Source organism: Asterias rubens, chromosome 17, assembly GCF_902459465.1.
Source record: "Asterias rubens chromosome 17, eAstRub1.3, whole genome shotgun sequence".
NCBI classification, from domain to species: domain Eukaryota; kingdom Metazoa; phylum Echinodermata; class Asteroidea; order Forcipulatida; family Asteriidae; genus Asterias; species Asterias rubens.
Window position 1 is genome coordinate 6940687 of NC_047078.1, and position 72089 is coordinate 7012775.

General features: G+C 36.7%; 2 protein-coding genes across 3 annotated transcripts in view; both read left to right on the forward strand.

Annotated features, from left to right (window-relative positions):
* Positions 1–7163: 7163 nt before the first annotated feature.
* LOC117301510 lies at positions 7164–47798 on the forward strand. The gene is made up of 28 exons (XM_033785533.1): positions 7164–7693; positions 8174–8313; positions 8699–8762; positions 10675–10706; positions 12085–12102; positions 12187–12271; positions 13258–13301; positions 14552–14636; positions 15412–15476; positions 16135–16204; positions 17266–17309; positions 19781–19865; positions 20641–20705; positions 21364–21433; positions 22497–22540; positions 23791–23875; positions 24651–24715; positions 29403–29517; positions 30623–30666; positions 37170–37275; positions 37838–38460; positions 39703–39846; positions 40724–40897; positions 41804–41881; positions 42626–42694; positions 44189–44495; positions 45946–46001; positions 47111–47798. The coding sequence occupies exons 1-28, from the start codon at positions 7258–7260 to the stop codon at positions 47456–47458; spliced, it is 3561 nt and encodes a 1186-aa protein (XP_033641424.1). The 5' UTR covers positions 7164–7257; the 3' UTR covers positions 47459–47798.
* Positions 47799–57452: 9654 nt separating this feature from the next.
* LOC117301407 overlaps positions 57453–72089 on the forward strand; it is a 21297-nt gene continuing 6660 nt past the window's right edge. Inside the window, exons 1-9 of one of the 2 annotated variants that reach the window (XM_033785373.1) lie at positions 57453–57599; positions 58203–58297; positions 58871–58934; positions 61257–61288; positions 62671–62688; positions 62773–62857; positions 63845–63888; positions 70663–70768; positions 71840–72089. The exon at positions 71840–72089 is cut by the window's right edge and continues 373 nt beyond it. In XM_033785373.1, the coding sequence (XP_033641264.1) occupies positions 57500–57599; positions 58203–58297; positions 58871–58934; positions 61257–61288; positions 62671–62688; positions 62773–62857; positions 63845–63888; positions 70663–70768; positions 71840–72089 (794 nt within the window). In that variant the 5' untranslated portion in view covers positions 57453–57499. The remainder of the gene's footprint in view (positions 57600–58202; positions 58298–58870; positions 58935–61256; positions 61289–62670; positions 62689–62772; positions 62858–63844; positions 63889–70662; positions 70769–71839) is intronic. The other variant, XM_033785374.1, reaches the window with a different exon arrangement.

Genomic DNA, 72089 nt, shown 5'->3' on the forward strand with positions numbered 1-72089 from the left:
CTAAATTCGACAGAGCCTATGTCGGAGATTTTTGGGTCTGGGAACCAGACTACTATCCCAAGTGACCCGTTCCACAAGCGGGGCACTGGGGGTGGACCCGGGTAGGCCCCCTTGAATGACGTCAAAGCTATTCGAACCTAGGGGGCAGACCGGGGTCAACCCAGGGAAGCTAATCGAACGCACCCACTATCTAGTATTTTTTTAAGTATTTTAATCTTCACAAATCATTCTCTGTTTAGATGCAAACTAATTGAACTGTTCTAGTTGATTTCTTTGAGCTCGTTGCTGTCTTTAGCTTTGTATGCATTTTAGTTGTGTTACCTCATTTTCTTAATTGAAACTACAAGCTGGAACTCTGTTGCTGTTGCGGCGTTGACATTGTTATGATTTATTGTAACCAACAATCAATTTTGGTTTTGATAAGGGCTCAATGTACTCAGCAACAGAAAATGACATGAGAACTGGAATCACGTAGTTTCCTTTCGATACGCTTCGACAGTTTGCTGTTATGCTGTTCTTTTTTGTCTAGATCAAGGTATGGTGAAATCAATTGACAATGCACACGTGACAAGGGGTGCTACAGACGCATTTATTTGGGTCTTTATATTGAATCGAAGAAAACATATTTTAATTTGTAACCCCTTTTGTATCTATATATTTTGTAACTGGTAATTTTGTGTGTATGTTTAATGGCAGTGGACACTATTGGTAATTGTAAAAGACTAGCCTTCAGAGTTGGTGTATCTCAACATATGCATAAAATAACAAAAATGTGAAAATTTTGAGCTCAATCGGTCATCGAAGTTGCGAGATAATAATGAAAGAAAAATAACCCTTGTCACACGAAGTCGTGTGCGTTTAGATGGTTGATTTCGAGACCTCAAGTTCTAAATCTGAGGTCTCGAAATCAAACTCGTGGAAAATTAATTCTTTCTCAGAAAACTTCATTACTTCAGAGGGAGCCGTTTCTCACAATGTTTTATACTATCAACCTTTCCCCTTTACTCGTTACCAAGGTTTCATGCTAATAAATGATTTGAGTAATTACCAATAGTCCACTGCTTTTAATATCCTCTCCCCCACTTTAACCCTCTCTTTTATATCTCTAAATTGTTAGGGGTGTTACCCGCGCCCTTGCCCGCCCCATGGATCCGCGCATATGAATGTTATTTCTTTCTCTGGCAATGATGTCCCCTTAAAGCTTCCGTACTGACTGGCGTGACGTCGACAATTAATAAAAATACGCGCTGTAGGGGATTCCCCGTTATTTTGCAATCACTCTTGATTTTTTTCTACGTAGTTGGAAGGCCGCCATTTTACTGGAGTGTTTTGCACTTCCTGTTTGCTTTTAATCGTTGGATTTTTGATGTTTGGTCATCGATAAACTGCTTAAAGGTAACCTGGCGGGCAAGCTGAGTTAGCTTAGACCAAGTTTGAAGAAGTTAAGCCATACAAAGGTAGGCCTTCCCTAAATCTTTTCTTCGTTTTCTGCTGGTTAATCCTTCTAATCTTAGCCCACCCCGTTGGGCTGTTTGTGTTCTAAATGTTAGTTTTTTGATATGTCAGTCTTTTCATAATCGGCAGTAGTTATTCCTTTTTGAAGTGTTCTTATAACCTTAAACTGCCCCAAAATGTATTTCTGCCTCCTTCCCTATATGCATACGACTTCATTTAAATCAGTTGATTTTGGCCCAGTTCTTCTTCATCTTAAAGTTAAAGTCATTGGGTTGGACACGTAATTACTAAAAACTCTTATTGTTAGCATGAAACCTTACTTGGTGACGAGAAATGGTAGAGAGGTTGATAGTATAACACATTGTGAGAAACGGCTCCCTCTGAAGTGACATAGTTTTCGAGAAAAAAAAGTAATATTCCACGAATTTGATTTCGAGACCTCAGATTTAGAATTTGAGGTCTCGAAATCAACCATCTAAACGCACACAACTTCGTGTGACAAGGCTGTTTTTTTCTTTCATTATTATCTCGCAACTTCGACGATCAATTGAGCTCAAATGTTCACAGGTTTGTTCATTTATGCATATGTTGAGAGTCACCAAGGGAGAAGACTGGTCTTTGACAATTACCAATAGTGACCACTGTGTTTAAACCAACATGTTGTTTTATATTTTGTTTTACCAGGTCAAAATGGCCGAGATCCCTAAGATTCCTGAGAGTCCAGTGAGGACAACCGGAACAAAGGAAGTACAACAAACCAAAGACAAAGGTTAGTGGTGATGATTGGTGATTGGAAACTTATAAACAAGGAGAGACCAGATACTGTGGAAATGCAATACATGCCAAAACTGGCAATACAAAACGTATAAATATTATGCAAGTTGTTTTAACAACTAACAATTACTTATTAAAAGAATATTACAATCCTACATTCTTCTCATTTCTTTTAGCCGGATTTGAAACAAAAGTGATAACATATTTTGCTTTACTTGGGGACAAGGTGAAAGTAAATAAATCTGGACAGACATCGATTGCAACTATAGTCCAGTCATACTGCAGCTGGACCTGGAAAAAAATGCAACAGAATTGATTTCAACTGCTATGGGTTCTATAGACACCCAAGTTTAACATATCAAAAGTCCTCCAAAATACAAGTGTCAGAAAGCCTTTAAATTTGCATTATGTTAATTACTTTCCGCCATTAGCTGAAAATGGAAAAACATGATTTGTGAGGACTTTTGATATGTTAAACTTGGGTGTCTATAGAACCCAAAACAGTTGAAATCGATTCTGTTGCAATTTTGTCCAGGTCAAGCCAGTATTTCTGATAGATTGACTGGACTATTAAGCCTGTATCATTCTTTGAAAGACTAAAGCTGGTTCACATTTTGAAAACAAACATGTTGCAGAAATAGTTGAGTTTGATTGAGTTTTAATAGCAGGGCACAACTTCATCAGATAAGGCTTAACATGGCTAAAGCATAATATTCTGTATTTTTTTCTTTTTAATTATTCATGTGTCTGTGTTTCGATGTTCATTATTCAAAGTCTCTTTTCTTTGTACATGTATGTTAAAAAGGGAAACCGACGACAGATTCACATCATAAGAAGGACATTGTGAGGCCTGGAAAATCTCTCCACAAGGTTTGAATTATCACCTGATAAATATATATAAAAAGCCTATTTAAATAATATGAGCAGTCTGTTTTCCACTGTATAGCATGTAGTGGGTGTATTCGTGCACCGTAAGAATACATGTAGTGCAGTTTCGAATCTGTTGGAATGCACATCACCAAAATTCATCATATAAATTATTTAACATATTTTACTTTTTGCTGTAAAATATTACTCCACAGTCAACAATAGTTATTTTTCATAACACTTATTTTCACTAAGGTCAACTGATTTCATTTTTATTTGGTTTGGTTTGAAAGCAAAAAACACTATCACAGTTTGTTGCTAATATTATACATGTAATGTATTAAAACATTTGGTTTTTATGCAGGTTATGACTGATCAATCTCATTAACCAAAAAATATTAATACAACATAAAAATAAAAACCACAAAGTTCGTTAATGGGTACAACAGATTAATCCACAGATTACTCCAGATTAAGCCTTAAATACACAATTAAGTACCATAATGTGATAATGGAATCCAATCCAGAGTGAGTTACGAAATTTAAGGATGACAATTTCAAAACGAAATGTTGCACAGTTAAATCCACTACAACTGATTGGTGTTTACTTATCAATTCAAGTTTCAGTTCCTGCCCTACACGCATGTCAACCAAGCCCAAGCTTATCCCGACCCCACCCCTAATGCACATTTTGATGATTCAGGTCTCGAGGCAGTGAACCTATTGTTAATTCCTCAAACTAATTGTTTCAATAAAAACGTACTCGGTAACAAGCAACGGATAGCTGTTGATAGTATAAAACATTGTGAGAAACAGCTCCCTCTGAAAGAACGTTGTTTTCGAGAAAGAAGTAATTTTCCTTCCATTATTATCTCGCAACTTTGACCAAATTTTCACAGGTTTGGTATTTTGTGCATATGTTGAGATACACCAATGAGAAGACTGGCCTTTGACAATTACCAAAGAGTGTCCAGTGTCTTTAATAATGCTAAAGATTGTTCGTAAACCATAAACTGGGTGTATATTTTAGGCACCATTATACGTGTTGTGCACGTTAAAACACTTGGAATGCCCATCACCAAATTTTCTGATAAAAATGTTAACAAATCCTGTCCTTTTTTGTTTAAAGTAGTACTCCATAGTCAAAAGTTATTGTTCAAAATAATATTTATTATTCATTGAAGGGAAATGAAATCTTACACTACTGGTTTCTTTATTTAGATTTGGTTTGATTTAAAACACAAATGGATTATTACCCTTTTTTGCTAACATTAAGTTGTTGTACTCTAAGTATTGTTAAAACTTTGATGTTTACTCAGGTTGCATTTTATTATTCGTTATCTCAGTTTTTTAGAACAAAATAAAGACCACAGACGTAGAAAACCTTTTACTGTATTCTCCCCTCGATTTGTTTTACCAAGGATAATCCGATTCGTCCAAGGCGCCCCATTTATGGATCTTCAAAGTCATCTTCATCTCCACGTAGTTTCAGTGTAGAACAGCGTGGTAAGTAAATAATACAACCTCAAATTTCATCTTTCAAAAAACTATTTTGACCTTTTAAGATATGTTAAATTATTTTATACATATTTAGGTTTAGTAAAATTTCATGTAAGGATAGTTCAGTTAGTTTTCATCTTGCAGTGGTCATGTTAAACAAGTAGAGTCTCGAGCACTTGAAACCTGTGGTTATATTAGTTCACAAATAGCACAAGTAAAGCAAAAGGAACATTCATTATTTTCTATGGTGAGGGCCAACTGATATACTTTCAAAAAAATTAAACACAACACCAAACACAGAAAATATAAGCCTGACAGAAGAGAGCAAAACATGTTCAGAAAAACAAAGCAAATATTCTCTGTCAATAATTTATATTTGTTATTTCCCTGATTATTGCAGCCTCTCGTACCTAAAATCTATCAAAAAATAAACACTTTGTCAAGCTTCCATAATATTTATTTCCCTGTCATAAACACCCAGTTTCGAACGTCATTTTTTAGGGAATTTAATTGATGTTCGCGAAACAATTATGGAATTTGCATGACGCCCGAGAAAATTGATGGAGTAAGTTGCAAAATGATGCTCGGAACTTTATTACCTTTGCGCAATCCGCATCAGAGCAGAAATTGATTTAGTTTCCAAAAACTAGCTTGTTAACTTCCGACAAGAAATGGCTACAGGTGTAAACCAAAGAGCAACTGAAAGTCAACTGGATCAACATCCATCAAGAGACTTGTCAGAATTACATGTTCTTTCAAATAAGATTCACTTGGTGTCATTGAAGCTGAATCTACATAGGATTAAATCTGTAGATGAAGCTCAAACGAAAACAGACACCAAAGTATCAGAGAAACAAAATCATGACAAAACGAAAGAGGCTCATTTTAAACTAGATTAACACTCAGAAGTGTGTTTATTTTGTCATTGTTCTTGCTATCAGTTATACACAGGTGTACTCAATTAATTTGTGCGTGCCTTTTTTAATACACAGAAGTAGAACTACTGAGTGCAAGAGAAGTGCAGGAAAAAGAAAAGGTTTGCTAATAAATAGTTTGCTATTGCGTACAAAAGATGCCTTATCCACAATTAAATACAATAATGTGATAATGGAATCCGATCCAGAGGATGTTGAACTTAAGGACGACACTTTCGAAACGAAATGTTTCACAACAAAATCCATTACAACTGTCACTGGTTGGTTTTTACTAATATCAATTTTAAGTTTAAGTTTCTGCCTTACAAATATTATCAAGCAAGCTCTGACTTATCATGTCTCCACCTCTGTGCATAAACATCTTTGATGCGGTATACCTACTAGGGGTTAAGATTGTTACCCTTAAGTTTCATGGCAATGATTATTGAAAGTAAAACTGTCTGATCAAATGCTCAAATTTAAAATGTCAAATTTATATGTTACACAAATATTCAACTTGTAACAAATTATCTGGTGTATTGGCATACAAATTTAACTAAATCCTGGCAAATTAATACATGATGAGCGAAATAACTTACATATAAGACTCCTACCGGGAACAAACAAGTGTTATTGCTGGGAATCAACTATGATCTACGAAATGTGTTAAGGATTATCAACTTGTGTCATGTAGTTTTGAGCTACATTGTTGGATAGGCCTTATAGGTTGATAACATGATGGCTTACTTGTCTTTCACTAAACAATCCACCACTTTAAAAGCAGCTCCCTTTGGTTGAAACTTATAAAATAAGTTGTTACTGGTCAACCTTTTACCAGTCTATAAGGAACACTTACGGTTGATCCCTCAGCTATGTGTATAAATAGCTTCACAAACCAAAACTTCTTACAGGTGACTGCCCTGATTACTCGGGTAGTTTCCCCAACCTTGTATTCCACTTGCATTTGTCCCTTCATACCATCTCTTTATTACACTTTATTCCTAACTTTTCACTCATTTCAAAACTGTTCTGATTTTTCTTAAGCATTTGAGGCACATCTCAATGGAAATCGAGGAGCTCTCATCTATGGTAAGAACCGAGATGCTACCAGGTCAGTTACATTCATTGATGGAGAAATTGATCAAAGAGCAGGAACAACTTGTAAACTTCCAACAAGAAATGGCTGCAAGTGTAGAACAAAGAGCAACTGACAGTCAACTGGATCAACGGAAATCAAGAGACTTGTCAGAATTAGATGTTCTTTTGAGTAAGATCCACTTGGTGTCATTAAAGCTGAATCTACATAGGATGAAATCTGTTGATGAAGCTCAAATGAAAACAGACACCAAAGTATCAGACAAACAACATCAAGACAAAATGAAAGAGGCTCTTGTTATACTAGATCGGGAACTGGAGTATCTTTGTTATTTCCTGAGAAGTCATTATTTTGTCCTAGAGTGTGATATAAAATGGCATATGACACAAAGTGTATACTACTGCCAACAAATGCTAGTTGATGATTTGCAAGGCTTGGCTCAACAAACCCTACTGGATATGGAGCCTGCCTATCAAGAGCAGTACATGAAGAATCTCAATGTGGTCATTAACACACAGCAGCAATTGGTTCAGAACCTCACAGATCTGGAGAAGGCGTCCTCTAAGCAAGATGATCTACCTGCACGGGACACTGGCAAGCTGGAACTGATCACAGAACAGACTGATTTGATGAAGGAGCCCTCTAAGCAAGATGAATCTACCTGCAGGGGAGATTGGCAAGCAGCAAAATGAACTGGAACTGATCACAGAACAGACTGATTTGATGAAGGAGCCCTCTAAGCAAGAGGATCTACCTGCAGGGGAGATTGGCAAGCAGCAAAATGAACTGGAACTGATCACAGAACAGGCTGATTTGTTGCAAGATTGTCTCACATGGTTGCAATGTCATGGAACATGGCTAGAGTTCACTGACCATTCCATATGGATGTTGATATGTTCTGTACTTACTGTACATCATATGTCCCGTGGTCTTAGCTGGGAATGTGTTGAGGAGGTCTTCTCATCACATTCACATTTTCATTACAGGCCGAGGTATGGCAAACTGCAACAACTTGGTAACATTATAGAAAGGACCATGAACAGTCAAAGAAGATTCTTGAAAGCTGAACTGTGGAATAAAATACAAAGTAAGAAGAACAAACTTATTACTGATGGTTTGTTATCTTAGTGAAGGATCCAGCATAAACATGCAATTCAACTCAATGAATTTCAAATTTGCATACTTAACTTACATAAGGGATAAAGAATAGTTTTATTGCTTTACCCTTACACCTATGTGCGTTATGCAGTGTATAAAATACTTTCCTTGAGTCATGTGAAAAACTCCTAGACCTTGACCTTTTTTTAGAGCAAATGTCTTGCCACTACAAACCAACGAGATTGACCCTAAGACACCTGCCTTAAAGTACTATGCAAATCTCAGTGTATTAACAGATTTTAATGTATTAACCAGATTTCAAGTCAAATCACATAACTTTGAGAAATGTTGCGGATGAAGTGCCCATCAGTGTGTTAACATCAGAAATAACAATGTAGTTTACATCGACTACATTATGTGGGTAAACCTTGACATTGTTACTATAGACTTAATTTTTTTTTTTACACAGCATACACAGTATATAATAGACTGAAGGGTGACCCAACTGATGTGAGACAGTCAAACCAAGAAGGCTCGATTGTAGTGAGACATTCACTGAAGGGTGACCCAACTGATGTGAGACACTCAAAGCAAGAAGACCAAATTGATGTGAGACATAATTATCTTAGTCAAAAGTTGATTCCACTTTAAACTTTGGTAGCTTCTAAGTTTCATTCTACCTGTTAAATATCAAATAGATACTGCTGATAACAATCAAGGTTGAAAGAAAAAAAGATTACAGGTTAACAAATGACCGCCCTACTGTATGTACGATAACCTTGTTTCTTAAAATGAAAAGCACTTAATTTAATGCATTTTCATTTAATGTAGCTATGAAGTCTCAAGTTTCCAGAGCATTGTTTCCCCCTGTAGTATAGATATGTTAGATTTGTACTTGTGGTTTGTTTACTTTATTTTTGTTTTCAATATGAACAAGCTTGGAGTCACACCATTGATTGATAAAACATTCACATTCTTTTTCTCCTTGGTACAGGAATCTGACCTGGAAGGGCTCAAGATCAGTACGGAAAAAACTTTGTTGTCAGATAAAGATGAAGGTATACCAACAAACATCTTATATGAAATTAATGATTTCATTTCCCTCACTCTCTTCATCTTCCCTCACTCCACCTTGGCACACCATGCCTCACTCTCTTCATCTTCCCTCACTCCACCTTGGCACACCATGCCTCACTCTCTTCATCTCCCCTACTCCACCTTGGCACACCATGCTTCACTCTCTTAATCTTCCCTCACTCCACCTTGGCACACTCGCATGCTTCATTCTCTTAATCTCCCTGACTCCACCTTGGCTCACCATGCTTCACTCTCTTCATCTCCCTCACTCCACCTTGGCACACCATGCTTCACTATCTTCATCTCCCTCACTCCACCTTGGCACACCATGCTTCACTCTCTTCATCTCTCTCACTCCACCTTGGCACACCATGCTTCACTCTCTTCATCTCCCTCACTCCACCTTGGCACACCATGCTTCACTATCTTTATCTCCCTCACTCCACCTTGGTTGACCATGCTTCACTATCTTCATCTCCCTCACTCCACCTTGGCACACCATGCCTCACTATCTTCATCTCCCTCACTCCACCTTGGCTCACCATGCTTCACTCTCTTTATCTACTTCACTCCACCTTGGCACGCCTCACTATCTTCATCTACCTCACTCCACCTTGGCACACCATGCTTCACTATCTTCATCTCCCTCACTCCACCTTGGCACACCATGCTTCACTCTCTGTATCTCCCTCACTCCACCTTGGCACACCATGCTTCATTATCTTTATCTCCCTTACTCCACCTTGGCACACCATGCCTCACTATCTTCATCTCCCTCACTCCACCTTGGCACACCATGCCTCACTATCTTCATCTCCCTCACTCCACCTTGTCTCACCATGCCTCACTCTCTTCATCTCCCCTACTCCACCTTGGCACACCATGCTTCACTCTCTTAATCTTCCCTCACTCCACCTTGGCTCACCATGCTTCACTCTCTTCATCTCCCTCACTCCACCTTGGCCCACCATGCTTCACTATCTTCACCTCCCTCACTCCACCTTGGCTCACCATGCTTCACTCTCTTCATCTCCCTTACTCTACCTTGGCACACCATGCCTCACTATCTTCATCTCCCTCACTCCACCTTGGCTCACCATGCCTCACTCTCTTCATCTCCCCTACTCCACCTTGGCACACCATGCTTCACTCTCTTAATCTTCCCTCACTCCACCTTGGCTCACCATGCTTCACTCTCTTCATCTCCCTCACTCCACCTTGGCACACCATGCTTCACTCTCTTTATCTCCCTCACCCCCACCTTGGCACACCATGCCTCACTATCTTCATCTCCCTCACTCCACCTTGGCACACCATGCTCCACTCTCTTTATCTCCCTCACTCCACCTTGGCACACTATGCTTCACTCTCTTCATCTTCCCTCACTCCACCTTGGCACACCATGCCTCACTATCTTCATCTTCCCTCACTCCACCTTGGCACACCATGCCTCACTCTCTTCATCTTCCCTCACTCAACCTTGAAAAAACATGCTTCACTCTCTTCATCGACCCTTACTCCACCTTGGCACACCATGCTTCACTCTCTTCATCTTCCCTCACTCCACCTTGGCACACCATGCCTCACTCTCTTCATCTTCCCTCACTTCACCTTGGCACACCATGCTTCACTCTTCGTCTTCCCTCACTCCACCTTGGCTCACCATGCTTCACTCGCTTCATCTTCCCTCACTCCACCTTGGCACACCATGCTTCACTCTCTTCATCTTTCTTTACTCAACTTTAAGTTAAAATTTGTGTTTGAAGAACTGTACGGTTGATATTGTTTTGGAAAGCTGGTCTTTCGAAGTTTCCAAATGTGCTTGGTTTAGGATATTAACAGAAACTATGAAAGGCCTGATTTATGTTTTGTTTTTTTTGTTTTTTTATAAAGCTCGAAAGAAACGGCAAGAATACCAAACTGAGGTGAGACACTTTCTCTGATTCAATAATTACTTTAGTCAAAAGCGGATGCCACTTTATATTGGTACAGGGAATTTTGGTTCAGAGACTAATGCGTAGCGTAATGGAGGTAAAAGTGGCCTTAAATTTACTTGAACTCAATGAAATTTAATGACACATAGGTTCTTATATTTCTCGGCCAATGTTGACCTTTTATTTGTAACCATTAGTGATATATGTTACCTGCAGTTGATCTGAAGAAGTTTGTGCAGACATCGAGGATTACTTGTACAAAAATATACATTATAATCAGCAAATAACTTGCACTTCATAATGTAGTTGAATAGAGTAATGCCATCGAGATTTAGTTAATCCTGGAAATTGTTCGCATAATACCTGAAAAGAACAAGTGTTTGTTTGGTATCAGCTATGATCTACAAAATGCTGTCAGGATTTCATAATTGTCATGGTAGTTCAGGAAACAGTGAAGTGATGTACTTTTTTCCCTGATGACTAAAGACGTGATGTATTTTACATGGCTAAGTTAATAAGCTACGTTGTTGGATAGGTCTTTAACTTGACTAGAGAACATCTCAGATTGCCATTGAAAATATCCCTTCCAGAATTACATTCAGCTCTTCGCTGCACTCGGTTAAAGGTAAACTCTCCCAAAATGTTCCTCCGATGAGTTGTAAACAAATACAGAAGTCTGGAAGCATCCATCAGTCTTGAGTAATTGTGCACATTATCTAAAATGTCTTGTTTGGGTATAAAGTAGAAGCTCCCTCTCAAAGAACGTAGATTTTGAGAAAGAAGTAATTTTCCACAAATTTGATACATAGAGAAATAAGAGACCTCAGAATTTGATTTTGAGGTCCCGAAATCAAGCATCTGAAAGCACACAACTTAATGTGACAGTGGTGTTTTTTCTTCCATTATTATCTTGCAACTTTGACGAATTTAGTTCAAATTTTCACAGGTTTGGTATTTTGTGCATATGTTGAAATACACCAAGTGAGAAGACTAGTCTTTGACAGTTACGAAAGAGTGTCCAGTGTCTTTAATAATGCTAAAGTTTTTTCGTAAAACATAAACTGGGTGTTTATTTCAGGCACCATTACACGTGTTGTGCACTTTAAAACACTTTGAATGCCCATCACCAAATTTTCTGATAAAAATGTTAACAAATCCTGTGCTTTTTTATTTAAAGTAGTACTCCATAGTCAAAAGTTATTATTCAAAATAATATTTATTATTCATTGAAGGGAAATGAAATCTTACACTACTGGTTTCTTTATTTAGATTTGGTTTGATTTAAAACACAAATGGATTATTACCCTTTTTTGCTAACATTAAGTTGTTATACTTTAAGTATTGTTAAAACTTTTGTATGTTTATTCAGGTTGCATTTTATTATTCGTTATCTCAGTTTTTTAGAACAAAATAAAGACCACAGACGTAGAAAACCTTTTACTGTATTCTCCCCTCGATTTGTTTTACCAAGGATAATCCGATTCGTCCAAGGCGCCCCATTTATGGATCTTCAAAGTCATCTTCATCTCCACGTAGTTTCAGTGTAGAACAGCGTGGTAAGTAAATAATACAACCTCAAATGTCATCTTTCAAAAAGCTATTTTGACCTTTTAAGATATGTTAAATTATTTTATACATATTTAGGTTTAGTAAAATTTCATGTAAGGATAGTTCAGTTAGTTTTCATCTTGCAGTGGTCATGTTAAACAAGTAGAGTCTCGAGCACTTGAAACCTGTGGTTATATTAGTTCACAAATAGCACAAGTAAAGCAAAAGGAACATTCATTATTTTCTATGGTGAGGCCCAACTGATATACTTTTAAAAATTTAACAAAACACCAAACACAGAAAATATAAGCCTGACAGAAGAGAGCAAAACATGTTCAGAAAAACAAAGCAAATATTCTCTGCCAATAATTTATATTTGTTATTTCCCTGATTATTGCAGCCTCTCGTACCTAAAATCTATCAAAAAATAAACACTTTGTCAAGCTTCCATAATATTTATTTCCCTGTCATAAACACCCAGTTTCGAACGTCATTTTTTAGGGAATTTAATTGATGTTCGCGAAACAATTATGGAATTTGCATGACACCCGAGAAAATTGATGGAGTAAGTTGCAAAATGATGCTCGGAACTTTATTACCTTTGCGCAATCCACATCAGAGCAGAAATTGATTTAGGTTAAAAAAAACTAGCTCGTAAACTTTCGACAAGAAATGGCTACAAGTGTAAACCAAAGAGCAACTGAAAGTCAACTGGATCAACAGACATCAAGAGACTTGTCAGAATTACATGTTCTTTCGAGTAAGATTCACTTGGTGTCATTAAAGCTGAATCTACATAGGATTAAATCTGTAGATGAAGCTCAAGTGAAAACAGACACCAAAGTATCAGAGAAACATCATCATGACAAAATGAAAGGGGCTCATTTTAAACTAGAGTTAACACTCAGAAGTGTGTTTATTTTGTCATTGTTCTTGCTATCACTTATACACAGGTGTACTCAAATAATTTGTGCGTCCTTTTTTTAATACACAGAAGTAGAACCACTGAGTGCAAGAGAAGTGCAGGAAAAAGAAAAGGTTTGCTAATAAATAGTTTGCCATTGCGTACAAAAAATGCCTAGTCCACAATTAAATACAATAATGTGATAATGGAATCCGATCCAGAGGATGTTGAACTTAAGGACGACACTTTCAAAAGGAAATGTTGCACAACAAAATCCATTACAACTGTCACTGGTTGGTTTTTACTTATCACTTTTAAGTTTAAGTTTCTGCCTTACAAACATTATCAAGCAAGATCTGACTTATCATGTCCCCACCTCTGTGCATAAACCTCTTTGATGCGGTATACCTACTAGGGGTTAAGATTGTTACCCTTCAGTTTCATGGCAATGATCTTTGAAAGTAAAACTGTCTGATCAAATGCACAAATTTAAAATGTCAAATTTATATGTTACTCAAATATTCAACTTGTAACAAATTATCTTGTGTATTTGCATACAAATTTAACTAAATCCTGGCAAATTAATACATGATTAGCGAAATAACTTGAAAGGGAAACCGACGACAGATTCACATCATAAGATGGACTTTGTGCAGCCTGGAAAATCTACACACAAGGTTTGAACTATCACCTGATAAATATATATAAAAAGTCTATTTAAATTATATGAGCAGTCTGTTTTCCACTGTATAGCATGTAGTGGGTGTATTCGCGCACCGTAAGGATACATGTAGTGCAGTTTTGAATCTGTTGGAATGCACATCACCAAAGATCCTGATATAAACTATTTAACATATTTTACTTTTTGCTTTAAAATATTACTCCACAGTCAACAATAATTATTTTTCATAACACTTATTTTCACTAAGGTCAACTGATTTCATTTTTATTTGGTTTGGTTTGAAAGCAAAAAACACTATCACAGTTTGTTGCTAATATTATGTGTTAAATAAAAACGTACTCGGTAACAAGCAACGGATAGCTGTTGATAGTATAAAACATTGTGAGAAACGGCTCCCTCTGAAGTGACATAGTTTTCGAGAAAAAAAAGTAATATTCCACGAATTTGATTTTTAGACCTCAGATTAAGAATTTGAGGTCTCGAAATCAACCATCTAAACGCACACAACTTCGTGTGACAAGGCTGATTTTTTCTTTCATTATTATCTCGCAACTTCGACGATCAATTGAGCTCAAATGTTCACAGGTTTGTTATTTTATGCATATGTTGAGATACACCAAGGGAGAAGACTGGTCTTTGACAATTACCAATAGTGTCCACTGTGTTTAAACCAACATTTTGTTTTATGTTTTGTTTTACCAGCTCAAAATGGCCGAGATCCCTAAGATTTCTGAGAGTCCAGTGAGGACAACCGGAACAAAGGAAGTACAACAAACCAAAGACAAAGGTTAGTGGTGATGATTGGTGATTGGAAACTTATAAACAAGGAGAGACCAGATACTGTGGAAATGCAATACATGCCAAAACTGGCAATACAAAACGTATAAATATTATGCAAGTTGTTAACAATTACTTATAAAAAGAATATTACAATCCTACATGCTTCTCATTTCTTTTAGCCGGATTTGAAACAAAAGTAATAACATATTTTGCTTTACTTGGGGACTTGGTGAAAGTAAATAAATCTGGACAGACATCGATTGCAACTTATAGTTCAGTCATACTGCAGCTGGACCTGGAAAAAATTGCAACAGAATTGATTTCAACTGCTATGGGTTCTATAAACACCCAAGTTGAACATATCAAAAGTCCTCCAAAATCCAAGTGTCAGAAAGCCTTCAAATTCGCAAAAAAACATGATTTTGGAGGACTTTTGATATGTTAAAACTTGGGTGTCTATAGAACCCAAAACAGTTGAAATCGATTCTGTTGCAATTTTGTCCAAGTCAAGCCAGTATTTCTGATAGATTGACTGGACAATTAGGCCTATATCATTCTTTGAAAGACTAAAGCTGGTTCACATTTTGAAAACAAACATGTTGCAGAAATAGTTGAAATCGATTGAATTTTACTAGCAAGGCACAACTTCATCAGATAAAGCTTAACATGGCTAAAGCATAATACATGTATTATGTATTTTTTTCTTTTTAGTTATTCACGTGTCTTTGTTTTTATGTTCATATATTCAAAGTCTCTTTTCTTTGTACATGTATGTTAAAAAGGGAAACCGACGACAGATTCACATCATAAGAAGGCCATTGTGAAGCCTGGAAAATCTACACACAAGGTTTGAATTATCACCTGATAAATATATATAAAAAGTCTATTTAAATGATATGAGCAGTCTGTTTTCCACTGTATAGCATGTAGTGGGTGTATTCGTGCACCGTAAGGATACATGTAGTGCAGTTTTGAATCTGTTGGAATGCACATCACCAAAGATCCTGATATAAACTATCTAACATATTTTACTTTTTGCTTTAAAATATTACTCCACAGTCAACAATATTTATTTTTCACAACACTTATTTTCAACTGATCTCATTTTTATTTGGTTTGGTTTGAAAGCAAAAAACACTAATATTATGTGTTACATGTAATGTATTAAAACATTCGGTTTTATGCAGGTTATGATTGATCAATGGTTATCTCATTAGACTCATTAGTCAAAAGTTATTATTCAAAATAATATTTATTTGTCATTGAAGGGAAGTTAAATCTTACACTTCTGGTTTCTTTATTTAGATTTGGTTTGATTTAAAACACAAATGGATTATTACCCTTTTTTGCTAATATTAAGTTGTTATACTCTAAGTATTGTTAAAACTTTGATGTTTACTCAGGTTGCATTTTATTATTCGTTATCTCAGTTTTTTAAAACAAAATAAAGACCACAGACGTAGAAATCCTTTTACTGTATTCTCGCCTCGATTTGTTTTACCCAGGGTCCTCTGAAGAAGTATGGATCTTCAAAGTCATCTTCATTTTCACGTAGTTTCAGTGTAGAACATCGTGGTAAGTAAACAATAATAATATTATTAATAATAATCTATTGATTTTATATTGCGCTCTCTCCTGGATACATTTATGTTGTTTTTGTTTGTTACTGCCAACAACATAAGGCAACTTCTATGAAATATGGACCGTTTTACAACCTCAAATGTCATCTTTCAAAAAACTATTTTGACCTTTTAAGATATGTTCAATTATTGTATACATATTTAGGTTTAGTGAAATGTTCATGTAAGGATAGTTCAGTTAGTTTTCATCTTGCAGTGGTCATGTTAAACAAGTAGAGTCTCGAGCACTTGAAACCTGTGGTTATATTATTTCACAAATAGCACAAGTAAAGCAAAATGAACAGTCATTATTTTCTATGGTGAGGCCCAACTGATATACTTTCAAAAAAATTAAACAAAACACCAAACACAGGAAATATAAGCCTGACAGAAGAGAGCAAAAAAGTTTCAGAAAAACAAAGCAAATATTCTCTGTCAATAATTTATATTTGTTATTTCCCTCTCGTACCTAAAATCTATCAAAAAATAAACACTTTGTCAAGCTTCCATACTATTTATTTCCCTGTCATAAACACCCAGTTTCGAACGTAATTTTTTAGGGAATTTAATTGATGTTCGCGAAACAATTACGGAATTTGCATGACGCCCGAGAAAATTGATGGAGTAAGTTGCAAAATGATGCTCGGAACTTTATTACCTTTGCGCAATCCACATCAGAGCAGAAATTGATTTAGTTTCCAAAAACTAGCTCGTAAACTTTCGACAAGAAATGGCTACAAGTGTAAACCAAAGAGCAACTGAAAGTCAACTGGATCAACAGACATCAAGAGACTTGTCAGAATTACATGTTCTTTCGAGTAAGATTAAATCTGTAGATGAAGCTCAAACGAAAACAGACACCAAAGTATCAGAGAAACAATATCATTACAAAATGAAAGAGGCTCATTTTAAACTAGAGTTAACACTCAGAAGTGTGTTTATTTTGTCATTGTTCTTGCTATCACTTATACACAGGTGTACTCAATTAATTTGTGCATACTTTTTTTTAATACACAGAAGTAGAACCACTGAGTGCAAGAGAAGTGCAGGAAAAAGAAAAGGTTTGCTAATAAATAGTTTGCCATTGCGTACAAAAGATGCCTAGTCCACAATTAAATACAATAATGTGATAATGGAATCCGATCCAGAGGATGTTGAACTTAAGGACGACACTTTCAAAAGGAAATGTTGCACAACAAAATCCATTACAACTGTCACTGGTTGGTTTTTACTTATCACTTTTAAGTTTAAGTTTCTGCCTTACAAACATTATCAAGCAAGATCTGACTTATCATGTCCCCACCTCTGTGCATAAACCTCTTTGATGCGGTATACCTACTAGGGGTTAAGATTGTTACCCTTCAGTTTCATGGCAATGATCTTTGAAAGTAAAACTGTCTGATCAAATGCACAAATTTAAAATGTCAAATTTATATGTTACTCAAATATTCAACTTGTAACAAATTATCTTGTGTATTTGCATACAAATTTAACTAAATCCTGGCAAATTAATACATGATTAGCGAAATAACTTGAAAGGGAAACCGACGACAGATTCACATCATAAGATGGACTTTGTGCAGCCTGGAAAATCTACACACAAGGTTTGAACTATCACCTGATAAATATATATAAAAAGTCTATTTAAATTATATGAGCAGTCTGTTTTCCACTGTATAGCATGTAGTGGGTGTATTCGCGCACCGTAAGGATACATGTAGTGCAGTTTTGAATCTGTTGGAATGCACATCACCAAAGATCCTGATATAAACTATTTAACATATTTTACTTTTTGCTTTAAAATATTACTCCACAGTCAACAATAATTATTTTTCATAACACTTATTTTCACTAAGGTCAATTGATTTCATTTTTATTTGGTTTGGTTTGAAAGCAAAAAACACTATCACAGTTTGTTGCTAATATTATGTGTTAAATAAAAACGTACTCGGTAACAAGCAACGGATAGCTGTTGATTATTACCACATACGACACAGAAACACTTTGGTTTGATCAACAGAGTGGCCTGAGCAGCCTTTTATTTGTTTATGCTGCAATGAGCTAAGCCATAACAAAATGCTTGTATTTTATCAAACTTAACCAGATCTCCGGCAGTTGCCTGCCATCCGCAAGATCTTCTAAAATGTGTTTAATGCAAACCAATAAGCTGAACTGATTCCCGGTAGTTGCATCACCCGCGAAATCAAAAGTAACAAATAAAGCAATTAAAGCCAAACTGATTTCCGGCAGTTGCATAAATCCGCGAAATCAAAAGTAATAAACAAAGCAATTAAAGCCAAACTGATTTCCGCGAAATCAATAACAGTAAATCAACCAATAGCAAAACTGACCTCCGGCCGTAGCTAAATCCGCGAGGTCGCCAAAACTACTACTGCATACAGGTTTCCGGACGAGGCTGTACGACCGCGAAACCAAAAGCGTTAAAATAAAAGGTTTGCAAAGGAACTTGAAATTAAAGCAAATATAGCACAGTTAAATAAACAGCACATATTCCCCGGTTGTTGGCAAATTAAGACAAAGCGACTAAAATATGTTTCATCCCGTCAACGCAGAATACCATAGTTATAATAATCATAATACATTTAACAAAGACCCCAAAGTAGCAAATTATAACAGCTGAATGAATATACCTGAGGACTATTGAGGTGTAAACAATGAAATACCGCCTGCGGGACCAACCTGAGAAGAGCGAAAAACTTCAAAAAACCCAAAGGGAAAAAGAAGGAAATTCTCTTACTGGCTCCTGAGATTTATGGCAGCCGAGTGTAAAAACTCCAGGATGTTCCTCATAAAATCAAATAAGCAACTTACAACGAAACGATAGCAATTTAGCCATTACTAAAATTTTAGCTCAAAACGAATTTTAGAAACCGATACCAATTTTTTTAAGAAGGCGGTAGAATGGGGATGGCGGTGGGAATTCGAAAATTGATGACTGAAAAATTGTCAACTCAACTCAAAGGCTGCTCAGACAAAAGTGATCAAGCCAGCACAGACCGGCTATCAAGGAATGCAAGGCGCCGTCCAAGGGGGTCAATTGGCCGAAAGGCGAGGCAATAAACCAAATGCCCGGTCCAGACTGGTGACAGATTGAGCACACAGGTCCCGCGACAAGCCCGCCTGACTGTCTAGCGGTAATAAAATATTTGAAGCACAAAGTTTTGGCCTCAAATTGATAGTATAAAACATTGTGAGAAACGGCTCCCTCTGAAGTGACATAGTTTTCGAGAAAAAAAAGTAATATTCCACGAATTTGATTTTTAGACCTCAGATTAAGAATTTGAGGTCTCGAAATCAACCATCTAAACGCACACAACTTCGTGTGACAAGGCTGATTTTTTCTTTCATTATTATCTCGCAACTTCGACGATCAATTGAGCTCAAATGTTCACAGGTTTGTTATTTTATGCATATGTTGAGATACACCAAGGGAGAAGACTGGTCTTTGACAATTACCAATAGTGTCCACTGTGTTTAAACCAACATTTTGTTTTATGTTTTGTTTTACCAGCTCAAAATGGCCGAGATCCCTAAGATTTCTGAGAGTCCAGTGAGGACAACCGGAACAAAGGAAGTACAACAAACCAAAGACAAAGGTTAGTGGTGATGATTGGTGATTGGAAACTTATAAACAAGGAGAGACCAGATACTGTGGAAATGCAATACATGCCAAAACTGGCAATACAAAACGTATAAATATTATGCAAGTTGTTAACAATTACTTATTAAAAGAATATTACAATCCTACATGCTTCTCATTTCTTTTAGCCGGATTTGAAACAAAAGTAATAACATATTTTGCTTTACTTGGGGACTTGGTGAAAGTAAATAAATCTGGACAGACATCGATTGCAACTTATAGTTCAGTCATACTGCAGCTGGACCTGGAAAAAATTGCAACAGAATTGATTTCAACTGCTATGGGTTCTATAAACACCCAAGTTGAACATATCAAAAGTCCTCCAAAATCCAAGTGTCAGAAAGCCTTCAAATTCGCAAAAAAACATGATTTTGGAGGACTTTTGATATGTTAAAACTTGGGTGTCTATAGAACCCAAAACAGTTGAAATCGATTCTGTTGCAATTTTGTCCAAGTCAAGCCAGTATTTCTGATAGATTGACTGGACAATTAGGCCTATATCATTCTTTGAAAGACTAAAGCTGGTTCACATTTTGAAAACAAACATGTTGCAGAAATAGTTGAAATCGATTGAATTTTACTAGCAAGGCACAACTTCATCAGATAAAGCTTAACATGGCTAAAGCATAATACATGTATTATGTATTTTTTTCTTTTTAGTTATTCACGTGTCTTTGTTTTTATGTTCATATATTCAAAGTCTCTTTTCTTTGTACATGTATGTTAAAAAGGGAAACCGACGACAGATTCACATCATAAGAAGGCCATTGTGAAGCCTGGAAAATCTACACACAAGGTTTGAATTATCACCTGATAAATATATATAAAAAGTCTATTTAAATGATATGAGCAGTCTGTTTTCCACTGTATAGCATGTAGTGGGTGTATTCGTGCACCGTAAGGATACATGTAGTGCAGTTTTGAATCTGTTGGAATGCACATCACCAAAGATCCTGATATAAACTATCTAACATATTTTACTTTTTGCTTTAAAATATTACTCCACAGTCAACAATATTTATTTTTCACAACACTTATTTTCAACTGATCTCATTTTTATTTGGTTTGGTTTGAAAGCAAAAAACACTAATATTATGTGTTACATGTAATGTATTAAAACATTCGGTTTTATGCAGGTTATGATTGATCAATGGTTATCTCATTAGACTCATTAGTCAAAAGTTATTATTCAAAATAATATTTATTTGTCATTGAAGGGAAGTTAAATCTTACACTTCTGGTTTCTTTATTTAGATTTGGTTTGATTTAAAACACAAATGGATTATTACCCTTTTTTGCTAATATTAAGTTGTTATACTCTAAGTATTGTTAAAACTTTGATGTTTACTCAGGTTGCATTTTATTATTCGTTATCTCAGTTTTTTAAAACAAAATAAAGACCACAGACGTAGAAATCCTTTTACTGTATTCTCGCCTCGATTTGTTTTACCCAGGGTCCTCTGAAGAAGTATGGATCTTCAAAGTCATCTTCATTTTCACGTAGTTTCAGTGTAGAACATCGTGGTAAGTAAACAATAATAATATTATTAATAATAATCTATTTATTTTATATTGCGCTCTCTCCTGGATACATTTATGTTGTTTTTGTTTGTTACTGCCAACAACATAAGGCAACTTCTATGAAATATGGACCGTTTTACAACCTCAAATGTCATCTTTCAAAAAAATATTTTGACCTTTTAAGATATGTTCAATTATTGTATACATATTTAGGTTTAGTGAAATGTTCATGTAAGGATAGTTCAGTTAGTTTTCATCTTGCAGTGGTCATGTTAAACAAGTAGAGTCTCGAGCACTTGAAACCTGTGGTTATATTATTTCACAAATAGCACAAGTATAAAGCAAAATGAACAGTCATTATTTTCTATGGTGAGGCCCAACTGATATACTTTCAAAAAAATTAAACAAAACACCAAACACAGGAAATATAAGCCTGACAGAAGAGAGCAAAAAAGTTTCAGAAAAACAAAGCAAATATTCTCTGTCAATAATTTATATTTGTTATTTCCCTCTCGTACCTAAAATCTATCAAAAAATAAACACTTTGTCAAGCTTCCATACTATTTATTTCCCTGTCATAAACACCCAGTTTCGAACGTAATTTTTTAGGGAATTTAATTGATGTTCGCGAAACAATTACGGAATTTGCATGACGCCCGAGAAAATTGATGGAGTAAGTTGCAAAATGATGCTCGGAACTTTATTACCTTTGCGCAATCCACATCAGAGCAGAAATTGATTTAGTTTCCAAAAACTAGCTCGTAAACTTTCGACAAGAAATGGCTACAAGTGTAAACCAAAGAGCAACTGAAAGTCAACTGGATCAACAGACATCAAGAGACTTGTCAGAATTACATGTTCTTTCGAGTAAGATTAAATCTGTAGATGAAGCTCAAACGAAAACAGACACCAAAGTATCAGAGAAACAATATCATTACAAAATGAAAGAGGCTCATTTTAAACTAGAGTTAACACTCAGAAGTGTGTTTATTTTGTCATTGTTGTTGCTATCACTTATACACAGGTGTACTCAATTAATTTGTGCATACTTTTTTTTAATACACAGAAGTAGAACCACTGAGTGCAAGAGAAGTGCAGGAAAAAGAAAAGGTTTGCTAATAAATAGTTTGCCATTGCGTACAAAAGATGCCTAGTCCACAATTAAATACAATAATGTGATAATGGAATCCGATCCAGAGGATGTTGAACTTAAGGACGACACTTTCAAAAGGAAATGTTGCACAACAAAATCCATTACAACTGTCACTGGTTGGTTTTTACTTATCACTTTTAAGTTTAAGTTTCTGCCTTACAAACATTATCAAGCAAGATCTGACTTATCATGTCCCCACCTCTGTGCATAAACCTCTTTGATGCGGTATACCTACTAGGGGTTAAGATTGTTACCCTTCAGTTTCATGGCAATGATCTTTGAAAGTAAAACTGTCTGATCAAATGCACAAATTTAAAATGTCAAATTTATATGTTACTCAAATATTCAACTTGTAACAAATTATCTTGTGTATTTGCATACAAATTTAACTAAATCCTGGCAAATTAATACATGATTAGCGAAATAACTTGAAAGGGAAACCGACGACAGATTCACATCATAAGATGGACTTTGTGCAGCCTGGAAAATCTACACACAAGGTTTGAACTATCACCTGATAAATATATATAAAAAGTCTATTTAAATTATATGAGCAGTCTGTTTTCCACTGTATAGCATGTAGTGGGTGTATTCGCGCACCGTAAGGATACATGTAGTGCAGTTTTGAATCTGTTGGAATGCACATCACCAAAGATCCTGATATAAACTATTTAACATATTTTACTTTTTGCTTTAAAATATTACTCCACAGTCAACAATAATTATTTTTCATAACACTTATTTTCACTAAGGTCAACTGATTTCATTTTTATTTGGTTTGGTTTGAAAGCAAAAAACACTATCACAGTTTGTTGCTAATATTATGTGTTAAATAAAAACGTACTCGGTAACAAGCAACGGATAGCTGTTGATAGTATAAAACATTGTGAGAAACGGCTCCCTCTGAAGTGACATAGTTTTCGAGAAAAAAAAGTAATATTCCACGAATTTGATTTTTAGACCTCAGATTAAGAATTTGAGGTCTCGAAATCAACCATCTAAACGCACACAACTTCGTGTGACAAGGCTGATTTTTTCTTTCATTATTATCTCGCAACTTCGACGATCAATTGAGCTCAAATGTTCACAGGTTTGTTATTTTATGCATATGTTGAGATACACCAAGGGAGAAGACTGGTCTTTGACAATTACCAATAGTGTCCACTGTGTTTAAACCAACATTTTGTTTTATGTTTTGTTTTACCAGCTCAAAATGGCCGAGATCCCTAAGATTTCTGAGAGTCCAGTGAGGACAACCGGAACAAAGGAAGTACAACAAACCAAAGACAAAGGTTAGTGGTGATGATTGGTGATTGGAAACTTATAAACAAGGAGAGACCAGATACTGTGGAAATGCAATACATGCCAAAACTGGCAATACAAAACGTATAAATATTATGCAAGTTGTTAACAATTACTTATTAAAAGAATATTACAATCCTACATGCTTCTCATTTCTTTTAGCCGGATTTGAAACAAAAGTAATAACATATTTTGCTTTACTTGGGGACTTGGTGAAAGTAAATAAATCTGGACAGACATCGATTGCAACTTATAGTTCAGTCATACTGCAGCTGGACCTGGAAAAAATTGCAACAGAATTGATTTCAACTGCTATGGGTTCTATAAACACCCAAGTTGAACATATCAAAAGTCCTCCAAAATCCAAGTGTCAGAAAGCCTTCAAATTCGCAAAAAAACATGATTTTGGAGGACTTTTGATATGTTAAAACTTGGGTGTCTATAGAACCCAAAACAGTTGAAATCGATTCTGTTGCAATTTTGTCCAAGTCAAGCCAGTATTTCTGATAGATTGACTGGACAATTAGGCCTATATCATTCTTTGAAAGACTAAAGCTGGTTCACATTTTGAAAACAAACATGTTGCAGAAATAGTTGAAATCGATTGAATTTTACTAGCAAGGCACAACTTCATCAGATAAAGCTTAACATGGCTAAAGCATAATACATGTATTATGTATTTTTTTCTTTTTAGTTATTCACGTGTCTTTGTTTTTATGTTCATATATTCAAAGTCTCTTTTCTTTGTACATGTATGTTAAAAAGGGAAACCGACGACAGATTCACATCATAAGAAGGCCATTGTGAAGCCTGGAAAATCTACACACAAGGTTTGAATTATCACCTGATAAATATATATAAAAAGTCTATTTAAATGATATGAGCAGTCTGTTTTCCACTGTATAGCATGTAGTGGGTGTATTCGTGCACCGTAAGGATACATGTAGTGCAGTTTTGAATCTGTTGGAATGCACATCACCAAAGATCCTGATATAAACTATCTAACATATTTTACTTTTTGCTTTAAAATATTACTCCACAGTCAACAATATTTATTTTTCACAACACTTATTTTCAACTGATCTCATTTTTATTTGGTTTGGTTTGAAAGCAAAAAACACTAATATTATGTGTTACATGTAATGTATTAAAACATTCGGTTTTATGCAGGTTATGATTGATCAATGGTTATCTCATTAGACTCCATAGTCAAAGGTTATTATTCAAAATAATATTTATTATTCATTGAAGGGAAATGAAATCTTACACTACTGGTTTCTTTATTTAGATTTGGTTTGATTTAAAACACAAATGGATTATTACCCTTTTTTGCTAATAATAAGTTGTTATACTCTAAGTATTTTTAACAATTTTGATGTTTATTCAGGTTGCATTTTATTGTTCGTTATCTCAGTTTTTTAGAACAAAATAAAGACCACAGACGTAGAAAACCTTTTACTGTATTCTCCCCTCGATTTGTTTTACCCAGGGTCCTTCGATGGGTCACACTATTCATTTTCCTCCATCTTTTTATGGATCATCTTCACCTCCACGTAGTTTCAGTGTAGAACATCGTGGTAAGTAAATAATAATAATAATAATTTATTTATTTTATATTGCGCTCTCTCCTGGATACATGTTGGTAGTTTTTGTTTGTTACTGCCAACAACATAAGGCACCTTCTTTGAAATATGGAACGTTTTACAACCTCAAATGTCATCTTTCAAAAAACTATTTTGACCTTTTAAGATATGTTAAATTATTTTATACATATTTAGGTTTAGTAAAATGTTCATGTAAGGATAGTTTAGTTAGTTTTCATCTTGCAGTGGTCATGTTAAACAAGTAGAGTCTCGAGCACTTGAAACATGTGGTTATATTAGTTCACAAATAGCACAAGTAAAGCAAAAGGAACATTCATTATTTTCTATGGTGAGGCCCAACTGATATACTTTCAAAAAAATTAAACAAAACACCAAACACAGAAAATATAAGCCTGACAGAAGAGAGCAAAAAAGTTTCAGAAAAACAAAGCAAATATTCTCTGTCAATAATTTATATTTGTTATTTCCCTCTCGTACCTAAAATCTATCAAAAAATAAACACTTTGTCAAGCTTCCATAATATTTATTTCCCTGTCATAAATACCCAGTTTCGAACGTCATTTTTTAGGGAATTTAATTGATGTTCGCGAAACAATTACGGAATTTGCATGACACCCGAGAAAATTGATGGAGTAAGTTGCAAAATGATGCTCGGAACTTTATTACCTTTGCGCAATCCACATCAGAGCAGAAATTGATTTAGTTTCCAAAAACTAGCTCGTAAACTTTCGACAAGAAATGGCTACAAGTGTAAACCAAAGAGCAACTGAAAGTCAACTGGATCAACAGACATCAAGAGACTTGTCAGAATTACATGTTCTTTCGAGTAAGATTAAATCTGTAGATGAAGCTCAAACGAAAACAGACACCAAAGTATCAGAGAAACAATATCATTACAAAATGAAAGAGGCTCATTTTAAACTAGAGTTAACACTCAGAAGTGTGTTTATTTTGTCATTGTTGTTGCTATCACTTATACACAGGTGTACTCAATTAATTTGTGCATACTTTTTTTTAATACACAGAAGTAGAACCACTGAGTGCAAGAGAAGTGCAGGAAAAAGAAAAGGTTTGCTAATAAATAGTTTGCTATTGCGTACAAAAGATGCCTTATCCACAATTAAATACAATAATGTGATAATGGAATCCGATCCAGAGGATGTTGAACTTAAGGACGACACTTTCAAAACAAAATGTTGCACAACAAAATCCATTACAACTGTCACTGGTTGGTTTTTACTTATCACTTTTAAGTTTAAGTTTCTGCCTTACAAACATTATCAAGCAAGATCTGACTTATCATGTCCCCACCTCTGTGCATAAACCTCTTTGATGCGGTATACCTACTAGGGGTTAAGATTGTTACCCTTCAGTTTCATGGCAATGATCTTTGAAAGTAAAACTGTCTGATCAAATGCACAAATTTAAAATGTCAAATTTATATGTTACTCAAATATTCAACTTGTAACAAATTATCTTGTGTATTTGCATACAAATTTAACTAAATCCTGGCAAATTAATACATGATTAGCGAAATAACTTGAAAGGGAAACCGACGACAGATTCACATCATAAGATGGACTTTGTGCAGCCTGGAAAATCTACACACAAGGTTTGAACTATCACCTGATAAATATATATAAAAAGTCTATTTAAATGATATGAGCAGTCTGTTTTCCACTGTATAGCATGTAGTGGGTGTATTCGCGCACCGTAAGGATACATGTAGTGCAGTTTTGAATCTGTTGGAATGCACATCACCAAAGATCCTGATATAAACTATTTAACATATTTTACTTTTTGCTTTAAAATATTACTCCACAGTCAACAATAATTATTTTTCATAACACTTATTTTCACTAAGGTCAACTGATTTCATTTTTATTTGGTTTGGTTTGAAAGCAAAAAACATTATCACAGTTTGTTGCTAATATTATGTGTTAAATAAAAACGTACTCGGTAACAAGCAACGGATAGCTGTTGATAGTATAAAACATTGTGAGAAACGGCTCCCTCTGAAGTGACATAGTTTTCGAGAAAAAAAAGTAATATTCCACGAATTTGATTTTTAGACCTCAGATTAAGAATTTGAGGTCTCGAAATCAACCATCTAAACGCACACAACTTCGTGTGACAAGGCTGATTTTTTCTTTCATTATTATCTCGCAACTTCGACGATCAATTGAGCTCAAATGTTCACAGGTTTGTTATTTTATGCATATGTTGAGATACACCAAGGGAGAAGACTGGTCTTTGACAATTACCAATAGTGTCCACTGTGTTTAAACCAACATTTTGTTTTATGTTTTGTTTTACCAGCTCAAAATGGCCGAGATCCCTAAGATTTCTGAGAGTCCAGTGAGGACAACCGGAACAAAGGAAGTACAACAAACCAAAGACAAAGGTTAGTGGTGATGATTGGTGATTGGAAACTTATAAACAAGGAGAGACCAGATACTGTGGAAATGCAATACATGCCAAAACTGGCAATACAAAACGTATAAATATTATGCAAGTTGTTAACAATTACTTATTAAAAGAATATTACAATCCTACATGCTTCTCATTTCTTTTAGCCGGATTTGAAACAAAAGTGATAACATATTTTGCTTTACTTGGGGACTTGGTGAAAGTAAATAAATCTGGACAGACATCGATTGCAACTTATAGTCCAGTCATACTGCAGCTGGACCTGGAAAAAATTGCAACAGAATTTATTTCAACTGCTATGGGTTCTATAAACACCCAAGTTGAACATATCAAAAGTCCTCCAAAATCCAAGTGTCCGAAAGCCTTCAAATTCGCAAAAAAAAAATGATTTTGGAGGACTTTTGATATGTTAAACTTGGGTGTCTATAGAACCCAAAACAGTTGAAATCGATTCTGTTGCAATTTTGTCCAGGTCAAGCCAGTATTTCTGATAGATTGACTGGACAATTAGGCCTATATCATTCTTTGAAAGACTAAAGCTGGTTCACATTTTGAAAACTAACATGTTGCAGAAATAGTTGAAATCGATTGAATTTTACTAGCAAGGCACAACTTCATCAGATAAAGCTTAACATGGCTAAAGCATAATACATGTATTATGTATTTTTTTCTTTTTAGTTATTCACGTGTCTTTGTTTTTATGTTCATATATTCAAAGTCTCTTTTCTTTGTACATGTATGTTAAAAAGGGAAACCGACGACAGATTCACATCATAAGATGGACTTTGTGAAGCCTGGAAAATCTACACACAAGGTTTGAATTATCACCTGATAAATATATATAAAAAGTCTATTTAAATGATATGAGCAGTCTGTTTTCCACTGTATAGCATGTAGTGGGTGTATTCATGCATTCGCGCACCGTTATAAGGATACATGTAGTGCAGTTTTGAATCTGTTGGAATGCACATCACCAAAGATCCTGATATAAACTATCTAACATATTTTACTTTTTGCTTTAAAATATTACTCCACAGTCAACAATAGTTATTTTTCACAACACTTATTTTCAACTGATCTCATTTTTATTTGGTTTGGTTTGAAAGCAAAAAACACTAATATTATGTGTTACATGTAATGTATTAAAACATTCGGTTTTATGCAGGTTATGATTGATCAATGGTTATCTCATTAGACTCATTAGTCAAAAGTTATTATTCAAAATAATATTTATTTGTCATTGAAGGGAAGTTAAATCTTACACTTCTGGTTTCTTTATTTAGATTTGGTTTGATTTAAAACACAAATGGATTATTACCCTTTTTTGCTAATATTAAGTTGTTATACTCTAAGTATTGTTAAAACTTTGATGTTTACTCAGGTTGCATTTTATTATTCGTTATCTCAGTTTTTTAAAACAAAATAAAGACCACAGACGTAGAAATCCTTTTACTGTATTCTCCCCTCGATTTGTTTTACCCAGAGTCCTCGGATGAGTTACATTCCTCAAATGAGTCGCATTCCTCAAATTCCTCCATCTTTTTGGGGATCTTCAAAGTCATCTTCATCTCCTCGTAGTTTCAGTGTAGAACATCGTGGTAAGTAAATAATAATAATAATAATAATAATTTATTGATTTTATATTGCGCTCTCTCCAGGATACATATATGTAGTTTTTGTTTGTTACTGCCAACAACATAAGGCATCTTCTTTGAAATATGGATCGTTTTACCACCTCAAATGTCATCTTTCAAAAAACTTATTTGACCTTTTAAGATATGTTAAATTATTTTATACATATTTAGGTTTAGTAAAATTTCATGTAAGGATAGTTCAGTTAGTTTTCATCTTGCAGTGGTCATGTTAAACAAGTAGAGTCTCGAGCACTTGAAACCTGTGGTTATATTAGTTCACAAATAGCACAAGTAAAGCAAAAGGAACATTCATTATTTTCTATGGTGAGGCCCAACTGATATACTTTCAAAAAAATTAAACAAAACACCAAACACAGAAAATATAAGCCTGACAGAAGAGAGCAAAACATGTTCAGAAAAACAAAGCAAATATTCTCTGTAAATAATTTATATTTGTTATTTCCCTGATTATTGCAGCCTCTCGTACCTAAAATCTATCAAAAAATAAACACTTTGTCAAGCTTCCATAATATTTATTTCCCTGTCATAAACACCCAGTTTCGAACGTCATTTTTTAGGGAATTTAATTGATGTTCGCGAAACAATTATGGAATTTGCATGACACCCGAGAAAATTGATGGAGTAAGTTGCAAAATGATGCTCGGAACTTTATTACCTTTGCGCAATCCGCATCAGAGCAGAAATTGATTTAGGTTAAAAAAACTAGCTCGTAAACTTTCGACAAGAAATGGCTACAAGTGTAAACCAAAGAGCAACTGAAAGTCAACTGGATCAACAGACATCAAGAGACTTGTCAGAATTACATGTTCTTTCGAGTAAGATTCACTTGGTGTCATTGAAGCCGGATCTACATAGGATTGAATCTGTAAATGAAGCTCAAATGAAAACAGACACCAAAGTATCAGAGAAACAACATCATGACAAAATGAAAGAGGCTCATTTTAAACTAGAGTTAACACTCAGAAGTGTGTTTATTTTGTCATTGTTCTTGCTATCACTTATACACAGGTGTACTCAAATAATTTGTGCGTCCTTTTTTAATTTACAGAAGTAGAACCACTGAGTGCAAGAGAAGTGCAGGAAAAAGAAAAGGTTTGCTAACAAATAGTTTGCTATTGCGTACAAAAGATGCCTTATCCACAATTAAATACAATAATGTGATAATGGAATCCGATCCAGAGGATGTTGAACTTAAGGACGACACTTTCAAAACGAAATGGTGCACAACGAAATCCATTACAACTGTCACTGGTTGGTTTTTACTTATCAATTTTAAGTTTAAGTTTCTGCCTTACAAACATTATCAAGCAAGCTCTGACTTATCATGTCCCCACCTCTGTGCATAAACCTCTTTGATGCGGTATACCTACTAGGGGTTAAGATTGTTACCCTTAAGTTTCATGGCAATGATTATTGAAAGTAAAACTGTCTGATCAAATGCACAAATTTAAAATGTCAAATTTATATGTTACTCAAATATTCAACTTGTAACAAATTATCTGGTGTATTGGCATACAAATTTAACTAAATCCTGGCAAATCAATACATGATGAGCGAAATTACTTACATTAGACTCCTACCGGGAACAAACAAGTGTTATCGGCGGGAATCAACTATGATCTACAAAATGTGTTAAGGATTATCAACTTGTGTTATGTAGTTTTGAGCTACATTGTTGGATAGGCCTTATAGCATGATAGCATGATGGTTTACTTGTCTTTCACTAAACAATCCACCACTTCGAAAGCAGCTCCCTTTAGTTGAAACTCATAAAATAAGTTGTTACTGGTCAACCTTTTACCAGTCTATAAGGAACACTTACGGTTGATCCCTCAGCTATGTGTATAAATAGCTTCACAAACCAAAACTTCTTACAGGTGACTGCCCTGATTACTCGGGTAGTTTCCGCAACCTTGTATTCCGTTTGCATTTGTCCCTTCATACCATCTCTTTATTACACTTTATCCTTAACTTTTCACTCATTTAAAAACTGTTCTGATTTTTCTTAAGCATTTGAGGCACATCTCAAAGGAAATCGACGAGCTCTCATCTATAGTAAGAACGGAGATGCTACCTGGTCAGTTACATTCATTGATCGAGAAATTGATCAAGGAACAGAAACAGCTTGTAAACTTCCAACAAGAAATGGCTGCAAGTGTAGAACAAAGAGCAACTGACAGTCAACTGGATCAACGGAAATCAAGAGACTTGTCAGAATTATTTATTCTTTTGAGTAAGATCCACTTGGTGTCATTAAGGCTGAATCTACATAGGATGAAATCTGTTGATGAAGCTCAAATGAAAACGGACACCGAAGTATCAGAGAAACAAGATTACAAAGATTACAAAATGTATCAGGCTCTTTCTAAACTAGAGTGGACACTGCAGCAGCATCTTCATACACTACAACATATCGAAAGGTATGATACAAAACCACAGAACATAGAAAGTGTATACTACTTCCAACAGATGCTAGTTGATGATTTGCAAGGCTTGGCTCAACAAACCCTACAGGTAAAGGAGCCTGCCTATCAAGAGCAGTGCATGAAGAATATGAATGTGTTCATTAACACACAGCAGCAATTGGTTCAAAACCTCACAAATCTGCAAAAGCAAAAAAAAGGCAGCAAGCTGGAGAAGGCGTCCTCTAAGCAAGATGATCTACCTGCACGGGACACTGGCAAGCAGCAAAATGAACTGGAACTGATCACAGAACAGACTGATTTGATGAAGGAGCCCTCTAAGCAAGATGATCTACCTGCAGGGGAGGTTGGTAAACAGCTAAATGAACTGGAACTGATCACAGAACAGACTGATTTGATGAAGGAGCCCTCTAAGCAAGATGATCTACCTGCAGGGGAGGTTGGTAAACAGCAAAACGAACTGGAGCTGATCACAGAACAGACTGATTTGATGAAGGAGCCCTCTAAGCAAGATGATCTACCTGCAGGGGAGGTTGGTAAACAGCTAAATGAACTGGAACTGATCACAGAACAGACTGATTTGATGAAGGAGCCCTCTAAGCAAGATGATCTACCTGCAGGGGAGGTTGGTAAACAGCAAAACGAACTGGAACTGATCACAGAACAGACTGAGTTGTTGCTAGATTGTCTCCGCTGGATGCGATGTCGTGGAGTATGGCAAGAGTGCACTGACCATTTCATATGGATGTTGATATGTTCTGTACTTACTGTACATCATATGTCCCATGGTCTTAGCTGGGAATGTGTTGAGGAGGTCTTCTCATCACATTCACATTTTCATTACAGGCCGAGGTATGGCAAACTGCAACAACTTGGTTACATTATAGACAGGACCATGCACAGTCAAAGAAGATTCTTGAAAGCTGAACTGTGGAATAAAATACAAAGTAAGAAGAACAAACTTATTACTGATGGTTTGTTATCTTAGTGAAGGATCCAGCATAAACATGCAATTCAACTCAATGAATTTCAAATTTGCATACTTAACTTACATAAGGGATAAAGAATAGTTTTATTGCTTTACCCATACACCTATGTGCGTTATGCAGTGTATAAAATACTTTCCTTGAGTCATGTGAAAAACTCCTAGACCTTGACCTTTTTTTAGAGCAAATGTCTTGCCACTACAAACCAACGAGATTGACCCTAAGACACCTGCCTTAAAGTACTATGCAAATTTCAGTGTATTAACAGATTTTAATGTATTAACCAGATTTCAAGTCAAATCACATAACTTTGAGAAATGTTGCGGATGAAGTGCCCATCAGTGTGTTAACATCAGAAATAACAATGTAGTTTACATCGACTACATTATGTTGGTAAACCTTGACATTGTTACTATAGACTTATTTTTTTTTTTACACAGCAATTAATACAGTTATCAAAATATATGTCTAAAGTGGTGGAAAGAAACGTGGGTATATAATGTTTTTGTTTTTTATGAACAGACTGATTTATATTTGTTTACAAATGTTCAGAGGCACTGACACCTCGGAAACGTCGAGCAAGACGCTTAATGAAGGGTGACCCAACTGATGTGAGACACTCAAAGCAAGAAGACCAAATTGATGTGAGACATAATTATCTTAGTCAAAAGTTGATTCCACTTTAAACTATTCTACCTGTTAAATATCAAATAGATACTGCTGATAATAATCAAGGTTGAAAGAAAAAAAGATTACAGGTTAACAAATGACCGCCCTACTGTATGTACGATAACCTTGTTTCTTAAAATGAAAAGCACTTAATTTAATGCGTTTTCATTTAATGTACCTATGAAGTCTCAAGTTTCCAGAACTTTTTTCCCCCTGTAGTATATAAATGTTAGATTTGTACTTGTGGTTTGTTTACTTTTTTTTTTTTTTCAAGATGAACAAGCTTGGAATCACACCATTGATTAATAAAACATTCACATTCTTTTTCTCCTTGGTACAGGAATCTGACCTGGAAGGGCTCAAGATCAGTATGAAAAAAACTTTGTTGTCGGATAAAGATAAAAGTATACCAACATACATCTTATATGAAATTAATGATTTCATTTCCCTCACTCTCTTCATCTCCCTCACTCCACATTGGCACACCATGCCTCACTATCTTCATCTCCCTCACTCCACCTTGGCACACCATGCTTCACTATCTTCATCTTCCCTCACTCCACCTTGGCACACCATGCTTCACTATCTTCATCTCCCTCACTCCACCTTGGCTTACCATGCCTCACTCTCTTCATCCTCCCTCACTCCACCTTGGCTCACCATGCCTCACTATCTTCATCTCCCTCACTCCACCTTGGCACACCATGCTTCACTATCTTCATCTTCCCTCACTCCACCTTGGCACACCATGCTTCACTATCTTCATCTCCCTCACTCCACCTTGGCTTACCATGCCTCACTCTCTTCATCCTCCCTCACTCCACCTTGGAACACCATGCTTCACTCTCTTCATCCTCCCTCACTCCACCTTGGCACACCATGCTTCACTCTCTTCATCTTCCCTCACTCCACCTTGGCACACCTTGCTTCACTCTCTTCATCTCCCTCACTCCACCTTGGCACACCTTGCTTCACTCTCTTCATCTTCCCTCACTCCACCTTGGCACACCATGCTTCACTCTCTTCATCTTCCCTCACTCCACCTTGGCACACCTTGCTTCACTCTCTTCATCTCCCTCACTCCACCTTGGCTCACCATGCTTCACTCTCTTCATCTTCTCTCATTCTCTTCTTCTACCCTCATTCTTTCCTGGCTCACTAAGACTCACTCTCTTCATCTTCCCGCACTCCACATTGACACCATGCCTCACCCTCTTCATCTTGCCTCACTCCACCTTGGCTCACCATGCTTCACTCTCTTCATCTTCCCTCACTACACATTGGCTCACCATGCCACACTCTCTTCATCTTTCCTCAGGATACCTCATTGTTCTTAATATCAGTTATACACAGGTGGATTTTATTAATTTGTTTGTGTCTTTTTTGTACACAATCCATCTATTTCGAAGAACCAAAGAGAGCAAGAATGACAAAGAAGGTAAAGAAAAGTACATGGTTTGCTTACACATAGTTTGTTAATGGATACAACAGATTAATCCACAGATTACTCCATATTAAGCCTTATTCACAATTAAGTACCAATGTGACAATGGAATCCAATCCAGAGTGAGTTACGAAATTTAAGGATATCAATATAAACCACAAGGGAAACTGACTGGGTAAATTTGTAAATGATTTTTGGGGTTGAACAAAGAATTGACTAGAGTGGGATTCGAACCAACGACCTCCGGCACGTTAATCCGGAGGTCGTTGGTTCGAATCCCACTCTAGTCAATTCTTTGTTCAACCCCAAAAAAAAGAAATTTAAGGATGACACTTTCAAAACGAATAGTTGCACAGCTAAATCCACTACAACTGTCACTGGTTGGTTTCTACTTATCAATTTAAGTTTCAGTTCCTGCCCTACACACATATCCACCAAGCTCAAGCTTATCCCGACCCCACCTCTATAGCACATTTTGATAATTCAGGTTTCGAGGCATTGAACACTATTGGTAATTGCTCAAAATAATTGTTACTATAAAAACGTACTTGGTATCAAGCCACGGAGAGCTGTCGATAGTTTAAAACATTGTGAGAAACGGCTCCCTCTGAAAGAACATAGTTTTCGAGAAAGAAGTAATTTTCCACGAATTTGATCTGGATACCTCAGAATTAGATTTTTAGGTCCCGAAATCAATATCTGAGAGCACAAAACTTAATGTGACAGGGGTGTTTTTTCTAAGAAGAACAGTGATGTGATCCTTCGATTTCCTCTGAGATGTGCCTTAAACGCTTAAGAAAAATCAGAACAGTTTTTAAATTATTAAAAAGTTAAGGATAAAGTGTAATAAAGAGATGGTATGAAGGGACAAATGCAGACGGAATACAAGGTCGGGGAAACTACCCGAGTAATCAGGGCAGTCACCTGTAATCAGTCTTGGTTTGTGAAACTATTATACACACTGGTAAAAGGTTAACCAGTAACAATTTATTTTATAAGTTTCAACCAAAGGGAGCTGCTTTCGAAGTGGTGGATTGTTTAGTGAAAGACAAGCAAACCATCATGCTATCATGCTATAAGGCCTATCCAACAATGTAGCTCAAAACTACATGACACAAGTTGATAATCCTTAACACATTTTGTAGATCATTGTTGATTCCCAGCGATAACACTTGTTTGTTCCCGGTAGGAGTCTTATATGTAAGTTATTTCGCTCATCATTTATTAATTTGCCAGGATTTAGTTAAATTTGTATGCCAATACACCAGATAACTTGTTACAAGTTGAATATTTGAGTAACATATAAATTTGACATTTTAAATTTGTGCATTTGATCAGACAGTTTTACGTTCAAAGATCATTGCCATGAAACTGAAGGGTAACAATCTTTACCCCTAGTAGGTATACCGCATCAAAGAGGTTTATGCACAGAGGTGGGGACATGATAAGTCAGAGCATGCTTGATAATGTTTGTAAGGCAGAAACTTAAACTTAAAATTGATAAGTAAAAACCAACCAGTGACAGTTGTAATGGATTTCGTTGTGAAACATTTCGTTTTGAAAGTGTCGTCCTTAAGTTCAACATCCTCTGGATCGGATTCCATTACACATTATTGTATTTAATCAGCATTTGATCAGACACTTTTACTTTCATTGGTCATTGCCATGAAACTTAAGGGTAACAATAATATTTTCCAGCGCTGTGCAGCAAACACTTCGAGCCGCCGTGCTTCAAATATCGCGCCTCTATTGACGTCACGAACAGTGCCCTCTCGGGTCGTGTCTACTTTTAAATTTGTTAATAAAATGGAAACTAAATTTTTAGAACCTTAGATAATTGTTTATTCATATTCTACTCATCAAAACACATATTTTAGTGACAAAAACATTCCTCCGATGAGATGTAAACAAATACAGAAGTCTCGAAGCATGCACCAGTCTTGAGTATTAGCTGTTTCTTGTGTCCGAATGTTTTTCCAGTTTGATAAGAAAATGTCTGCCAATCAGTTTCAAGAACAAAAAGTATACATGAGAGTGAATGTACAACCAAAAATATTTTTTTTTTGTGATCAGGATGCCACTGACGAGCCCATTGATGAAGACAGCAATGTAGATGCTGCAGGATTTACTTCAATCACACAGACTACTCAAGCAGTTACACAGATGGCACCAAGAAATGGTGAGCAAACAGTCAAAGGCTGGTCCATACAAATTCAGTTTTGAACTAAATAATGCCTGGCTATATTACCATGAGGAGAAGCACTGTAGTAGAGGATGAGTATACTTTGCTTTTTTTGTCATAATAATCATCTAGAAACTTACACCTTGTGTGTTATTTTTTAAAAGGAAAACAAAACTCTAGTTACTTCAATCGCGGTATTTCTTAACTCACTTGCCTTTTGAATATTGGCTTTAAAAACAAATACCATTATTGTGTGCTTAACTTGTGCAACCTAAACCTATATGATCAAGTGAGGTTTGCAGAGACACCATGCAAATAAAAAGAAGCTCCCCCTTCCCTCTATGACATGTGGTATTTATAAGAATAACTGATTGTTAACAACCCGTTTTTCTCCGAACCACTGCAGCTTATAGAGAAAGTGTATTTACATGATGTCTCTGCAAACCACCACACTTGATTGTTTTTCAACTATGTACAGTTTCAAATCCATTGAAACTAATTTAACTCTTTTCTCTGATAAAAAAAATGTTGTGAATGTGATAACTTTTTTATTTTCCAGAATCGCCTTTTCATCTTGAAGATGTACTGAATGAGTTTAACAAACAGACATTGGACATCAGTGCTAATGAGAAGACTGACATCTTGCTGCAGTTACCATACATGGCTGTTGGCTTCTTCAATGAAAAAGGTGGCATTTTGGCTCTGGTGAAATTTGATGTGCACCTTTACATTCCGCATGGTGCAATAGCTGAAGGCCCTCCCCAGCTTGTGTATATCTATGTCAACCCTGATATAGTTGTTGATGATAAAGTCTATGGTGAAGAGAAACAATTGTCACCAGAGGTTCAGTGTGGTCCTCCAGGTCTTACATTTGAAGACAGTGTGGTGTTGTCTTTTCCTCATCATGCAGACTCATCTGGCTGGGAGTTTACTGCTAAGATGTGTCCAGCTTCTTCAGAATCCTGGCAAGCCCTTGATAGCAGCACTGATGGTCAGCTGGTGTCTGCTAAGGGAGGCAGAGCAATTTTTCTGGTCAATCATTTCACTGGGTTTGCATTGTTTGGCACATCATCGGGTGTTAATGGAATTTGTGTGAGAGTTGGAGCCTTTGGAAATATCTTTGATTTGAGGAGTTATGCTTTTCGAGTTTATATGTGGAAGGATGACAAGGTGTCTGAGGAGGTAATACGATTTTCCAAATTTGTTTATGAAAGAACGTTAAGGAATTTTTCATACTGAAAATCTGATTGGCTCTGCAAAATCGAGTCACAAGGGGGACAATTGACTTCTTGGGTTTTATACATAGCTGAAAAGAGCAAACAAGCTCCAGTTTGACATATATTACACATTTGTATGACGTTTGGTTCAAAAGTAATGACCTTTTGAAAAAACAATTATGTCACAATCTGAAAATATGACCCATACTGGGGAAACAGCCTGTTTCATAAAAACATCAACTATTGATGTCTAGGGGATGAACAAAAAGTACACGTTTTATTCACCCTTATTGATCAAAAACAAATGTGTTTTTTCTTCAGAAAATGTCAAAATATAGACCCTAAAGAAGCATAAAACCACATAAAATAAATTCAAGATTAATTTATTTTCACCCTCCCATCATTCAACAGCCCTGTACTGGAAAGCGGGTTGTGGGACAAGCAACTCATTAATGTAGAACCTGTCACATATAGGTACATGGGGGTATGCAAGTAATTCTTTTATAAATCAGAAAACTTGTATGTTTGAGTTGTATTTCAAGTGTTTATGTTGAAATCAGTGATTACAGATCTATTGTAGGAATCATGCTTGTTTTATTTGAAAGGATGCACAATGCACATGTAAAAGTCGTTATAGGAAATAAAATGAAGAATTTTAAACAGCTACCTGAGCGGAATGTTTTTAACAGAAATGCTTTTTTAACTTGTTTATAATGCAGTTGTTCACCATTTTAATGTAATTTTGATATGTGAACACTTCTGAAATTTTCATAATTATCGAATAAAAAATCAGGCCCCAACCTAAAGGTTTTCAAAAACTAAAAACACTTCTGCCATTGACGGCGCGTGTCAAAGGACAATGCTCGCTGACGTTGTTTGCGGGAGTTTGCTACAGAGCAAATTTATCAGAAAAGCGCTGGATAAGGGTATTCAAAATGATTGTTTTTTTTTACACAATTAAAATCTATTTATAATCGTATGACTCGATTTCCTTATTCATTGAAAACATTTTAAATGAAATTCAGCAAAGTTCACGACTTGACATTTTCGTTCAACCAGGTCTTTAAATTAAAACTCACTTGTTACAAAGTTGGACAAGATGTCATAGTTGGTTGTTGTTTTTTGTGAATTTTTAATTTAAAATACCATGCTGTTCTGAAAAGTAAAAACTCGTTCTTGTTATTCTGCATTTTTGTTTGTCTCGCAGAGAGTTGAGGAACTTGAGAAGAAACAAAAATCAGAAATGTTGGATACCTATAAGAATTTGATTTTTGTCAAAGATAGAGGACACATGCATGTGGAGATGACAGAAACCGTTGAGGGATGGGAAGTGAGACCACAAACAACCCAGGTAAAGAAATCTAATACAAAGACATTATCGTAATTACTACATCAGGTGAAACAAGTTTGACATTTGAGTTTATTTACCTGTAACCTTTAGGAGACCAAAGCAGTTGTCAAGGGAGACTTGAAAATACAAGTACAGAATGAGTATTTGGCCATGGAAGCTGTGTATGTGTCTAGGGGCAAAGCCCTTTGGTAGGGTGAGGCAGCCGATCCCTCTTTAAGATTTTTTGTTTTTAGCTTGGCTTAAAAAAGCTCTCCTTGCTATAGAATATTTATATCGCAATTAAACTTAGGCTTGGTTCAGTTCCTGGAAGCTTTTGACTTTCTGCATATGCTATAGAATATTTATATCGTATTAAATTAAACTTAGACTTGGTTCAGTTCCTGGAGGCTTTTGACTTTCTGCATATTTGTTGACTAGGGAGGACTCTCAATCTTCATTAATATCATTAATAGGCAAGTTTTGATAGAATGACACTTTAAAAGAATTCTTGAATACTCTTGAAAAAACCTATACTCCTAATTTTTAATGTTAGGCTTTTGTAACAAAATGCCCTTAGTTATTTTTTACTTCTCCCTTTCTTTTATAGTCCCTATTCAATTTTTCTTCTTTTTACTTTCTATTTTTCCGTTTTTTGTTGTTTACTTTCCCCCTTTTTTATTATTTAAAAAAACAATTAAATGATGGGGGAAGCCGCCTTGTTCCTCCCTGCAGCGCAAAATGCTACTAATTGTCTTACTTCGGTGTAATAAAACAAGTCAAACAATCCAGACAACAGAAAACAATAATTTGTATCTTTTATGAGAGCCGGTGATATCATAGTAAAAGGAGAGTTTTTCCTCTAGCAGTAAAGTTCCCACAAATTGATTTTTTTGTTCAGGAGATCCGAGAAGAGGATGTATGGGCGTTCTCTCAGAATTCAGTCTCATTCAATGTGAGAATTAGGGGAGGCAACAAAGATGAAATTCCTTACATGGCTGTAAATTGCTACCAGCAACAAGAAGGAGATGATGGTCAAGGAAGGAAGCTTCTACTCGATGTTGGGCCAAAGCCAGTGGGTATTTTCAGACAGCTATTGAAACATGATAAGATATAACCAGGAAGATACAAATATAACTGAAGGGATGTTTTGATCAGTAAGCTATGGTTGTCTTCAGGAGGATGCTGGACTCTTTTGCTGGATGCTATTTAAGTAATAATATAATAATAGCAGTTTTTACCAAACAAGGTACTGAAGGCACTGAGTATATACAAATAGTCAGGTTATTGCAGTGATGAATTCTGAAACCCAAGTACTGCCTTGGGGATGAACTTCAGTTTAGTGAGCACACACTGCCTACCCAAACCCAGTGGTGGGTTTTTGAGTTTTCAGTTCCAACTCCAGCCAACATGCTTCACCGAGCTCAGCCCAGTATTTCTCGTTTCTGTTCCCACATTTTTACACCATAGAGCAATGCCCAGCTACAATTTCCAAGGCTTAAAGCAGCATTCAACAACAGAGTCAAGCACCCTCCTGAAGACGATCAGAGCATACTGATCCAAAGGTTGAGTTGTCAACCACCGGTTCTTTTCAGAACTAACACTAACCAAAAATAGATAATCACATGGTGTTACCGCAAACCTCACCTGGTTGTATTAAGAATGGTCATTTTTCACTCTTGTGTATTTTTTAATTAATGAGTTTATTTTATAGGCAACCAAGTAAAATAGATACTTGTACAAGTAAATGCTCTACTTACTGTAATACAGAAAATTATATGAATACAAATAATAATATGATAAATGCAAATTTTGTGTGTCTGAACGTTATTAAAACTTCAACGAAAAAGTTAAGGTCGTGTTTAGTAAAATCGGTCGGCGAGGGTGGCTTTATAACGCTAAACCGCTTGACTTTGCTCCGTAATACACAGTCATCATTGGTGCACCGCAATGATTGATTGCATTTGTTTTTACACTACAGGCTCAAATGAGGAATAACAACTTTACCCAAACCTGTGATGCTCAGCAGAGGCGTATGTGCGATGCTGCTCATTCAATTGTAAGAGCTACAGGCAACTAAATGTATCAGTTATAGCAATAGTATATTAAAACAACTAATGAATTAAAATTCCAGAAAATATGAAACTATGAGTCGGGGAAAACAATTGATGTTTATTTGTGGTTTCCACACATGCTTTCGCTTGAATGCAGTATTGGCACAGCAATAACTACTCAAGGCTAGGAATTGCAGGGACTACAATGGAAACATTTCATTCTGAACCAATTGTCTGATAAATAATAGGCTTATATAAAACAAGACTTTGATGGAAATTTAAGTGTGTAATATGTGACAAATTTAGGCACCACATGGAGAAACATTTTGTAAACTTGTTTTGAATGGCCCTTACTGACCACTTAATTCTATGAACATCCTTGGATAAATGAAACCCGTTTAAAACGCAAAAAAACAACGCACTATTTTGTTTAATGAAATAACCACCAAACGGTGACCACTGGCCAAAATCTTTGCTATGGCAAATAAAGCATTGAAACAAGTAAGGCTGCAAATTAGCTAAATAATTTGTGAGACAAAATTACAGCTACTGACCACTACATGACCATTGACAAATAACTGTTTTAGTAAGATGTTAAAATTTCATCAGGGATTAAAAATACTATTTGTTTGTTGCGCCTTCTCATTCTGAAATGTAACAGTCCAGATTTCACAGTGTAATTAGTTTTTTTCCGTAGTATGTTAAGATGTGTTGAAACAATTAAATCGAATTTTTTTTGCACTTGACAGCCTGCTTCATGCCATACTGATGGGAGTGGAGATAATACTATGCCTAGTAAACCAATGACTGAAGTCACTGTGAGTATAGCAGTTTTATCATCAGGTTGATATTATTTTAACAGAAAACAAGTAAACATACAAGCATATAGTTTTCATCTGCAACAAGGCGTTTTGTATTCATAGGACAGCCCAAACCTCTTGCTGTTGATAGTATAAAACATTGTGAGAAATGGCTCCCTCTGGAGTAATGTAGCTTTTGAGAAAGAGTTAATTTTCCACTCAAATATTTGAATTTGATTTTGAGATCTCAGAATTAGATTTTGATCTGAAAGCACAGAACTTCGTGTGACAATGGTGTTTTTCCCGTTATTATCTCGCAACTTCAACTACCAATTGAGTTCAAATTTTCACAGGTTTGTTATTTTGTGCATATTATGTTGAGACACACCAAGTAAGAAGACGGGTCTTTGACAATTACCAAAGGTTTCCATCAGTGTCTTTTAAGTTTAATAGGCTAAGTTTTGATTTAGTGCCATGTGTTATCAATATTTGTTTATGTATGATCTATACTGCATCAATCCTTCAACGTCAACTGATATGAGTTTATGTAAGAACCCTACTACCTAAATCATCCACAAATCAACCAATATAAGTTTCATATGGAGTTTCCTTAATGTGACTGGGCAATAGAGGGCGCCATCATTTTCGCGCAATATGGCTGTTGTGCAAAAGTGTACGTGTACATTGAATAACGCGATCAGCCAACCTCGTTCCCAGGGGTGATCGATCTCGCCGCGCCATTTTTTCCCAGTATGCCTTGCTCGATCATAACCCCTGGAATTGTCAAATTTAAATGTGCCATAAATGAGCGTATATATTCCATCTTTTCTACGTGCGCATGCATGTCTTTCGTCTTAAAGAATGTTTTTGTTTTGTTTTTGTTTTTAAAAAACGTGTTCGTGTCAAAAAAAACGCGGGCGTGGTGAACATGCAAGATGACAAGCGCGTCATTCTGCACGCGCGTTGAATATGAAATACACGTTTGAGGGTTTTTTTATTGAACGCTCACGCGATGCTGTTTGTTCAACTTACAAAATGGCCGCACAAACACACGCTGTGAGATGCCAGTTTTGTCAACTTAGAAAATGGCCGCCTTGGCGCATGCCGGGGCGCCAATATAGGCAAGTGCGCTCTCTAGTTCTTACATATAACTCTATGGCTACAACAATATAAGGTTTGGGTAAATTTGTGCGTATTGACCATAGAAATAGAACGTGTGTTATTCAGTGAAGTGCGCATTTTAGGCGACGCGGCATTTACACGTAAACCTTTAGACGATCCCTATCATTTGGCCACACATTTCAACTCGGTATGTATGTAGTATCCCTACTGCCTGACTTCTCTAAAATAAACCACAATACAATACTGACCCAATCCTTCAAAATCAAGAATTTAAGATACAGCCTTTTCTCAAGTCTGTTGCTATTCATCCCTCTACCTCAAAATAAAAAAATGAAACATGTATCACATTTATATTGTTTGTCATTCAAATATTGTTTGTCTGCTGTTAAGAATGCCATTTCAAGTGTAACCAGAAGAAGACCTTGCCAGGTGTTGTATGGTGGCTTATCAGACCAGAAAGTGAATGATCTTTGTGAGTTTCTTGACAATCAAGCTGCTGGTTACCATGGTTTGCCTCTTCTGGATTATCTCTCTGGTAATGGATACATACCTCCCAAGACACCTAAAAAGGAAGTTCTATCAACGTACTTTAGCCTGTGTACAAAGCACAACATTCCTGACCAGGACGCTGTTCAATATCTGAAACTGGTCTTCCATGAACTCAATTGCACAAGAGCAGCAGAGATAATAGAACCAGGTATGTTCTTATGCTTAAAACAGCTTACTAGGCATGTTAGTTGTTTGCAAAAATGCTCCAATAGAAATAGAATTAGAAACACTTTTTCAAATCTATAAAATTTTCAGAGATGCCAAGTTCAGAGGCCAGCTATGCGTGAGATTTTTCAACCCTCCCCCCCCCCAAAAAAAAAAAAAAAAAAAAAAAAAAGTTTTTACAGAATCACCGAATCACCGCCCGGGAAAAAAAAAAAAAATTATATAAGAAATATCTTCTTTTTTTCATATAACTATTTGTGGAGAAAAATGTTTTTGAAAAACCTCTTTTGTATACTTCGAACTCACATGAGGTACACAGGAGATGTTGCTGGTTAATGTGGAGGTACGATTGTGTCAGATTATTTTCCCAAAAAAGATAAATTTCTGGCTTAATAATGTTCAAAATCCTCCGCTCACCCCACTTCTCTGCTCGTAGAGTACATCCAACGAATTTGTTAAGAAATCGTGACAAAGTTGTGCGCAATTCACATTTTGCGCTTTACCGAATTGCTGAATTGTCGTCTGAATCCTCTGATAGAGCAAAAAGCGTGCGCAATCTTCAAATTTGCACTCTGTTTTCATGCCAGCTCAAGTTAATTCTGAAAAACTGCGTGCAATCAGAAGATTGTGCATTATTTTAATTTTTTTCCCGGTCTGCCCCCAATGCTGTGAAAATTATTGCAGTGCGTGAGAGCGTGAGACAGGACCCTTATTCCAAGGTGGCGTTATATGCTACCACACAACGTAGTACCCGGGCTAGTGCCTATCTTGTTTTATGAGATCTTTGCTCTAGCCAACCTTTCTATTTCAATGTGTGTTCCAAAGCACTACAATAGCTACCATAAAAGTTGACCGTTTTTACAAATTACTCAAATAGAAGCATATCACTGACATTCTTACAATTACACTTTTAACACAAATCGTTAATATAAGTGAGCTCAAGGATGTCTACCTATTAACATTGGTCATGTAAAAGTTATTTTTTTCATCTTAATCATGGGGAAACATTGTATATTTTTCAAAATGTTGTATCTTTGAGTCTTCTTTCATGCCAAATCACACTGCCGAAAAAAAGGTTCAGGTGTCTTAATTTTATTATGCGAGGTAACGGACACCAGTTTTTCCCGGACAAAAAGACATTCTAAATTCAAAATTAGCATTGGGGTGGGGAGTCTGGAGATAACCTTTTTTGTTTTCAAAGGAAAACCCCCATAACCAAGGCATAACATGTTTGTTAAACATAGTATTGGGCAATAACACTAGAAAAAAGGGAACTCTTGAAAACTTAAAACTTTAGTGCTGGAGCTCCCCTGGACAAAGTGGACAACAAGTCTCAATTAATTAAAGTTTAGAAAACAAATGGTATTTAATAAAAAAGTGAACTTCCATATTGTCTTTCTTAAACTCATGATTCAATCTCCGTTTAATATCAGGTGGTGAAAGAGCAGATGCTGAATCAATCCCGCAGTTTCTTGACAATGAGTCACTGGTAATGTATGATTCAATTACTCAGTATTCAAACAAACATTTACAGCTAAAACGTCCAGATTTAGAAAGTTGGATGTTGGCAATGGTCTGGAGGATTGACTAAATTTCAAATGTCTCATATTGTAAGACTATGTTTAATTGAATTTTTAAGGGTGAAAACATTTTTAAAAGTTCAGCAAAAAACTTCTTTGTATAAGAAATATACAATACCTATGGTTATTTGACATTGGTTTGTTTTCCAAGTTTAGCAAAAAAAGGTTAATGCCGTGATGTGTCGACCCTAGTAAAGTCTTTCTTAAAGGCCAAAGTGAAGATGAATAAATCAAGAAATGGGAGGGGGGAGGGTAGGCAAGAAGTGCACAAAAAAAGTAAGGGGTAGACACATAAAACTGATAAGGGGTGGGGCCGGTTTGACCACAAGAGGTGGATTGAGGCAGATTAAACAAGTGGATATCTGTGAAAAATATAGCAGGCAAAGACACATTGGAGTTGTCTTTCTTGTACAGCTTATTGAAGTCGACCATGATTAAAAGAAAAATCAATTATTTTTGAAATTGCCGTGGGTAAAAGGAATTATAACTAAAAATTAAAAAAATCTGAGTTAAATCAGTTGATGCCGGGTTTTGTGTTTTGCAAATTAATTCCTTTGCAAACATGTTTTTCATGTATCTTTAATGACTGATAAGAAAGGTCATTCTTAACATGCATTCTTAATGTGCAAAGCTTCGATTCACCTAAACAACGAGGACAACTCGTCATTTCTAATGTTGTTTTGTTAATGCCTCCACGGTTGTATTCATTGTATTTGAGCACAATGGAGACAAATACGAGGGGATTGAGATTCCATTCCATGATTTTGTGTATGCCCGTCAGTTTTCTCTCGTTGAAAACTACCTATGGTTGCATTCCTTTTGAGAAACTAATACCCATTATCAGAACTCAATATCAACTTCACATAAAGGCACTTTGGACCTCAGTATAAATAGTATATTGAACAGTCAGTCAACATGTTTTAAAATAACCAATTAATGGAATGAGAGGGTCATCAAACAAAGAAGTTTAACATGTGTTAATGTTTATGGAATTTTGCTTGTATGTATTTACTTTCAGACGAAAGGAGATGCTGAGATATGTCTTAGAGATTTAGCTAAAAAGCTAGGTCCAGAGTGGGAAGACTTAGCAACCTATTTAGGCATCATAAATAGTGAACTTACTGCAGTGAGAAGCGAAGGTTCTGGGAGAGTCAACAGCCAGATATTCAGCATGCTAGTCAGATGGATGCAGGGATTTGGTCCATTTGGACAGGCGGCTTTCAACACTTTGTCATCAAACTTGGGGAGGATAGAAAGGAATGATCTGGTTGAGTTGTTAAAGGGAAAGGTAACAAGCATATTGTTCTTTAACAAACAAAACAACAGACAATTGTTAATGAAGGTAAACAAAGGTTCCAGCTCTTGAGTATTCGGTCAGTGTCTGTGTCACTGCTAATGCATGTGGAGTAATGCAAACAAAAAATGCACTTACCAATTCTTTTAGAAAAAAAAGATCAAATAAAAGATGTGTTGTTACTAATTTAAGGCTGTAAAAACATTACTCTCATTGTTCCTTTTCAGTTTTATTGTTTTATTTCAGACTTGAAAATTGAAACATCTGTCAGAAAAGCTAGAGGGACTCGATAAACCTGGTCACTATGCTTATCTTACCCAAATACCCAGTGGGTTTAACCTCACTTGGTAACGAGTAATGGGGAGAGGTTGATAGTATAAAACATTGTGAGAAACGGCTCCCTCTGAAGTGACGTAGTTTTCCAGAAAGAAGTAATTTTTCACAAATTCGATTTCGAGACCTCAAGTTTAGAATTGGAGGTCTTGAAATCAAGCATCAGAAAGCACACAACTTCGTGACACAAGGTTTTTTTTCTTTCATTATTATCTCGCAAATTCGATGACCGATTGAGCTCAAATTTTCACAGGTTTGTTATTTTATGCATATGTTGAGATACACCAACTGTGAAGACTAGTCTTTGACAATTACCAATAGTGTCTACTGTCTTTAAGTTCCGTATCCATGGACACAGGGACGCATTGAACCCATTCTAAGTATTATACATGTCACTCGTCCAAACTCGAGATAGGATTAATCCTAGCGTTTCGTGAAATCGGCGGCAGATCTCTCTGTGACATCACACTAATTAACTCAATCCAAACCGTTGACAATGGTGAATACCACAGTAATTAAGATAAAACAACATCATCACAGTCTATACTGCGAGGTGTTGTAGTTTTCTTTCAAATTCTATAAATAAATATTATAAATATTAAATTGCTATGAATTTGTTGTGTTTATGATTAGTGTTTGTATCGTAAATTCCTGCTAGATAGCAACATACAATACTCGTAATGGTTATTGGTGCTCTTCTAGCAATATAATGTGTGGGTTACTTCTTGTTACGAATTATAGTTGTATATGTTGGTTTAAACATTAACACATTTGCAGCCTTGGCATACAGTTGTAGATTGAAAGCTATAAAATGCAAAAATTGATTAATTGTTAGAGTTATAGACACTGGACACTATTTGTAATTACTCAAAATAATATTGTTAGCATAAAAACTGACTTCGTCACGAGCAATGGGGAGCTGTGGTAGTATACAACATTGTGAGAAACGGCTCCTCTGAAGTAATGTAGTTTTTGAGAAAGTAAGTTTCCACTTAAAATATTTGAATTTGATTTCGAGACCTCAGAATAGATTTTGTGGTACTGAACTCAAGCATCTGAAGTGAAGGCACACAACCTCGTGTGACAAGGGTGTTTTGTCTTTTATTACTATCTCGCAACTTCGACGACCAATTAAGTTCAAATGAGCCTTGCTAAGCTAACAACAACCTTCATCAGCCTCTTTCAATGTGTATAATAAATTGGATGAATATTTCTGCTGGACTGATGTGTGGCGGTCCACTGACAGAGCAAAGTATAAATGGAATTTCTAATTTATAGTACAATTATTGTTTATATCCTATAATCCTATCTAGAAATATAGTAAAAAAGTTGTTTGATGTTATATTTCGTTTGCCTTCTTTTAAGAATGATACACAAAAAGGTTCGATAGGGCTTCAATACTTTAGTAACCCTTACAAACATTATAAAGTGTATTGTTTTAAAGGGTCTATGTAACTTTTGTAGGACATAATACACAATGTCCACAGATTTACACTAAACTTACACAGTTTGAAGCAGAATGATAGCAGAAAGCTTACCTGAAAATACTACGTGCTGAGGTGCTGTAGTTTTTGAGAATTTAGTAAAACAATGTCATGAAAATAATTTTCGTCTCGAGACGAAAATTATTTTAATCATTTACAAACGGATTTTCATGACATTGTTTTACTCATTTCTCAAAAACTACAGCACCTCAGTAAGTAAGATTTGAAGGGAAGCTTTCCACTATCATTATCTTGAAACCCTTTAAGGTTAATGTAAATCTATGGACATTTTGAAAAATAGCATCAGATTGTATTGTATTTTACCTACCTACTGTTTGTTTATTTTAATACATATACCATTGAGTCAAGCTCGAAGTAAACTTAATCATTTTTTGTGGGGAATTCATAAATACCATAGAAAGTTTACGACGTTCTCTTTTTATAGAGTGATATAAATATGCTGTTTAAAGGAACACGTTACCTTGGATTGGCCGAGTTGGTCTATAGGTCAGTAGAATACAATGATCCACACAAATTGGCCCCGAAATTGCGTGGTTTTCCTTTTACTTTGCGAACTAACACGGTCTGCCATTATATGGGAGTCAACAAAAATGGCCGACCGTGTTAGTCGACGAGGTAACTGGGAAACCGTGCAATTTCGAGGCATGTTTGTGTGAATCATTGTATTCTACTTTTAAAACATCTTTCTACCCATATGCATTTTATCGCTTTTCAAAGACCAACTCGACCGATCCAAGGCATTTTGTTCCTTTAAAGTCACCTGGAAGAATATTTTTTTTTTCGTCAAACATTAGAGTATAAGTTTATGAACAATAAAATAAGTAAGTGAGTAAATGTTTGTAACAATTAATTTGTTAAAAAAATAGATAAATTTGTTAAGGGGGTGACTCCGCCTACCCCTTTTGTCACGTCAATCGAGGCAGACTTTGCCTCGATCGAACATCGAACACACGTACGTGCAAGTACATGCAAGTCCTAGTCGTGAGTTTGTACGTTTCGAAAAAAGTTGTTTTCGTGCATTATTCCGGCAATGTCGACAAGGTGTATTGATGCTGGATGCAGCAAAACAACTAAAGATGGGGTCAGTTTGCAAAGTGGTCCGGTCCGACGTCTTTTCTAGCGCTGTGCAGCAAACACGTCGAGCCGTCGTGCTTCCAGAAACCGGAATACACCACACATTTTGACATTACGAACAAAGTTCGTTTCTAAAACATGACGCCATCCCAACAATTTTCCAGCTAGTGGGAAGTCGAAGAAAGTACCTAAAAGACGTGACGAACTTTAAGGAGTATTTGCCTCACGTGAAAAAAATTCGGGTATTGTTTCAAATATGAGGTCATGTTTTTATTTTGCACCAAAGCGTCACTATCTTGTGTTGGCACTGCATGCGATTCACCGTGCCGGGTAATCCGAGTGGACCGTCCGCACAGCAGCCATACAGAGCGTTCAGTCTGCTCCGTGACCGTAGTTCTGTACGTAGGCATCATACCGATCAGTTATCCAGACGTAGTTTACGGGGCCAGACTACACATTTTCTATTCAAATATGCTGCCTCGATTGACGTCACGAACAGCGCCCTCTCTGGTCAGGCCTACTTTTAAATTTGTAAGTAAAATGGAAACTAATTTTTTAAAACCTTAGTTTTTTGTTTAATAATATTCCACTCACTAAAACACATATTTTAGTGAGAAAAGCTTTATTTCGACAAAATACCACATCCAGGTGACTTTAAGAATGCGCTTAAAGTGATATTGTTTGTCGCAGTACGTTATGGTACTCGATATTAAAAGTTATACACCTCATGTACCGAATCCTCTAATCTGATTGGTTAAAATGGAGTCATGTAAATAGCTATGCCCCCCCCCCCCCATCTTTTCTATCAAGATGACGTCGTAGTGACTATGCCCGCTCTGAAAATAACGCAAATATGATTATGTAGAATGTACAGATGTATGTGTACGACCAGCGTTCCGTGTCACGGCGCGACCTTTCTTCACAGACGACCTTCCACCGTATAGTCAGAGTGTTGTTGATGAAAAGAATCTGTATTCGGTATATTAAACAAATATTGACTGTCAAAACCATGACTATGCCCTCGGCTTCGCTTCGGGCATAGTCATAGTTTTGACATCACCTTGGGCCTATAGTTTTAACTATGCCCCTTATAGCAGTCAATATGTCCATACTATAGACTGCAAGTCTTGTTGCGCGTATTCAAACTGCCATGTATATGTCATTTGGTTTCCACCACGGTGTTTTGATTTACAAAAGTGAAAACAAAAAGTTAAGCTTAAACATCATCCTTGTCCACGAGTTGTAGTTTTGTTTCAATCTTATTTGAACAAATTATGTTAAATGTTGTTTTAAAAGCTCAAACTCATTTCATAAAAACTGTGGTGAGTGTTGTTGTTGTTGTTCATTTATCAAGCGCAAGATCTGCACAGCACTAATGGCAAAATTAGAATCATGTGTAACGCTATTGCCATGTTAAGCTATTTTTATCAAGTTATAACAAGCTTTTAAAGGCACTTAACACCATTGGTAACTACTCAAAATAATTAGTAACGAGCAGTGGAGAGCTGTTAATAGTAAAAAAAAACATTGCGAAAAACGGTTTCCCCTTATGTAACGTAGTTTTTGAGAAAGAGGTAATTTTTCACTAAAACTTTAAAATACTTTACATCAGGCCTGAAGCTGTTTATAACCCATCTGAAACTTGTCAAGGGTGGGGGACACAAATATTCTTGTCCCTCCATCATGTTGTTGACCTCCGTTGTCTTGAAGCTCAAGTAATGCACGGTGTAAGACCAAATCATGTGTCCTGTAATTGGCCCCAGTCCAAGGGGGATGAGGAGAACAATGGTTCACCGTTTACGTAATCAGAGAATCGTAGCCAATTATTTGTTGATGATTTAAAAACACATTTTTTGTTAATGAAAACAAAAACGCAAAAGGTCAGCGTATACACTTAACCAACTGTTTCAAGTGTGAAATTAACGGAATACTGCTGCGCATGGCTTTAAGATAGACTGGTGTTTTGATTATTTAAGTGTTCTCTACTGCAAGGTATGATGATCCAGTCTATATATCAATCAAGCTCAAATGCAATGCACGGGTATTCCAAACGTGACAGTTATAAAAAATATACCCACCCCCTCATTTTTTTCGGTTTAATCAAATTTAGTTTCTTCCTGCGCCCTCAACGTGAGGTTTTCGGGTGCTCCCAATTTTCGTGTGAAGACAGCTGTAAACATGTACTTCGATTGTCTTCATTCTTACAGGTAAATTTCCCCTTTTTGTATCATACATTTACATTTCTAAAGTTGTTTCCGTTGTTTGAGTTTATGTTTTAGCTTGTTGTTCGTTAGACGCGAGTTTGGGAAATTATTGTCTTTAGAATTTGCCATTTATATGCTCTTAGTTTGGTTAACGTTTTGTAAACATTGCCGATGTAAATAGTATTCCAAGATGGCGCGGCCCACAAAGACATGGCGGTAATTGCAAATGTATTTGCTGATTTAAGTCGTTTTCAATGAAGTGTTCTGATTATTCATTAGTCATTTATTTTAAGTAACTTTGATAGGACTATGATTTACTGTAAAGTGTTTAATTTATGCCATAATTCTTATGAAGACAGCTCTATAACATGTACTTCGGTTGTCTTCATTCTTACAGATAGTAAAACAATAGCAGAAGCCGAATCCATCCCCAGAGAGATAACGACCCTTATTTTATTGAGTGTCACAAATTGTGGAGAATCCGATTTTTAAGGAAAACCTACGGCCAAATCTCCAACATCTGATCACAACATGGCGTTTTTCCCAACCCTACGGGTCCCGAAAATCTACAGCTACATGAGTATACGAATCTACAAATCCATCAGTAGTCCGGTCTGAAAATCATCCAGCCTTGGTCAGCTTCCAGTCGTCCATTTTGTTCTTTCTTCTCGGAACCGTGGTATGTAATCAACCCTTTGTTTCCTGTATTGGTATGCTTTAGTACCATTGTCATCCACATTCTGCAATTGTTGAAAGTATCTAGGCCTACAACTGAATCAAAACAGCTGAACGTGTTATGTATCAACAGACAATCACAATTGATACTATACCAGTCCACCTTGGCAAACAAATACTGCTCTATAGTTGGTATGACACTGCTCTAGAATTGCAAAGGTCGTGGGTTCAAATTCAACCCGAGTAATATGCCTGTGATATTTTGTTCACAGGACTCGGGGGGAAGTACTGAGTATGTGCTAACACACACATTGGTGTATGGGTAAAATCCAAAATTAATATTTGTTTTCCCCTAGCAAATTTAACATCTATATATAAAGATTGCAGTAGCTAACCTCAGCAGCAACCAGCATACATTTGACTAAATTAAATACAATGTTTGTAGAGCCATCTTTGAATGTCATCGGCACGTATTCATGTGTAACTCTCCATGGATTAGCAAATCCATAATAATGATGATTTTTTTCCAGAAATGTAGTATTCATTCGGGTAAACTCCTGCCGCAGGCATTTTGGGAAACATTCACTGACGTAATACGGAAAATATTAAAGGCACTGGACACTATTGGCAATTACTCAAAATAATTGTTACCATAAAAACTTACTTGGTAACAAGCAATGGAGAGCTGTTGACAGAGTAAAACGTTGTGAGAAACAGCTCCCTCTAAAGTAACGTAGTTCTCGAGAAAGGAGTAATTTTCGTCTAAAATATTTGAATTTGATTTCGAGACCTCTTAATTAGAGTTTGAGGTCCCGAACAATAACAAAATCTCAACGATATCAAATGGTTGATTGATTGAATTTATTCGGATAAAGTAAAGAGCAAGAACAGGCCAAAAATACATACATTTGTACACAACAACAGGGGAAAACAAAATGACATATTATAAGTTAAACCCAAATAGAACCAGGAAAGAAATACTGGAAAAAATTATCCAAGGATAACCCCAACAACAACTTACACTTATTGCCACAGGGGACCTTTAAGAACAACATGGAGCGTTTTAATTAACTCACCTAAAACGTTTTTGAGCATACTGTGCAACGTTGCAATCCATCCAATCAGCCACAGATGACTACTGAAGTCAGCCTCTATAGCAATGAGGAGAACTCCAAATGCTTTCACGTTACCCATTAAAATACCATTTGTGATAAATGAAGCTCCTATTATCACCCATCCTATGGGGTGATTGTCATAATTAGTCGATCTTCTTGGAGAGGACATCTTGATCAGATCTTTTCATCCATGTATCCACCTTGCTCCCATCGTGAAAACAAAACTTCAATCTTGGAAAAAAAAAAAACTGATATTGGAATCAAATAAAGAATCTACTTGTGAACAGTTCTTTTAAAATGTATTTCAGGCTACAATCGCAAATATTTGTCTAGGGGGTCTTTGTATACCTTTTCCTGACACAAAGCAACTTCATCCACTGTGAAGTTGCTCTCTGTGCCAATTTTATTTTGGTTTTCGAAGGTTTTTAGTCCATTCTATGGTTTTTATTATAAATTGTTGTCCCTTCCTCTTATCACTGCGGTGTTTTGTTGTGGGTGCAGTTTTTTGTTTTTAATAGTCTGGTTTTGCTTGTGTTTAAATTTTTTCTTTTGTGTGATTTTAAAATGTTTCAGTGCAATCACCTTTTTATATTGTATAATTATATTTTTATCGTTGGCAGGGGTCTGGTTTTACACATCTTTTGATGACAGTTTTTATACTTTTGTTTTAACCTTGACAGCCCCTGTACAACTTGTAACTATTGTGTATGTCTATAAATATAGATGTGCCCTTTGCACCAACAAAATTGGAACAGCCTTGTCTCTGTCAATAATTTATATTTGTTATTTCCCTGATTATTGCAGTCTCTCGTACCTAAAATCTATCAAAAAATAAACACTTTGTCAAGCTTCCATACTATTTATTTCCCTGTCATAAACACCCAGTTTCGAACGTAATTTTTTAGGGAATTTAATTGATGTTCGCGAAACAATTACGGAATTTGCATGACGCCCGAGAAAATTGATGGAGTAAGTTGCAAAATGATGCTCGGAACTTTATTACCTTTGCGCAATCCACATCAGAGCAGAAATTGATTTAGTTTCCAAAAACTAGCTCGTAAACTTTCGACAAGAAATGGCTACAAGTGTAAACCAAAGAGCAACTGAAAGTCAACTGGATCAACAGACATCAAGAGACTTGTCAGAATTACATGTTCTTTCGAGTAATATTAAATCTGTAGATGAAGCTCAAACGAAAACAGACACCAAAGTATCAGAGAAACAATATCATTACAAAATGAAAGAGGCTCATTTTAAACTAGAGTTAACACTCAGAAGTGTGTTTATTTTGTCATTGTTCTTGCTATCACTTATACACAGGTGTACTCAATTAATTTGTGCATACTTTTTTTAATACACAGAAGTAGAACCACTGAGTGCAAGAGAAGTGCAGGAAAACTATCAGGTTTGCTAATAAACAGTTTGCTATTGCGTACAAAAGATGCCTTATCCACAATTAAATACAATAATGTGATAATGGAATCCGATCCAGAGGATATTGAACTTAAGGACGATATATTCAAAACGAAATGTTGCACAACGAAATCCATTACAACTGTCACTGGTTGGTTTTTACTTATCACTTTTAAGTTTAAGTTTCTGCCTTACAAACATTATCAAGCAATCTCTGACTTATCATGTCCCCACCTCTGTGCATAAACCTCTTTGATGCGGTATACCTACTAGGGGTTAAGATTGTTTCCCTTCAGTTTCATGGCAATGATCTTTGAAAGTAAAACTGTCTGATCAAATTCACAAATTTAAAATGTCAAATTTATATGTTACTCAAATATTCAACTTGTAACAAATTATCTGGTGTATTGGCATACAAATTTAACTAAATCCTGGCAAATTAATACATGATGAGCGAAATAACTTACATATAAGACTCCTACCGGGAACAAACAAGTGTTTTCGCTGGGAATCAACTATGATCTACGAAATGTGTTGAGGATTACCAACTTGTGTCATGTAGTTTTGAGCTACATTGTTGGATAGGCCGTTTAGCTTGATAACATGATGGTTTACTTGTCTTTCACTAAACAATCCACCACTTCGAAAGCAGCTCCCTTTGGTTGAAACTTATAAAATAAATTGTTACTGGTTAACCTTTTACCAGTGTGTATAATAGTTTCACAAACCAAGACTGATTACAGATGACTGCCCTGTTTACTCGGGTAGTTTCCCCAACTATGTATTCCGTTTGCATTTGTGCCTTCATACCATCTCTTTATTACGCTTATCCTAAACTTTTCACTCATTTAAAAACTGTTCTGATTTTTCTTAAGCATTTGATGCACATCTCAATTGAAATCGATGAGCTCTCAACTATGGTAACAACCGAGATGCTACCTGGTCAGTTACATTCATTGATGGAGAAATTGATCAAGGAACAGAAACAGCTTGTAAACTTCCAACAAGAAATGGCTACAAGTGTACACCAAAGAGCATCTGACAGTCAACTGGATCAACATCCATATCCATCAAGAGACTTGTCAGAATTAGATGTTCTTTTGAGTAAGATCAACTTGGTGTCATTAAAGCTGAATCTACATAGGATGAAATCTGTTGATGAAGCTCAAATGAAAACGGACACCAAAGTTTCAGAGGTACAAGATCATTACAAAATGTAAGAGGCTCGTTCTAAACTGGAGTGGACACTGAGTCATCTTGTTCCCGACCTGATAAAGTCCTGATTATACACCACCACATGTCGGAAAGTATGAAACAAAACAGTACATAGAAAGTGTATACTACTGCCAACAAATGCTAGTTGATGATTTGCAAGGCTTGGCTCAACAAACCCTACTGGATAAGGAGCCTGCCTATCTAGAGCAGTACATGAAGAATCTGAATGTGCTCATTCACATACAGCAGCAATTGGTTCAGAACCTCACAGATCTCCAAAAGCAGAAAAAAGGCAGCAAGCTGGAGAAGGAGCCCTCTAAGCAAGATGATCTACCTGCAGGGGAGATTGGCAAACAACAACTCAATGAACTGGAACTGATCAATGAACAGACTGATTTGGTGAAAGATTTTCAACGCTGGATGGAATGTCATAGAGGATGGCAAGAGCAGCAACCTGGTCATTTCATATTAATTGTGATTTGTTCTGTACTTACTGTGCATCATATTCATGGTAGGATGTCCCGTAATTTTATTGGGACGTATTACCTGGAAGCCACCTTGCGTTATCATCACAGGGCGATGCACGACGAACTGAACGAATTGGCTTTCTATAAAGAGAGGATCATTCACAGTCAAGAAAGATTCTTGGATAAAGCTGAAATGTGGATAAAAAGACAAGGTAAGAAGAACAAACTTATTACTTATGGTTTGTTATCTTAGTGAAGGATCACATCATAAACATGCAATTCAATTAAATAAATACTAAATTTTACAAAAGGGATAAAGAATAGTTTATAGTTAAACAGTGTATCAAATTATACAATCCTGCAGTCATTCGAAAAAACCTGGACGTTGACCTTTTTTAGAGCAAATGTTCTGCCACTAAAGACCAACAAAATTGTTCCTAAAACACCTGCTCTTTGGTTACAAGGGCACTGGGTTCAAATCCCACTTGAGTAATTTGCCCATGGATTTTCCTTTTTTTTCAGGAACATGGGAAAGTGTTATGAGTATACAGTGCTTTTAAGCACTATACATTGAAATAATGTTAAAACAGATTTCAGGTATATTAACAAAGTTCAAATCAAATCAAATGACTTTGGGAAATGGATGAGGATGAAGTGCTCATCGATGTGTGGGTACAACAGAAAAGAATGGGTTGATGAAGTGGGTTTTTTTCTTTCTTTTTTTCAAATCTGGTCTTTCAAATTTTGTAAATGTACCTGATTTAGAGAAACAGACTATTCACGAATGAATTGGTTTACATTTTGTTTACATGCAGAGAAAGAAATGCAAGATGACTCAAATGTAGTAAGATACTCACTGCAGGGTGACCCAACTGATTTGAAACAGTCGAAGCAAGATGACCAAACTGATGTAAGATATAATTATCTGAGTCAAAAGCTGATGCCACTTTAAACTTTGGTAGTTTTTAAGTTTCAGTCTACCTGTTAAATATCAAATAATAACAAATTCTTATGTAGCGCATTTCACAATAAACCGTATCAATGCGCTTTACATTAGTCGCCTGGTCATTGGGCCAATAAACATCCCTTTAATCTTTCTCAGCTCCCATTATAGGAAGTATACAGCCCTGAGCTTTCATTCACATTATCAACCTCTACCCTCGCAGGTACACATGTATACCCCTGGGTGAAGAGAAGCAATAGTAAAGTATCTTGCTCAAGGACACAAGTGTCACGATAACAATCAAAGTTGAAAGAAAAAAGATTACTGATTAACAAATGACCATCCATACTGTATGAACGATGTACCTTGTTTCTTAAAATGAAAAGCACTCAATTTAATGCATTTTCGAAGTCTCAAGTTTCCAGAGCATTGTTTCCCCCTGTAGTATATATATGTTAGATTTGTTTACTTTATTTTTGTTTTCATGGAGTCACACCATTGATTGATAGAAACATTCACATTCTTTTTCTCCTGGTTCAGGAATCTGACCTGGAAGGGCTCAAGATCAGTATGGAAAAAACTTTGTTGTCAGATAAAGATGAAGGTAAACCAACATACATCTTATATGAAAGTAATGATTTCATTTGCCCCACTTTCTTCATCTTCCCTCACTCTACCTTGGCACACCATGCCTCAATCTCTTCATCCTCCCTCACTCCACCTTGGCTCACCCTTCCTCACTCTCTTCATCTTCCCTCACTCAACTTTGGAAAAACATGCTTCACTCTCTTCATCTTTCCTCACTCAACCTTGGCTCACCCTCCCCCACTTTCTTCATATTCCCTCACTCAACCTTGGAACACCATGCTTCACTCTATTCATCTTTCCTCACTCCTTCTCAGCTCACTATGCCCCCTTCTTCATTTTCCCTCACTCCACCTTGGCACATCATACATCCCCCTCTTCATCTTCCCTCACTCCACCTTGGCACACCATGCTTCACTCTCTTCATCTTCCCTCACTCAACCGTGCAACACCATGCTTCACTCTCTTCATCTTGCCTCACTCCACCTTGGCTCACCATGCTTCACTCTCTTCATCTTCCCTCACTCCACCTTGGCACACCATGCTTCACTCTCCTCATCTTCCCTCACTCCACCTTGGCACACCATGCCTCACTCTCTTCATCTTGCCTTAATCCACCTTGGCACACCATGCTTCACTCTCTTCATCTTCCCTCACTCCACCTTGGCACACCATGCTTCACTCTCCTCATCTTCCCTCACTCAACCTTGGCACACCATGCCTCACTCTCTTCATCTTGCCTTAATCCACCTTGGCACACCATGCTTACTCTCTTCATCTTTCCTCACTCCACCTTGGCTCACCCTCCCTCATATTCTTTCCTCACTCCACCTTGGCTCACCCTCCCTCACTCTCTTCATCTTCCCTCACTCCAACTTGGCACACCATGCCTCACTCTCTTCATCTTCCCTCACTCCACCTTGGCCTACAATGCCTCCCCCCTCTTCATCTTCCCTCACTCCACCTTGACACACCATGCCTCACTCATTCATCTTCCCTCACTCCTTCTCAGCTCACTATGCCCCCCTTCTTCATTTTCCCTCACTCCACCTTGGCTTATCGTACATCCCCCTCTTCATCTTCCCTCACTCCACCTTGGCACACCATGCTTCACTCTCTTCATCTTCCCTCACTCCTTCTCAGCTCACGATGCCCTCCTTCTTCATTTTCCCTCACTCTACCTTGGCACATCATACATCCCCCTCTTCATCTTCCCTTACTCCACCTTGGCTCACCATGCCTCACTCTTTCATCTTCCCTCACTCCACCTTGGCACACCATGCTTCACTCTCTTCATCCTCCCTCACTCCACCTTGGCTCACCCTCCCCACTTTCTTCATATTCCCTCACTCAACCTTGGAATACCATGCTTCACTCTATTCATCTTCCCTCACTCCTTCTCAGCTCACTATGCCCCCTTCTTCATCTTTCCTCACTCCACCTTGGCATACCATGCTTCACTCTCTTCCTCTTCCCTCACTCCTTCTCAGCTCACGATGCCCCCCTTCTTCACTTTCCCTCACTCCACCTTGGCACATCATACATCCCCCTCTTCATCTTCCCTCACTCCACCTTGGCTCACCATGCTTCACTCTCTTCATCTTCCCTCACTCCACCTTGGCACACCATGCCTCACTCTCTTCATCTTCCCTCACTCCACCTTGGCTTACAATGCCTCCCCCTCTTCATCTTCCCTCACTCCACCTTGACACACCATGCCTCACTCTTTCATCTTCCCTCACTCCACCTTGGCACACCATACTTCACTTTCTTCATCCTCCCTCACACCACCTTGGCTCACCCTTCCTCACTCTCTTCATCTTCCCTCACTCAACCTTGGAAAAACATGCTTCACTCTATTCATCTTGCCTTACTCCACCTTGGCACACCATGCTTCACTCTCTTCATCTTTCCTCACTCCACCTTGGCTCACCATGCTTCACTCTCTTCATCGACCCTTACTCCACCTTGGCACACCATGCTTCACTCTCTTCATCTTCCCTCACTCCACCTTGGCACACCATGCCTCACTCTCTTCATCTTCCCTCACTCCACCTTGGCACACCATGCTTCACTCTCTTCATCTTCCCTCACTCCACCTTGGCTCACCATGCTTCACTCGCTTCATCTTCCCTCACTCCACCTTGGCACACCATGCTTCACTCTCTTCATCTTTCTTTACTCAACTTTAAGTTAAAATTTGTGTTTGAAGAACTGTACGGTTGATATTGTTTTTGAAAGCTGTTCTTTCGAAGTTTCCAAATGTGCTTGGTTTAGGATATTAACAGAAACTATGAAAGGCCTGATTTATGTTTTTTTTTTTTTTTTTTTTTTTATAAAGCTCGAAAGAAACGGCAAGAATACCAAACTGAGGTGAGACACTTTTTCTGATTCAATAATTACTTTAGTCAAAAGCGGATGCCACTTTATATTGGTACAGGGAATTTTGGTTCAGAGACTAATGCGTAGCGTAATGGAGGTAAAAGTGGCCTTAAATTTACTTGAACTCAATGAAATTTAATGACACATAGGTTCTTATATTTCTCGGCCAATGTTGACCTTTTATTTGTAACCATTAGTGATATATGTTACCTGCAGTTGATCTGAAGAAGTTTGTGCAGACATCGAGGATTACTTGTACAAAAATATACATTATAATCAGCAAATAACTTGCACTTCATAATGTAGTTGAATAGAGTAATGCCATCGAGATTTAGTTAATCCTGGAAATTGTTCGCATAATACCTGAAAAGAACAAGTGTTTTGTTTGGTATCAGCTATGATCTACAAAATGCTGTCAGGATTTCATAATTGTCATGGTAGTTCAGGAAACAGTGAAGTGATGTACTTTTTTCCCTGATGACTTAAGACGTGATGTATTTTACATGGCTAAGTTAATAAGCTACGTTGTTGGATAGGTCTTAAGCTTGACTAGAGAAGATCTCAGAATGCCATTAGTTTGAAAATATCCCTTCCAGAATTACATTCAGCTCTTCGCTGCACTCGGTTAAAGGTAAACTCTCCCAAAATGTTCCTCCGATGAGTTGTAAACAAATACAGAAGTCTGGAAGCATCCATCAGTCTTGAGTAATTGTGCACATTATCTAAATGTCTTGTTTGGGTATAAAGTAGAAGCTCCCTCTCAAAGAACGTAGATTTTGAGAAAGAAGTAATTTTCCACAAATTTGATACATAGAGAAATAAGAGACCTCAGAATTTGATTTTGGGGTCCCGAAATCAAGCATCTGAAAGCACACAACTTAATGTGACAGTGGTGTTTTTTCTTCCATTATTATCTTGCAACTTTGACGAATTTAGTTCAAATTTTCACAGGTTTGGTATTTTGTGCATATGTTGAAATACACCAAGTGAGAAGACTAGTCTTTGACAGTTACGAAAGAGTGTCCAGTGTCTTTAATAATGCTAAAGTTTTTTCGTAAAACATAAACTGGGTGTTTATTTCAGGCACCATTATACGTGTTGTGCACTTTAAAACACTTGGAATGCCCATCACCAAATTTTCTGATAAAAATGTTAACAAATGCTGTACTTTTTTATTTAAAGTAGTATTCCATAGTCAAAAGTTATTATTCAAAATAATATTTATTATTCATTGAAGGGAAATGAAATCTTACACTACTGGTTTCTTTATTTAGATTTGGTTTGATTTAAAACACAAATGGATTATTACCCTTTTTTGCTAACATTAAGTTGTTGTACTCTAAGTATTGTTAAAACTGTTGATGTTTATTCAGGTTGCATTTTATTATTCGTTATCTCAGTTTTTTAGAACAAAATAAAGACCACAGACGTAGAAAACCTTTTACTGTATTCTCCCCTCGATTTGTTTTACCAAGGATAATCCGATTCGTCCAAGGCGCCCCATTTATGGATCTTCAAAGTCATCTTCATCTCCACGTAGTTTCAGTGTAGAACAGCGTGGTAAGTAAATAATACAACCTCAAATGTCATCTTTCAAAAAGCTATTTTGACCTTTTAAGATATGTTAAATTATTTTATACATATTTAGGTTTAGTAAAATTTCATGTAAGGATAGTTCAGTTAGTTTTCATCTTGCAGTGGTCATGTTAAACAAGTAGAGTCTCGAGCACTTGAAACCTGTGGTTATATTAGTTCACAAATAGCACAAGTAAAGCAAAAGGAACATTCATTATTTTCTATGGTGAGGCCCAACTGATATACTTTCAAAAAAATTAAACAAAACACCAAACACAGAAAATATAAGCCTGACAGAAGAGAGCAAAACATGTTCAGAAAAACAAAGCAAATATTCTCTGTCAATAATTTATATTTGTTATTTCCCTGATTATTGCAGCCTCTCGTACCTAAAATCTATCAAAAAATAAACACTTTGTCAAGCTTCCATAATATTTATTTCCCTGTCATAAACACCCAGTTTCGAACGTCATTTTTTAGGGAATTTAATTGATGTTCGCGAAACAATTATGGAATTTGCATGACACCCGAGAAAATTGATGGAGTAAGTTGCAAAATGATGCTCGGAACTTTATTACCTTTGCGCAATCCACATCAGAGCAGAAATTGATTTAGGTTAAAAAAACTAGCTCGTAAACTTTCGACAAGAAATGGCTACAAGTGTAAACCAAAGAGCAACTGAAAGTCAACTGGATCAACAGACATCAAGAGACTTGTCAGAATTACATGTTCTTTCGAGTAAGATTCACTTGGTGTCATTGAAGCTGAATCTACATAGGATTAAATCTGTAGATGAAGCTCAAATGAAAACAGACACCAAAGTATCAGAGAAACAACATCATGACAAAATGAAAGGGGCTCATTTTAAACTAGAGTTAACACTCAGAAGTGTGTTTATTTTGTCATTGTTCTTGCTATCACTTATACACAGGTGTACTCAAATAATTTGTGCGTCCTTTTTTTAATACACAGAAGTAGAACCACTGAGTGCAAGAGAAGTGCAGGAAAAAGAAAAGGTTTGCTAATAAATAGTTTGCTATTGCGTACAAAAGATGCCTTATCCACAATTAAATACAATAATGTGATAATGGAATCCGATCCAGAGGATGTTGAACTTAAGGACGACACTTTCAAAACGAAATGGTGCACAACGAAATCCATTACAACTGTCACTGGTTGGTTTTTACTTATCAATTTTAAGTTTAAGTTTCTGCCTTACAAACATTATCAAGCAAGCTCTGACTTATCATGTCCCCACCTCTGTGCATAAACCTCTTTGATGCGGTATACCTACTAGGGGTTAAGATTGTTACCCTTAAGTTTCATGGCAATGATTATTGAAAGTAAAACTGTCTGATCAAATGCACAAATTTAAAATGTCAAATTTATATGTTACTCAAATATTCAACTTGTAACAAATTATCTGGTGTATTGGCATACAAATTTAACTAAATCCTGGCAAATCAATACATGATGAGCGAAATTACTTACATTAGACTCCTACCGGGAACAAACAAGTGTTATCGGTGGGAATCAACTATGATCTACAAAATGTGTTAAGGATTATCAACTTGTGTTATGTAGTTTTGAGCTACATTGTTGGATAGGCCTTATAGCATGATAGCATGATGGTTTACTTGTCTTTCACTAAACAATCCACCACTTCGAAAGCAGCTCCCTTTAGTTGAAACTCATAAAATAAGTTGTTACTGGTCAACCTTTTACCAGTCTATAAGGAACACTTACGGTTGATCCCTCGGCTATGTGTATAAATAGCTTCACAAACCAAAACTTCTTACAGGTGACTGCCCTGATTACTCGGGTAGTTTCCGCAACCTTGTATTCCGTTTGCATTTGTCCCTTCATACCATCTCTTTATTACACTTTATCCTAAACTTTTCACTCATTTAAAAACTGTTCTGATTTTTCTTAAGCATTTGAGGCACATCTCAAAGGAAATCGACGAGCTCTCATCTATAGTAAGAACGGAGATGCTACCTGGTCAGTTACATTCATTGATCGAGAAATTGATCAAGGAACAGAAACAGCTTGTAAACTTCCAACAAGAAATGGCTGCAAGTGTAGAACAAAGAGCAACTGACAGTCAACTGGATCAACGGAAATCAAGAGACTTGTCAGAATTATTTATTCTTTTGAGTAAGATCCACTTGGTGTCATTAAGGCTGAATCTACATAGGATGAAATCTGTTGATGAAGCTCAAATGAAAACGGACACCGAAGTATCAGAGAAACAAGATTACAAAGATTACAAAATGTATCAGGCTCTTTCTAAACTAGAGTGGACACTGCAGCAGCATCTTCATACACTACAACATATCGAAAGGTATGATACAAAACCACAGAACATAGAAAGTGTATACTACTTCCAACAGATGCTAGTTGATGATTTGCAAGGCTTGGCTCAACAAACCCTACAGGTAAAGGAGCCTGCCTATCAAGAGCAGTGCATGAAGAATATGAATGTGTTCATTAACACACAGCAGCAATTGGTTCAAAACCTCACAAATCTGCAAAAGCAAAAAAAAGGCAGCAAGCTGGAGAAGGCGTCCTCTAAGCAAGATGATCTACCTGCACGGGACACTGGCAAGCAGCAAAATGAACTGGAACTGATCACAGAACAGACTGATTTGATGCAGGAGCCCTCTAAGCAAGATGATCTACCTGCAGGGGAGGTTGGTAAACAGCAAAACGAACTGGAACTGATCACAGAACAGACTGATTTGATGAAGGAGCCCTCTAAGCAAGATGATCTACCTGCAGGGGAGGTTGGTAAACAGCTAAATGAACTGGAACTGATCACAGAACAGACTGATTTGATGAAGGAGCCCTCTAAGCAAGATGATCTACCTGCAGGGGAGGTTGGTAAACAGCTAAATGAACTGGAACTGATCACAGAACAGACTGATTTGATGAAGGCGCCCTCTAAGCAAGATGATCTACCTGCAGGGGAGGTTGGTAAACAGCAAAACGAACTGGAGCTGATCACAGAACAGACTGATTTGATGAAGGAGCCCTCTAAGCAAGATGATCTACCTGCAGGGGAGGTTGGTAAACAGCTAAATGAACTGGAACTGATCACAGAACAGACTGATTTGATGAAGGAGCCCTCTAAGCAAGATGATCTACCTGCAGGGGAGGTTGGTAAACAGCAAAACGAACTGGAACTGATCACAGAACAGACTGAGTTGTTGCTAGATTGTCTCCGCTGGATGCGATGTCGTGGAGTATGGCAAGAGTGCACTGACCATTTCATATGGATGTTGATATGTTCTGTACTTACTGTACATCATATGTCCCATGGTCTTAGCTGGGAATGTGTTGAGGAGGTCTTCTCATCACATTCACATTTTCATTACAGGCCGAGGTATGGCAAACTGCAACAACTTGGTTACATTATAGACAGGACCATGCACAGTCAAAGAAGATTCTTGAAAGCTGAACTGTGGAATAAAATACAAAGTAAGAAGAACAAACTTATTACTGATGGTTTGTTATCTTAGTGAAGGATCCAGCATAAACATGCAATTCAACTCAATGAATTTCAAATTTGCATACTTAACTTACATAAGGGATAAAGAATAGTTTTATTGCTTTACCCATACACCTATGTTCGTTATGCAGTGTATAAAATACTTTCCTTGAGTCATGTGAAAAACTCCTAGACCTTGACCTTTTTTTAGAGCAAATGTCTTGCCACTACAAACCAACGAGATTGACCCTAAGACACCTGCCTTAAAGTACTATGCAAATTTCAGTGTATTAACAGATTTTAATGTATTAACCAGATTTCAAGTCAAATCATTACTTTGAGAAATGTTGCGGATGAAGTGCCCATCAGTGTGTTAACATCAGAAATAACAATGTAGTTTACATCGACTACATTATGTTGGTAAACCTTGACATTGTTACTATAGACTTTTTTTTTTTTTTTACACAGCAATTAATTAAGTTATCAAAATATATGTCTAAAGTGGTGGAAGGAAACGTGGGTATATAATGTTTTGTATTTTATGAACAGACTGATTTATATTTGTTTACAAATGTTCAGAGAAAAGGAAACATTGGAAACGTTCAGGTGATTATGTTGGACTGGCACTGCATTTTTCCCAACTTGCGGTGAGACAATCAAACCAAGATGACCCAATTGCAGAAAGACGCTCACTGAAGGGTAACCCAACTGATGTGAGACTGTCAAACCAAGAAGGCTCGATTGTAGTGAGACATTCACTGAAGGGTGACCCAACTGATGTGAGACACTCAACGCAAGAAGACCAAATTGATGTGAGACATAATTATCTTAGTCAAAAGTTGATTCCACTTTAAACTATTCTACCTGTTAAATATCAAATAGATACTGCTGATAATAATCAAGGTTGAAAGAAAAAAAGATTACAGGTTAACAAATGACCGCCCTACTGTATGTACGATAACCTTGTTTCTTAAAATGGAAAGCACTTAATTTAATGCGTTTTCATTTAATGTACCTATGAAGTCTCAAGTTTCCAGAACTTTTTTCCCCCTGTAGTATATAAATGTTAGATTTGTACTTGTGGTTTGTTTACTTTTTTTTTTTTTTTCAAGATGAACAAGCTTGGAATCACACCATTGATTAATAAAACATTCACATTCTTTTTCTCCTTGGTACAGGAATCTGACCTGGAAGGGCTCAAGATCAGTATGAAAAAAACTTTGTTGTCGGATAAAGATAAAAGTATACCAACATACATCTTATATGAAATTAATGATTTCATTTCCCTCACTCTCTTCATCTCCCTCACTCCACATTGGCACACCATGCCTCACTATCTTCATCTCCCTCACTCCACCTTGGCACACCATGCTTCACTATCTTCATCTTCCCTCACTCCACCTTGGCACACCATGCTTCACTATCTTCATCTCCCTCACTCCACCTTGGCTTACCATGCCTCACTCTCTTCATCCTCCCTCACTCCACCTTGGCTCACCATGCCTCACTATCTTCATCTCCCTCACTCCACCTTGGCACACCATGCTTCACTATCTTCATCTTCCCTCACTCCACCTTGGCACACCATGCTTCACTATCTTCATCTCCCTCACTCCACCTTGGCTTACCATGCCTCACTCTCTTCATCCTCCCTCACTCCACCTTGGCACACCATGCTTCACTCTCTTCATCCTCCCTCACTCCACCTTGGCACACCATGCTTCACTCTCTTCATCTTCCCTCACTCCACCTTGGCACACCTTGCTTCACTCTCTTCATCTCCCTCACTCCACCTTGGCACACCTTGCTTCACTCTCTTCATCTTCCCTCACTCCACCTTGGCACACCATGCTTCACTCTCTTCATCTTCCCTCACTCCACCTTGGCACACCTTGCTTCACTCTCTTCATCTCCCTCACTCCACCTTGGCTCACCATGCTTCACTCTCTTCATCTTCTCTCATTCTCTTCTTCTACCCTCATTCTTTCCTGGCTCACTAAGACTCACTCTCTTCATCTTCCCGCACTCCACATTGACACCATGCCTCACCCTCTTCATCTTGCCTCACTCCACCTTGGCTCACCATGCTTCACTCTCTTCATCTTCCCTCACTACACATTGGCTCACCATGCCACACTCTCTTCATCTTTCCTCAGGATACCTCATTGTTCTTAATATCAGTTATACACAGGTGGATTTTATTAATTTGATGACAAAGAAGGTAAAGAAAAGTACATGGTTTGCTTACACATAGTTTGTTAATGGATACAACAGATTAATCCACAGATTACTCCATATTAAGCCTTATTCACAATTAAGTACCAATGTGACAATGGAATCCAATCCAGAGTGAGTTACGAAATTTAAGGATATCAATATAAACCACAAGGGAAACTGACTGGGTAAATTTGTAAATGATTTTTGGGGTTGAACAAAGAATTGACTAGAGTGGGATTCGAACCAACGACCTCCGGCACGTTAATCCGGAGGTCGTTGGTTCGAATCCCACTCTAGTCAATTCTTTGTTCAACCCAAAAAAAAAGAAATTTAAGGATGACACTTTCAAAACGAATAGTTGCACAGCTAAATCCACTACAACTGTCACTGGTTGGTTTCTACTTATCAATTTAAGTTTCAGTTCCTGCCCTACACACATATCCACCAAGCTCAAGCTTATCCCGACCCCACCTCTATAGCACATTTTGATAATTCAGGTTTCGAGGCATTGAACACTATTGGTAATTGCTCAAAATAATTGTTACTATAAAAACGTACTTGGTATCAAGCCACGGAGAGCTGTCGATAGTTTAAAACATTGTGAGAAACGGCTCCCTCTGAAAGAACATAGTTTTCGAGAAAGAAGTAATTTTCCACGAATTTGATCTGGATACCTCAGAATTAGATTTTGAGGTCCCGAAATCAATATCTGAGAGCACAAAACTTAATGTGACAGGGGTGTTTTTTCTAAGAAGAACAGTGATGTGATCCTTCGATTTCCTCTGAGATGTGCCTTAAACGCTTAAGAAAAATCAGAACAGTTTTTAAATTATTAAAAAGTTAAGGATAAAGTGTAATAAAGAGATGGTATGAAGGGACAAATGCAGACGGAATACAAGGTCGGGGAAACTACCCGAGTAATCAGGGCAGTCATCTGTAATCAGTCTTGGTTTGTGAAACTATTATACACACTGGTAAAAGGTTAACCAGTAACAATTTACTTTATAAGTTTCAACTAAAGGGAGCTGCTTTCGAAGTGGTGGATTGTTTAGTGAAAGACAAGCAAACCATCATGCTATCATGCTATAAGGCCTATCCAACAATGTAGCTCAAAACTACATGACACAAGTTGATAATCCTTAACACATTTTGTAGATCATAGTTGATTCCCAGCGATAACACTTGTTTGTTCCCGGTAGGAGTCTTATATGTAAGTTATTTCGCTCATCATTTATTAATTTGCCAGGATTTAGTTAAATTTGTATGCCAATACACCAGATAACTTGTTACAAGTTGAATATTTGAGTAACATATAAATTTGACATTTTAAATTTGTGCATTTGATCAGACAGTTTTACGTTCAAAGATCATTGCCATGAAACTGAAGGGTAACAATCTTTACCCCTAGTAGGTATACCGCATCAAAGAGGTTTATGCACAGAGGTGGGGACATGATAAGTCAGAGCTTGCTTGATAATGTTTGTAAGGCAGAAACTTAAACTTAAAATTGATAAGTAAAAACCAACCAGTGACAGTTGTAATGGATTTCGTTGTGAAACATTTCGTTTTGAAAGTGTCGTCCTTAAGTTCAACATCCTCTGGATCGGATTCCATTACACATTATTGTATTTAATCAGCATTTGATCAGACACTTTTACTTTCATTGGTCATTGCCATGAAACTTAAGGGTAACAATAATATTTTCCAGCGCTGTGCAGCAAACACTTCGAGCCGCCGTGCTTCAAATATCGCGCCTCTATTGACGTCACGAACAGTGCCCTCTCGGGTCGTGTCTACTTTTAAATTTGTTAATAAAATGGAAACTAAATTTTTAGAACCTTAGATAATTGTTTATTCATATTCTACTCATCAAAACACATATTTTAGTGACAAAAACATTCCTCCGATGAGATGTAAACAAATACAGAAGTCTCGAAGCATGCACCAGTCTTGAGTATTAGCTGTTTCTTGTGTCCGAATGTTTTTCCAGTTTGATAAGAAAATGTCTGCCAATCAGTTTCAAGAACAAAAAGTATACATGAGAGTGAATGTACAACCAAAAATTTTTTTTTTTTGTGATCAGGATGCCACTGACGAGCCCATTGATGAAGACAGCAATGTAGATGCTGCAGGATTTACTTCAATCACACAGACTACTCAAGCAGTTACACAGATGGCACCAAGAAATGGTGAGCAAACAGTCAAAGGCTGGTCCATACAAATTCAGTTTTGAACTAAATAATGCCTGGCTATATTACCATGAGGAGAAGTACTGTAGTAGAGGATGAGTAGACGTTGCTTTTTTGTCATGATAATCATCTAGAAACTTACACCTTGTATGTGCACTGTTTTTAAAAGGGAAAAAAGCTCTACTTCAACTGGGGTACTTCTTAACCAATTTGCCTTTTAAAAATTGGCTTAAAAAAAAACCTTATGTGCTTAACTCTTGCAACCTAATCCTTCTTGATGAAGTAAAGATAGTAGAGACACCATGCAAATAAAAAGAAACTCTCTCAATCCATGACTTGTGGTACTTATGAGAATAACTGGTTGTTAACACGATTTTTTCCAGAACCACTGCAGCTTATAAAGAAATTCTATTTACATGATGTCTCTGCAAACCACACTTGGTTGTTTTTCAACTATGTACAGTTTGAAATCCTATCCATAAATACCCCAAACAGTTTCTCTACTCCTATTGGTGGAGAGCGCGTCACGTGGGGGTGTTTAAATGGTTGATAAAGACATAGCTGAAGCTGTTTAAGACCGACTGGCTTCTGCGTGTGGGGCGCGCGCACGCAAGATTATCATGCGGAACGCAATTCATAGCTATACAGTGCATAATATATGTAAGCGCGCGCGTATTCTATTTATAAGCGCGCGCGCGCGTACACACGACCCATGCGCATCAAACAGATTATTCACAAAGTGTTTGAAAACAATATTTCAAACCTCGAATTTTCAATTGTCAAAGTGTCTATAATTGTATTTTGTTTCAACGTTTTTTTAACAAAAGGGCATTTATGAATGGGAATAAAAGAGTAGTGACTCGTTCTTAAACGTCCGTTTAAAACCTTGCAGGGTCGTTGCCGTGCGATAAAGGCCCTCGTCTTCGGCTCGGGCCTTTATCACACAGCAACGACCCTGCCGGTTTTAAACGTCCGTTTAAGAACTCGTCGCTACACTTATATTCCCTTATTAAAACTCATATGCCTATTTTCAATAGGAATGTGAATGTGATAACTTTGGTTATTTTCCAGAAACGCCTTCCCATCTTGAAGATGTACTGAATAAGTTTAACAAACAGACATTGGACATCAGTGCTAATGAGAAGACTGACATCTTGCTGCAGTTACCGTACATGGCAGTTGGCTTCTTCAATGAAAAAGGTGGCATTTTGGCTCTGGAGAAATATGATGTGCACCTTTACATTCCGCATGGTGCAATAGCTGAAGGCCCGCCCCAGCTGGTGTATATCTATGTCAACCCTGATGAAGTAGTTGCTGATAC

Excerpts from the sequence above, each read along its gene's own strand:
- LOC117301510 (XM_033785533.1), top strand. The coding sequence starts at position 7,258 with ATGAATCTACCTGCAGGGGAGATTGGCAAGCAGCAAAATGAACTGGAA. Across the intron at positions 22,541-23,790 it reads AAGTGCAGGAAAAAGAAAAG|CTCAAAATGGCCGAGATCCC; the intron begins GTTTGCTAATAA and ends TTGTTTTACCAG. Across the intron at positions 40,898-41,803 it reads TCGATGTTGGGCCAAAGCCA|GCTCAAATGAGGAATAACAA; the intron begins GTGGGTATTTTC and ends TTTACACTACAG.